Source organism: Gymnoscopelus braueri (assembly GCF_963280865.1).
Source record: "Gymnoscopelus braueri genome assembly, chromosome: 9".
In the NCBI taxonomy this organism is placed as follows: Eukaryota; Metazoa; Chordata; class Actinopteri; order Myctophiformes; family Myctophidae; genus Gymnoscopelus; species Gymnoscopelus braueri.
The window spans coordinates 10320753-10392251 of NC_137610.1; the positions used below are offsets into that span (position 1 = coordinate 10320753).

Here is a 71499-nt window from a genome sequence, read left to right on the forward strand (position 1 = left end):
ACATACTTGCATATTGCTCTCCCATGCGTGACTTTCCATCCTGTAATGTCAAGGAGGTATGAAGCTATAAATTAGCTATGGAGGTTGCCTGTGTGTGCAAATGTTGCTTTTAGCAACAGGTGCTGAAGTAATCCAATCCAATCCACTTTATTTATATAGAATATTTTAAAACTTGTTCAGGGTTAACAAAGTGCTGTACAGAAAAAAACAAATACACTGGGAAAGTTAAAAAAACCACAGAGACAAAGCAAAACACAGAAGCAAAACATACAACAAAAGTAAAGTTTGCTTACTTTCTCACACCGTCTTCTTTTGGGATTGCAAAATTCCTGACAATTTCCCTGTTATGCAAAAATAAAAGGACTCTCTATCATCAAGTGATGGTGGTTATTTCTCAAAAATCAAATCAGAGCTGTTTGTTGAGGTTTTTGTTCTGTCTGCAACGCCATATCCCATACATAGCATAATGCCCCAGAGGTTAAAGGACTGAAGGATGTGAAGAATCATCTGTCGGACACATGGACATCTGTGAAATCTGGGCACCTCAATGTGAAATTGGCTTCTTCTTTTTTTTTTGTGTGTGAAAAAGTAAAGAATAAAAGTATGCTTTGGAAAATGACCTACAATAATGTAAAGTATACATGATTTGAGCATGCATGGTGCATCAGATTCATTATCAGACCTAAACGTATCCTTGATCAGGTTGAACAGGTTTTGTAGCAATTGTTGAAATATTAGGCCTTGAATGTCAAATGTTCAAGCATCATAATACTTTACCTATCATTTCATTCAGAGCATTTTTTTTTCTTTTTTCATTCTTTATTTTCATTTTGGGGAGAAAAAAAACTGCCCATTTAATATGGAGGTGCCCACTCTTCCAGTTACCAATACTAATACAGGCTGCAGCTGTTCTCTCATGTGGATTTCTCAAAACCAACCAACCAACCAACCAACCAACCAACCAACCAACCAACCAATCAATCAATCAATCAAAATGTATTTGTACTTTACTGCGGGAGCAGACCTACTGTTAAATTAAACCTAATAAGCCTACAGAGGTGACACAGGGATGGCACCATCATTACACCAAGGAAGAGTGGGCACCTTGGTGTTAGATTGGCTATTCTTTCCAAAATGTTGGAAAATAAAATATTTGGAACATGTCTTTAAGAAAAGTAAATTGTATATTAATAGAACATACGTAAACATTCGACAATTAAGGTCTAATATTTCTGCAATTACTCTAAATTGCTCCAAAATCTGTAGTGGGGCATAAACAAGAAGTTGAAAGATAAAATTAAGTCTGATAATGATGTACCGTGCATGTTCACATCATGAATACTTGAAAAAAAAATTAAAAGACAATTTTTCAAATATTTAATGTTTTATCATTTTGGACAAAGTTGCCAATTTTACATCGAGGTGCCCAGATGTCCCTAGTGCCCACCAGAGGTGCCCACCTATTATCCATTGGGTGGTACTGAAATCCAAGGCTGACATCTAGCGGCTAGTACCTGTAAGTACAACAACACTGAGTTGTACTTCCGGGTCGTTCACGAGCCTTGTGGACTTTGTGATGATGTGGTGCAGACAGAGCTTTGAACATAGATGGCTTTGAACGGCTCTGGATGTGGTGAAGCAGTTCTAGGTGTTATTATGATTGACTGTTTACTCTAATAAATGCAACATGTATCACCAACCTGTACTGAAGAACAGACGGACTCTTCTAGAAAGAGCAGAGAAATTCGTATCAGACATTTATTTTACAGACTGCAATCTCAGAGGACGGTAATTCATTTTCATCCATTATTCATCCACGATCCATTCAGTGTCAAACAAATATGCAAATTTGCTAATTCTATATGCAAATAGTGTATTGTTTAGTGCAGTGGTCTTCGCCGTTTTTTGAGGCCATGAAGGACCCTCTTGGTGGAAAGTAACTAAGTACTGTACTTAAGTACAATTTTGAGGTATTTGTACTTTACTTGAGTATTTCCAATTTCCAATACTTTTACTTCTACTCCACTATATCTCAGGGGTAAATATTGTACTTTTACTCCACTACATTTACTTGAAAACTTTAGTTATTAGTTACTTTTCAGATATAAATTATGATATATTGAAACATACATTAACCACAGGCTATGAAAATTCCGAAACGCGATGCGACGCGTTGTGAGCTTGTAGATCTGCTATTTTCAAATATTTAGTACTTTTACTTTTGGTACTTTAAGTACATTTTGATGCCCATACTTTTGTACTTTTATTCAAATACATTTTGAATTCTGGACTTTTACTTGTAACAGAGTATTTTTATATTGCAGTATTGGTACTTTTACTTAAGTAAAGAATTTGAGTACTTTTCCCGGTTGTATAACATTATGTTGCAGATTAAAACTTTTCTTAGATAGCTTCATAGACTTGTTTGACAGCACTGTCATCAGTGTTGGATTCATGTTTGTGTATTTTCAGACATTTAACCACTTAAACCCCCTATAAGAAAACTTTGTCTGCTCTTTTCCCCCCTCTACACCAAACCCCTTTGCCGAAAATAGCTGGCTTGTAGATCTGCTATTTTCGGCTAATGTTCCCCTCATAAAAGAGATGCTAGGGTTCAAGTGGTAAGTGGTAACCCCCTAGGGCTGTAGTAGGCTTTTACACTTCTCAGTGTAAACACATTTGACTGCAAACCGATGTTTTAAATGTAGGATGGTGTTTTAAATGTAGGATGGTTGGTGCATCATCTGTCTGTCTGTCTGTCTGTCTGTCTGTTTGTCTGTCTGCCTGTCTGTGTCAATCAATCAATCAATCAATCAATCAATATTTTTGTTTTACTCTGCAGACTCTATGGAGACTCTCATCCACTGGAATGTCTCACCTCATTCCTGTCCCCCAAACGTATTTCATTCCTGGAGGCTGCCAAGCAGAACTTTGCACCATATAAAGTTGGTGACTCTTTCGGGCCTACGTAAGTATACTAAGTATGGTATCATGTTTTATAGCCTTGCATTGTAAATACCTTTTTTTTATATCGTCAATAATGCTAAACTGTGATTGATATATGTCTACAGATGGTGGACTTGCTGGTTTGAAGTGACCGTGTCAATCCCAGAGTCTTGGAGAGGGAAGGAGGTTCATCTTCTGTGGGAGAGCGATGGGGAGGCAATGGTTTGGAGAGAGGAACAACCTGTGCAGGTAATAACCACAGGGATCTTCACTTCAACCCTTACAGATAGGGCATAGCAGTGCCCTATTTCGATTTGTGGTGCCACAAATCGAAAGCCCATTAATTTGTCCCATAGAGATTTCCGAAAATATGTATATTAATTATTTTAAGCCTGGAAGCTGGAACCATGCCATCCAGGCTCCTGGTGAATCATGACCATAAAACATTCGATTCTGTGAGAGAAAAAAACACATTTGAAAACCACAAAACAGGGTATTTATTAAGTATATCATATAATTAAATAAGTATTAAAACAATATTTTTTTACAGAATCAAATTTGTTTATTTATTAATAAATATTTTCTGAAATCTTGGAAAAAAATGAATGGGCTTTCGATTTGTGGCACCACAAAATGGCTGCCACTGCTATGCCCATGCTGTGCATTACAACATTTCTTTCCCCTTAGTACCTGCTTTAGGCTCATAGCTTTATTCCACCGTTCTCCCGTTCTGAATCTCACAGAGTTGTGTAACATATTTCATTGTAGGGGCTAACTAAAGAAGGAGAAAAGACCAGTTACATCCTGACCGAGTGTCTGACCGACGAGGAGCCACACAGGTCAGTCAGTTGATTTGATTTGATGATTTTCTAACCACTTTCACCCTGGTGTCCCCATTTTGGCGATTGGTCATTATAGGCTAAATGTTTGTATTTGAAAATAAAATATCTACAAATGTGATGCGTTGTGAGCTTGTAAATCTGCTATATTCAACTATCCGTAAGTATAAAATAGGGCTTAAGTGGTTAATTTAGTGGTTAATGTACACGTATAAAGTAAAATAATTGAGGATATGGTCCTCCCAGAACCAAAATGAGAAGGAAAAACAGCGCCCTCTGCTGTTTGTACTATCTCACTTGGCTCTGGGACAATGACGACGTAGCACCCGTGCGCAAGGAAACCGGGGTTTTGGTCTGCCTTCAGCGTTTCACTTCCGGTGGTGCGACTATGTTTTCATTCCCACTAACAATATGTCTACACAGAACACTAACACCACTTCTCCCAGAGAACATGGATCGTTTTGGTTATAAGCCCACTTGTTTCTATGATAAAAGAGCAAGTTAAAATGTGAATATCTTTTCGTGGTTTTGTCTGCTCCGCGGACGCTATTGTTAAATTAGTTTCGGTTGGTTTCGAGTGGGAATGATCGGCGGACACGTAAATCCCGCCCACTACATTTGATTGGGTAAAGCGCGGCCTGCTTCCTGATCTGAAGGCACGCCCACTTGTAGCCCAGTGTGTACACGTTATGACGAACCTTCACGACAGATTCCAACACAGAGCAGAATCTGTTCTTGAGAGATTACAGATGTTGCAATACAGATGGCATCAAATATAACATACTGTTAATACATGGCTGCAACTGTTAAGTCTAATTTAGCTTTCGCTCACCGAAAATAACAGATTTTTAACAAAGAAATGAAACACTCAACTCACTCAACTGCTAATGCACATTTTTCAATGCTGTTGCTTGGTCTTTAGGATCACCCTCTACGTGGAACTGGCCTGCAATAGTCTTTTTGGAGCGGGTCAAGGGTCCATGATTGCAGCCCCAGACCCTAACAAGAAGTTTTCTGTCCAGAAAGCAGAGCTAGTGGTATTTAACCACGACGTGAGGGAGCTGCTGACTGACTTTGAGATGCTGGTTGATATTGTGAAGGTAAATTCAGAGATAATGTGGCATATTGATACATTTAGCCAATCTATTTACTCCATTGACCAGGGTCCCACAGGGGTCTACTTGGTCCTTTCCTTTCTACCCCTCTACACCAAATCTCTTCACTGAAAATAGCAGCTCTACAAGTTCACAACGTGACGTGTTGTGAACTTGTAGATCTGCTATTTTCGCTGAATGTTCGCCCGCCAGAATAGGGACACTAGGGTTCATGTGGTTAAAGCCTAATTTGTATTGCATCACATGACCTTGTGATGCAATACATGAAGTACATGAAGCATATAAATGGTGCCTGAATGAACGGCCGCCTGTCTGAGTAGCTCTACTGTACATAGTGGACTGAACATACAGGAGCATAATGCTCCGGGATTGATGAGGTATTATTTTATGTTTTATTTAACTGTGAACGACTGGACGTTAACCCATAAAGACCGGGAACACATAAGTGTCATTTTAAGATTTCTTTGGCTATTTTTTTAGAAATCGTGAAAATGTGTGCAAATCTTTGAATATATATATTTTTAAAGCCAACATTTATAACTCAAATCTTTGCTTCTGGGGATTCTACAAATGTCTTCTAAATCCTGACATTTGTTTGCTATAATATAGTGGATCTCAAACGTTTTCATGTCAAGGACCCCCAAAATGATGTGATTTGGCCGCGGACCCCTATCTCAAAATATGTTGTTCCAGGGTCCCCCCCCCCAGAAGCAAAGATTTGAGTTTAGAATGTTCGCTTGAAAAATATATATATTCAAAGATTTTCACGAATTTTCACGAACTTTAAAAAAATAGCAGATCTACAAGCTCAAGCTATGAGCTTGTATATCTGCTATTTTTGAATAGCCCAAAGTATAAAACTAATGGTAAAAGTGGTTACACAGATGCGTTCCCGGTTTGAATGGGTCAAAGGCTAAACTAAAGCTCACACGCCGTTCTGTCCGTCTCCATCTCAGCACCTGGGTGAAGGAGAGCAACGTGGCTACCAGGCACTTTACACCGTCAACGAGATGGTCAACCTGTGTGACCCAGCGGATCCCACGTCTTTTCCCAAAGCGCACAGTCTGGCTCACAAGTTCTTCAGCCAACGCAATGGACAGAGCCAGCACAACGTCCACGCAATGGGCCACTGCCACATAGACTCAGGTCTCAATTTATCATTATTCATTGGGAATGCCAGAGGATCCACATATACATTATAGCCATGTCATGTTGTCACTCTTTGAAGAATGAGTAAATGATCATCACTTTATATCCGCAGCCTGGCTTTGGCCTTACGAGGAGACCATTCGCAAATGCGGTCGAAGCTGGGTGACAGTGATCCGCCTTATGGAGAAGAATCCAGAGTTTGTGTTTACTTGCTCTCAGGTAATTTGACCACAGTCTTGCCCCAATTCCACGATATGTTATTGCAATAACGATAGGTTAACGAATAACAATAGTTTATTGCAATAATGATAGGTTAACGAATAACAATAGTTTATTGCAATAATGATACGTTAACGAATAACGATAGTTTATTGCAATAATGATAGTTTATTGCAATAATGATAGTTTATTGCAATAACGATAGGATAACAAATACTTTATTGCAATAACGATCGATTATTGCAACAATTTCCACTTCCAACATGGCATCCCTATGCTGGGCATGTTGTTATAGGCAAGAATTGTCCAAGATTGTCAAAAGTCTTTAAAAATAGCAAAGATAACTGTTCACAACGCAGCACGATGTGACGCGTTGTGAGCTTGTTTGGGCTATTTTCACGGACACGGTCATATGACAAAGTGTACAGTAGGGCATACAGTAGGGGGGGGGGGGGCAAGTATAGACACCTGGGGCACTCCGGTCAAGGAAGACTAGTATAGGGTTTCAGTGGTTAAGCAGTTAAAACAAGGGCTACAAATAAGGGTTATTGCCAATCTTCACCCAGGCTCAGCAGTTCCAGTGGGTGAAAACCTGGTACCCAGGACTCTACTCACAGATTCAGCATTACGTCAAGAAGGGCCAGTTCATCCCAGTTGGAGGCACATGGGTGGAAATGGCAAGTACAATCTATGAAATCACTGTCTGTTACTTGTGCTTTATGGCAGTGGTTCTGAAACTTTTTCATGTCAAGGACCTCCAAATTGACACTTATTAGCCCGCGGACCCCCATTTGAAAAGATATGCCACGGACCTCCCATAAGATATGATTTTTTACAGCTCAAGCAGTCAATTCTCAACCATTTTAATTGAACCCCCAGTTTGGCATGCATAAGGCCCCTATTTTAGGGGTCCGTATGGAACCAAAATGGACCCTAGCGGGTCCATTTGGTTCCATTTGTACACTCTCAGAGTTACAGACCCATAAGGGTCCATTTGGTTCCTAACTATACATCATTTTGCTGGGGACCCCCTGGAACTCCCTCAAGGACCCCTGGGGGTCCCTGGACCTCACTTTGAGAACCAATACTGTTCTTTATGGTTCTGGACCTTTCAACCAAATTTCAAAAATAGCAGATCTACAAACTCGCAATGTGTCATGAGCTTGTAGATTGGCTATTTTTGCTATTTGTCTTACTTACATAGTGCTTAATAGGTTAATAACCTGTGCTATTGTAGTCAATGTAGTGTATATAAAGATGAATTGTTTCCTTTCAGGATGGGAACCTTCCCTCAGGTGAATCCATGGTCAGGCAGTTCCTGGAAGGCCAGCGGTTCTTTCATCAAGAGTTTGGGATCTACTGTAAAGAGGTTGGGTTTAGTAAAACACTAAGCCAAGCTTATAGGCTGTTTTGTATTTATTACTCTAAAAAGAGTTAAGTCAACATAATTATGACTACGCTCTAGCCGTGAAACCATGCAATCAAACAATGCAACCTCCATAAATGTGAAACCGCTGTCATGGGTGGTGAAGCAAACTTAGAGCCGAAGTAAATATAGAAAAATATTGTCCATGATTACCTGGTTCCACCCTATTGGACAACATCCATAGAAAATGTATGTTTGTATGTACATGTAAAAAAACAAAAAAGTAAAGTAGGGTTGGGCAATATATCGTTATATCGTCTAGGATTTTGTAAATTGTAATATTGTGAAATATTTTTTATTACTTAAGCCTTCATTTTATACTCACAACGCCTCACATTGCTCACAACGCCTCACATTGCTTTTTTTTTTACATAAAAGAAATATACATATATATAATATGTATTATCGTCACTATATCGATATTGAGGTATTTGGTCAAAAATATTGTTATATTTGCTTATCTTTGTCCGTATTGCCCAGCCCTAAAGTAAAGTAAAAGTAATTCTCCTTGTCTTCTTTAGTTCTGGCTACCAGATACCTTTGGCTACTCTGCCCAGCTGCCTCAGATCATGCAGGGCAGTGGGATTTCTCGCTTCCTGACACAGAAGCTCAGCTGGAACCTAGTTAACGTATTCCCTGTAAGTTACACACCAGAACCAGCACCAATCTCAGTTATAATACCTATAATTTACAATTTATATTTTTCTTTGGAAAATGTTCACTTTTCGCAGCATAATACATTTTTCTGGGAGGGTCTGGATGGATCCCAGGTTCTAACTCATTTCCCACCAGGAAATTCGTATGAGATGAAGGGCAAGGTTGAGGAAGTGAGTGAGCCTTCAAACACACGTCATTTGAGTGTTACATTTGAAAGGGAAATAGTCAAATCGCTCACATTCGTTTTCATTTCATTTCTTTCCCCAGTTGGTAAACACGGTGAAGAACAACAAGGACAAAGGCCGAGCCAATCACAGCGCAGCTCTGTTTGGTTTCGGGGATGGTGGAGGCGGACCCACACAGCTGATGCTAGACAGACTGCAGCGAGTCCAGGATACAGATGGACTTCCCAAGTCAGTGCCTCCTATGACTCTACAGAAACTCTGACCCATCCTAATTTAGAAAAAGGAGAAAAAAAACAATGAACTTCCAAACTTTATTATTAGTTTATTATTCTAACCTCTGTGATGCATATCTCATAATCGGACAGATCCATCTTGATCACATGACTATAGAGATAATGTGTACCGATTTGTGTGATGTTTGGACAACATCTGTAGGAGTAATATAAAAAAATGTGTTTTGCAAAAGTCAGCCGGGAAAAATAGTTTTTTCCTTGGCCTCTAGGGAGTGTGCGTGCAAAGTTTCACACTGATCGGTCTGATTATAGTCAGTTCTTCCTATGACTACAGAAACTCTGAGCCATCCCAGTCTAGACAAAGTAAAAAAAAAACAATGAACTTCCAAACTGTTTATTCTAACCGCTGTGATGCGTGTCTCAGTGTGATGCGTGTCTCAGTCTCACTAGTGTTTAGTTACGTCATTGTGACAATGACATCTGTATTGTTTTACAATGAGTCATATCAGGCTGGTTCCATGTATGGAGTGATACTGTAACTAGAGCAGTCACTTGGTTTCTGGTTTGTGTTCCCTAGTAGGGCTGAAAATATCGATTATTTTCTTAGAAACTATTCTATGAATTACTTTTTTGATTAATCAAATATCAAGAAGCGTGTTATTTTCCCCAATAATAACTTTTATTTTTCATATCAATGAATCAATGCCCGCCATATTGCGATGCGTTTTATTTGAGGGGGGAAAACAATTAACTGTTACACCACTTTCCCCAGAGTGCAGATGTCCAGTCCTGACAGGCTATTCTCTCAGCTCCATGATGACTCGGCGTTGCTGTGTACATGGACTGGAGAACTCTTCTTAGAGCTGCACAATGGAACCTACACCACACAGGCACAGGTGGGTCTTTCATTTCAACCGTCAAAGCTAATATCCACTCACTGTCTTCAGCCCTAAAACTTAAATTATACAAATTGCAACCTAGACTCTTCTAACCTCATGGCTCCTAAGCTGTGGAATGATCCATCCCCCCAACTACAGTCAGGATTGCACTCCTTGTATCAGAATACTGTGCCCACAGTATTCAGATGCTAGTTATGTTATCCAGATGTATGTTGTTTACTTTTTCACATAATACAGTACAGTATGTTGTTTACAGTAGATATATGTTGTTTAGCCATACACAGATGCCATGTATGTTATTTAGACAGATGTTAGATTTGATGTCTACCTTAGGGGTGCAGCAGTTAATCAAACTAATTGATTTAATCGATTATAAATTAGCTGTTAAAACTACATGTACTTTTTTTTCAGATAAAGCTTGGGAACCGCCAGTGTGAGGCTTTACTCCATGATATTGAGGTAGCCAGTAGCTTGGCCATGCGGAAGAACAAGGCCTTCCAGTACCCTGCAAAGCAGCTACAGGAGCTCTGGAGGTACAGAAAGGGCATTTGACTTGGATAAGAAAAAGGGGGTTTAGATCAGATGTGTCTTGGAACTACCAGCTGGACATGGTTTCTATTATGTTCTGTCTTGCAGGCTGCTTCTTCTAAACCAATTCCATGATGTGATTCCTGGCAGCTGTATAGAGATGGTTGTGGATGATGCACTCTCTTATTATCAAGGTACACTGAATAATTTGTGTTCCAATTTATATATTCACAGTAAAATTGTGCCATAGCCGTTTTAGGGTTTAGAAAAATGCATGAAAAAAGGGAATCCTGCACACTGTCTTCACTTACAGCCAAAGAATACAACGTTTCGGTTGCACTGACCTTCATCAGGTATTGTATTCTCAATAAATACTCTGGCTGTATGTGAAGACAGTGTGCAGGATTTCCTTTTTTTCATGCACTGGCTGCCTGTCCTTGAAGTAGGTGTGCAGAAGGACCTCTTTTTAACAGGGTTTAAATAATTACACTCTGTCCGCCAGACATCCGTAGGGTCGGTGGCCAGCTCCTGCAAGATGCCTGTAAATCTCTGGGGCCGAGGGAACAGCAGGGCGACTCCACTGCCGTGTTTAATGCGCTGCCATGGGAGCGCAATGAAGTCATACAGCTTCAAGATGCCACTGGCCAACCTTGTCTCGGTACATAACGCATTTTGTTACATGTTAGGTATTTACGGTGGTGCTTTCAAATCCACATCTCGTTGTCTGACACTGTATATGGTATTGCAGCTCTGGTGAAAGTTCCTAGTGTTGGTTTGACCATCGTCGAAGACACACGACCTGTGATCCCGGTCTCTGTCACTGTGCAGGTATGCTATACTGTAGTGTAATGCATTGGTTCTCAAAGTGGAGTCCAGGAACTCCCAGGGGTCCTTGGGGGGGTTCCAGGGGGTCCCCGGCAAAAGTAGTTAACATAGCATCACAATCATTTTAACCATTTTATCCATATGTTGGCTATTCAAAAACAGCACATCTACAAGCTCACAGCGAGTCACTTTGTGGCGCGCAAAATGTTCCAATACTTTCGATATTTTTCAAAATATCGAAAGTATTGGAACATTTTGAATTACTTGTTTACTTAAATCGTCTCTTCTAGGGGTTCCTGGCCCAAAACACTTCCAGATATATATCCATTTGAGAACCACTGCTGTAGTGTATATAGAGGGCATTTCATTCAAATTGCTGTGGCATTATTGAAGTTGTGTGACCCAGGCCTCATCTAACATTGCAGGCTGACGGTACTGTCCTCATGGAGAATGGGATTTTACAAGCCATTGTTAACAAGGATGGAAGCTTGGCATGTCTATATCTGATCAAGGAAAACCGGTAGGACCCACATTCACATTGGGAAGGGTTGTGTAGTCTGCAGTGCATGATTACAGTAAACAAACACTGAGTTGTTAACTTTTTTCTTGCCACTGTTGCTTTCAGAGAGGCCATCTCTGACGGTTGCCAAGGAAACCAGTTTGTCATGTTTGATGATGTCCCCTTATACTGGGATGCTTGGGATGTAATGGACTACCATCTTCAGACGAGGTCTCTGCCACAACCATTACTTTCACCTTTTGTGAAATATTTCTCTATCACACACCTCATTAGATAGGAACATCTTAAAAATTAAAAAATACAATTATTAACTGTATTTTCATCTGTATTATATTCATCCCAATTAAACTTGTTTGCAAAGCTGGATAGGATTAACAAACTCACTTGTAGCATAATTCAATGTATCAATGAAATGCACAGTATTTTCATTTAGCTCAGTTCGATTGTAAGCAGCTGTGTTGACCCCCCTAGGAAGCCAGTGTTGGAGGTGGTGCAGCCTGTCAAGGTGGTGTCTGCTGGTGGACTGAAGGGCAGTGTCAGCTTTACTCTCAGGATCAGTGACAAGAGCACCATCACTCAGGAGATTGTGTTGGACGCCATGAGTCCTTACATCAAGTTCAACACACAGGTGTGTGCCATACTTCCATGTTCCTCTTATGTACTTGTAAGGTACTGTAGATCGACACGATCATTGATCTAATTGGACAAACGTTACTTTAGCATTTTTAACTAAACTGTTCTATCACCAAACAAATCAAAATACAATTTGTAATTCCAGGTGGAATGGGCAGAGTCACATAAGTTCCTCAAGGTGGAATTCCCAGTGCGAGTACGCAGCCCCAACGCTACATATGAGATCCAGTTTGGCCACCTGCAGAGACCCACACACAGGAACACATCCTGGGACTGGGCCAGGTTTGAGGTATACTGTAGCACTGTGTAGTCAACTGTACAATGTGCTTAACTTTATCTAAATATACAGTACAATTAATTTACTTTAATTTATTCAGTATTTAGACGTTTTGGTCCTGTAAATATGACATACTTTGTGAAATGATGTGATATGAAAGTAATGGCAGTGAGAATGTCAAGCTGTACAAAACATAAAAAGGTGTGACTGTCTAAATATTTATGGAGCTCATGATACATGCAGGCTAGCATCACATCTTGTTTAAATTCTCAGGTGTGGGGTCACAAGTGGGCAGACCTGTCAGAGCATGGCTTTGGAGTTGCTCTGCTGAACGACTGCAAATATGGCTACTCGGTTCATAAGAACACGATGACATTATCACTGTGAGTATTATTACATACAACCACCACAAAATATGAATCCTCACATCAAGCTTAGCTTAAGCTCATTAACTGTACAGTACTTAGTCATACAACGGTGTTGCTCGCCGAAAATCTGTCCTGTTCAACAATTATATAATATATAAATATAATATAAATGTTAACAGTGCATGTCTCTGTCACAGACTTAGAGCTTCAAAGGCCCCAGATGCCAATGCGGACATGGGGGTACACCATTTCACTTATGCCGTCATGCCCCATACAGGTGGGTTTCAATGCATGTGCAGGGAATTTACCCCTGGGATTAAAAGCTTTGTGTGCAACTGTGCATGGTGAAAACAGCATGGTAGGTTGAGATAATATTTGATGTGTGCTGTAACAGGTACTTTCCAGGACGCATCTGTTATCCAGTGTGCATATAACCTCAACTACCCTCTGAGGCTGATCAAGTGCTTCCCACACACCGTACCATGGAGTGCCTTCTCTGTCAGCACTGCAGCGGTCATCCTTGAAACGATTAAACCGGTATGCTTCCAGCGAGCGCTCAGCTTTCCACTCAAACCTGTGTTTATTCCCTGAAGCTATGAGGATTTATTTTCTCTACACAGGCTGAGGACAGAAAGGATTCACTGGTTGTCCGCCTGTACGAGGCACATGGAAGCAGCGTGACAGCAACTCTTTGCACTTCCCTCCCTGTCCAAGAAGCCTGGCAGTGAGTATTTCTACCATTTACCTGTAGTTTGCGTCAATGTTTTTTATTACATCATAAGTTGATATTGAATCTGCCTTTCCATCCCATCCTAGTTGTGATCTTCTGGAGCGTGTGGATGCTACTCAGCCAGCAAAAATGACCAATGATGGAATTATTTTGAGCTTCAAGCCCTTTCAAATCGTGTCTCTGCTTCTCTGCCTGTAATTAAAGTTCTCTGGTGGGCTAGATTTGCATTCCTACAAAATGCTTTATTCAGGCATGCAAACAGCCCCGAGGTGAAAAAGGTGACAACATGTTGTTTTCTTTCGGGTCAGGTGTCACACAATTGTCCTATTTGGGTTCAAAAAGGTGACTGTAGCTGAAAAGTGACACTTTTGCATGTCTGTTTATTAGAATCAAATTGAAAGAATAGTATGAAATTAGCAAATGTTTAATTTACATTAAAGTATTTGAAGGTATGGGTAACTGTTCCTAAGCTACGTGTATATAAATGACATGTGGCTTGTATTAATTTCATGAAAATCATTGTTTATGGCAGGCTGAGGTATTTTGTATCCAACTGTGTGAAACAGAAGCTCTTGGAAGTATTTTTGATATTCTATAGTATAAAACCTTTTTAAATTTAAATATTGGGAATAGGTTTACAAGATTTTAATACAGACACTACTTTACCTGTTCCATAGCTGTGTTCAACTAAACAATTAACATCTACCTGTTCCATAGCTTTGTTCAACTAAACACTTAGGATCAACATAACATTTTATTTGTTTATTCTTTTTTTTAATGGTATGGTTTCATATAGACTACAGTATTTTTTTTTCTAAAACAATATCCGTATAAAACAATACAAAACTGGTCCCAAACAGTAGTTTTTCTCCGTCATTAATGTGGTTATTTTGTGCTTTGTCTGGTGACTCTCCCACTCCGCCTCTGTGGAACTGCAAAAGAAAGGACTCCAGTTACGCCACTACGGTACAGATCTACCACCAAGTCCATTTATTAATGTTCTGCCTCACATATTCCTAGACTTGAATTAAATAAATAATCATGGATCACCAACCACAATACTCACTTGACGTCTCTGCACTGCTGCTTTTCCTCCTACTTGCGGTCAGGCTTTTTTTGCCCCCAGTTGTGTTGACTAACTGGCCTTTAGACTTCCGTCTCTCTGAAGCTGGCTCCTGGAGTGTATCCATTTCTTTCTTTAGCCTCTTTGTTACTGGTTCCTGTTTAACTTGCTTTTCCTTTTTTGTCCGGTCACAACGGCTTTTGACCACCTAAAAGAAACAATCGAAACGGTTTAGTAGTGTGTTTGAGTCATTACCACTGTAAAGGATGACATTGTTTTGGGGGTTTTTAAATACCTTTTTCTTGCATTCGTAATCATGGTCATCGTCTTTCTTTGCTCTCTTTTTTGCCTTGGGTGATTTTGAATCTGTGGGACGACACCAGACATTTGTTCAGTCATGTAAGAACAAGATGGCCTAGTCATATTTGTATTTATTTATACAAACTATTCCTTACCCTTAGGTGCCATGGGCCCAGGATCACCCTGAAATTGAGACAGTGGTTGGTTAGTGTATATTGAGCAACATAAAATCTAAATTTGTTATGTATATTTCCTTACACAACTCATCCATGGCAAAAATCCACCCGCAATACTAATACAATAAGAATAACTCTTTGTATGCTGTTATAATGAAGGACCTACTGTATAAAACAAACGCTAACTACAGTACAGTTAGCAAGAATTTGCAAGTGACATACAGTGTCAGGTAATTACATTTTATGTCAGCTGTCAATCATGACATATCCAATGGTGCCATTGGTCATAAACTATTATGACTACATATGTCATGAACTGGCAATGTCAGTGTTACGAGGTGGGTTCAAGTAAAGTATTGCCCGCTACTCACATTGAACCACATAGTTCTTCCATTGTGGTCTCTGATAGATTTCATCCCATCCACGTAGTAACATTTCAGCCATGCCTTGAAGTCAGAGTAGTCTGCCTTCTCAGGATCATAGCCCTTTCCACCTTAGAAAGGTTACATCACAAAGGAATGTGTCAACAATCATGTATGCACTTCAAAGACAGCAATATTTATTCAAAACTGTCATACTGGTAAACATGCTATCCAAAACACAGTCATCACTGAGGCTTACTCGGCTGAAATGGTATACAGTTTCAACCCACTCTGTTTTTTTACTTACTTGGCATGGTAAACATGTCTCATAGACAAGACAGCAAACACGATATTGCCTACCTTGGTTCACTACCTCCAGAGGAACTGTGTGACACAGAGTTAGGAGGTCAGCAGCCTCGACTTTCACATTCTTCATAGTGCTGTCAAAGGTCTATTGATCAGGATACAAAGTGGTGCTGTTAGAAAAAGCACAATGAATGGTGTTGCCTTTCAAGATCAGAGAATCCCAAATTTGAGCTTCTCTGATCAAAGGGGGTTTTGTGAGTATCATTTTATGCCCTTTCACCTTGGTGTCTGTGAGTTGATCTTTAATATCCGTGTCATTTTCAAAGACTTCCTCTGACCCAAGGCCTTCCAGCACCTTCCTCGCCTGCACAAATGGTGGTATATTTAACCTGCCAGGAAGGAAGAAGAGTAATTAAGGCTCTATTCTTTCGAAAGTAAAGGCCCTATTGTTTCCAATTAAATTGTGTTCTAATCATGCCTCCCATCTAGCCTGGTAAACCCTCCCGGTCGCGGAATTCAATTTCATATGGAATGAAAATGAAATTGTATTCCACGACCGGGAGAGTTTACCAGGCTACCTCCCATCCACTGTATGAAGGAAAACACAAAGGAATGTCATTCATTTCAGAGCTGAGTTTGAATCACCATCTATCTAAACAATTGAACAATTGTTCAGAAAATGAAAGAAGTTACGAGTTTCCTACAATCACCTGAAAAGAATCTCAGCCCTCAAGTAGTTGCCGATTCCATTGAAATACTTTTGATTCAGCAGAACTTCGCAGATGGGCCTGTCAAAGGCGCGGTCAGACAGGCGTGTCAAGACGTTCTCTCTGTGGAAATAAACTGACCACTGTCATGATCACAAATGACCACAAATCACAAAAGTCAAACCTTTGGGTGGAGCCAATGATTTAACTTAAACCAGATAAGTATACTTCGTCATACAACACAAATTAAAACATTTTTGTACTTTTGGGAAATGTCTGAAATATTCTGTCTGAAAATAATATAACGTTTTCACCCAAAATAGGGACACCAGGTTGAAAGAGGTAACCAGTCAAACAGTGCTGATTCCAGCTAGCACTGTTTGTCACGCACCCAAAAGATCTAAATATTAAAATGACCGTCACCTGTTATAGACCTTGTCAGAGGAGTTGCATTGCTAGTGAATAGCTTAGGTCCAAGTGTATTTCCTGTCAGCTGCTGTTATTCACAAACACTGCAACAGGAAAGAAACTTGGACTCATTTAGGTCTTTAGTGGTCATTTGGAATTCAAATCTAAAGACACTCTGAGGTTCTCTGGCAAGGGTTCCCAAACTTTTCAGGCCGCGACCCCCAAAAATAATCATATTTGAACTGGGGACCCACACCCTTACAAGCACTTGGAATTGCAGGCATTCAATTTTGTTTGACTCAGTTCCACAGATAAATATTGTGAAAATAGCCGTACTACATACAAGCTCACAACGCCTCGCTTGTAGATCGGCAAGTTTTACAATGTTTCCCTCTTTCTTACGCAATATTTGACTATTTGGTATTAACAAATCCTTAAATTATCACTTTAGAAATGTGCAAATACCCTCTAGACTGTACGTTGGTTTGTTTACGGTTAAGTGAGAAAACAATGTTGCACATTAAGCTAATCATCTGGGGACCCCCCAAAATAATTTGGGGACCCTTAGTTTGGGAACCACTGTTCTATGGGACATACTCTCATTCCACTCCTACTTCCATTATACCAACCTGAAGCTTTTGTACTCGAACATGACGCAGGGTCCTCTGACAGGCTGCCAGGTCCCATTTGGCTGCCAGGTGCCAAACCTACGTGCGTCCACAAAGCTCAGCACTCTGCAGGGCTGCTCTGTGGAGTAGAACCGCAGATGGGCGTGCTTGGGGAGCTCATCCTCAGTGGTCAAGCGGAAAAAGCCTGACATCCCGAAGCGGAAGACGACGTCCATGGGCTGGTCAGCCTGCCCTGCCTTGACTTTGCTGCATGTTTTGTCGTCACTCTTCATGGGGGTCAGTGTGAGCATCACTTCCTTCCCTCTGGAGGTGGCTCTGATGCGGTACTCATCACAGGTGAAGGGCACATCAGGACTCTTGCTGACCTCAGACTTCCTGACCGGTCCTGTGAAAATCACTCCTTCACACATTCTGTTTACAAACAGGCTTGCCAGGTGGAGTTCTGGTCCTTCTGGCATTTTGTTTCAATATTATGCTGCAGCTCCTAAGAACACAATTGTTTATAAAATAAGAAAGGGGGAAAAATAATGAGAAAAGTGGTGACATTAGGACATAGATAGGCACTAAGGACAGCTGGGCACCTCAATGTAACATTGGCTATCTTGTCCAAAATTTTAAAAAATCTAATATTTATAAAATGTAAAGTATACATGATTAGAACATGCTTAAACATTCGACAATTGAGGTCTATTTCTACAATTGCTACAAAACCTCATTTTGGGGCATAAACAAGAAGTTGAAGGATAAAATTAAGTCTGATAATGATGTACCGTGCATTTTAACATCATGCATACTTTACATTACTTACTTGTTATTTGTTTTTTTTACATTTAGGACAAAATAGCCAATTTTACATCGAGGTGCCCAGATGTCCCTAGTGCCCACGTGCTGTATCCGGACATAAAAGAAGTACATGCACAGTAAAAAATAAAACAAATAAAAACTACACTTCTAATGCGTTATGTTCAATTGCACGGGCAATGGATTAATGTTTTATTTTCTTAAATCATGTGCTCTTGTAGTAGCCCCCCTTTGGAACCTCACTCTCCACGATAGCTCCGAGATGAGGTTCCGCTGCATTGGGTCCAGGCAGAGGTAGAGTCCGACAAAAGTCAGTGAATATTACCCTTTTCGCAACATCGTATCCAAAAGGTAAAGGTAGTCCGAGACACCTACAGATGTTTGCAAGATAGTCGGAATGTTACATTTAACCGACGGGGTTGAAACAACCGTTTAAATCGCTTATTTAGTCAGCCCGTGCCATGTTTTCCCATTCAAACCGGAAGACCCCCCCGACGGCAGGTGCCAGTACTGCCGCCGATTCAATGTGAAAACATGGCACAGGTTGACTAAATAAACCATTTAAACGGTTGTTTCAACACCATCAGTTAAATTTTACTTTCCAACTATTTTGAAAACATCTGTAGGTGTCTCGGACTACCTTTACTTATTGGATACGATGTTGCGAAAAGGGTAATATTCACTGACTTTTGTCGGACTCTACCTGGATCTCATCTCGGAGCTATAGTGGAGAGTGAGGTTCCAAACGGGGCTAGTAGTGCTCTGTTATGACGATAGGATAGGCTATTTCTGCAGGACGACCAATAACAACCTTACAAAGGATGGATCTGGTAACTTACCACGGTGAACAAAAACAAATGGGTGGATCAGGGACTGGTTTGCATGCAGCGGTGTAAGTTGACGATCAGGCACAGATCAGACAGAAAACACGGCAAGCTCTTACAAAACAGTTCGCTTGAGATTGTTGTTACTTAACATGTTAGGCAGTGTTGCCAGATTTTGCGAGACTAACAAGCAACTAGGTCTATGAAAACAAGCCCAGAAGAAGCGACTAAATAGGCCACATGTGCACTTTTAAACCTATATATTGGCTATTTGAAAATAACCGATCTACAAACTCGAGCCCGATCACACGCGTTGTGAGCTTATAGATCTGCTATTTATTTATTTAAATATTTTTTAAATATTCTAACAACACAAATCTTGTATGGGGGTCCCTGGCACAAAACATTTTCAGATGGGGTTTAGGGACAAATGCATATTAATTTTGGAGTCCATGACATGGAAATATTTGAGAACCACTGGTTTAAATAATTATGAAAACATTGGAGCACGCCCAAATAAGCAACTACACTTTGGAAACAAGCCCAAAAAAAACGCAACCACTGATATTTTCAAGCAACTTTACAGGAAAAAAAAGCCCAGTAAAAAGTCGCTTATAATAAGCAAACATGGCAACCCCGATGTTAAGCAACATCGGCGTGCGACTAAATACTATGCTATGCCATTCATTCATTGAAAAATGTCCATTCAAGTCCGGTCTAGAGCCCGCCTACTGTGTTCGGTCCTTTGCACACAAGCATACAGTACATGCCTGCACCGTCCATATCCGCTCTACACCCAGGCCGGATGAGCAAAATGCAACGCGAATCGTTCCCAGTTCCCTGTCAATAGGCCAATATAAGCAAAAAGCGTTTCAAAAAGTGCATCCGCTGGAAACAGCAGCAATAACCCATGAGTGCGTTATGGTATTTGTTTGTAGGCATTGTGTTGATTGATATTGATAACGATTAACGACTGGGAACAAAGAATAATAATTCATTTGTTGATGTATTGTATTTGTGATATTTTTATGCTATGTTGATGAATTAAGGACAAGGACCACAATGGAAACAAGTCCCCAGGACTCCTTTTAGACAAAATGTGTGACTGTACCTGTACCTGTACCTCGTGCTGTTTGCATTTCTGTCTATAAAGTATTCAATCAATCAAGTATGTCAGCATTTCAAGTATTTATTTATAATAAAGTAAATGAGTATTATTACGTCAATCATTATTAATTAATATAATTAATATAATTATTACAAAAGTCAACTTCAACTGTGTACTATAACATACAATATTTACAAAAATGGTCCACAACACCTTTGCTTCAATGCTTTGCATGGAATATGTCAGGAAACAATACAAAGTCCCCAAAAGTACCTAATTTCTGGAAGAACAGGATACTTATGATATTGTTATTGACTATTAGTAATATATTATTTTGTTCTAAATATCCACAGGTTGACAAACTAGACATACACATATGCTAATGTTCTGGACACTATTTTATATTGTAAAAATATTCCACAGATACTCCTGATCTGGTCTAATTTAAACAATTAATTGGGTAGCTATGTCACAGAATAAGATAAAGCAGCAGAAGCCCTTTTCTTTTTTTAATATGGTAAGGGGCCCCTGGGAACCAGGGTTAGGAACGGCTGTCAAATAAATATGGCACTTTAAGAAGTCTATCAGTATCTCTGGTTGTGGGATACCATTCATCATCATTCACAATAACATATCCACTAGTTGATGAGCATACTTCATTGTAGGGCATTCATCATAGCTTGGGCTTGCTTCAGCTCTGTAAAAACACAAACAAAAGGAAAAACAGTCATTAGGCATAAACCTGTAACTGGCTGCAATGTCCTTTACTGCATACCCAGAGAATCAGAGATCTACGCCTACTGATGCATTTGAAATAACAATAATAGTCGATAATGTTGACCTCAAACGGAAAGAGACAATTATTGTTCATAATCTTGCACTGTGCTCGGAATACCGCCACATGAGCCCAGAGGGGGGAAGAGAGAGAGATGCAGTTTTTTTTTAATCAAAACACAGAACTGACCTGTAAGCAAGACTCTGAACTTGTCAGCAGAAATAGAGACAACAGTGGTTTCAGTGGAGCCTGACTCTGCACCTTGCGCCTGCAATTTAAGCTGCACTGTTGGTTTATTCACCTCCCTCAGCTCACTGGAGCTCAGCGTGTAGTCGACCCGCCAGGACACTGCCTTTAGACGGCCAACTGAAACAACACAGCAATCACTTTCATTATAACAGCAGCAGTCCCTGTAAAAACAGCACAACAGCTTTTTGCCTCGTCATTAGTAATGTGACAGGTTAAGTGGGGGGATACTTACGTCTCAAGCTTGTCTCTCTCAGTTTGTCTTGCAGCGCACTATGCTTGTCCTCATATGACTTGCACAGCCCTGTTGTGTGTTCTAATAGGAGAAGTGCATGTACATAGTAATGAGTAATAATGCCCAATGGATATGCATCTCTCTCTTTAAAGACAGACAGACAGACATACACACAGATCAATGAAAAAAATGAAAGTTAATATCTTCGTAATATAATTCAAAAAGTGAAACTTTCATATATTCTAGATTCATTGCGCATAAAGTGAAATATTTGAAACCTTTTTTTGTTTTAATCTTGATGATTATGGCATACAGCTCATGAAAAAAATTAATCCATATCTCAAAATATTATATTACATAAGGCCACTCAAAACAAATACACACACACACACACACACACACACACACACACACACACACACACACACACACACACACATATACACATTATATGTGTGTGTATATATGAAAATTAAATATGGTAATATGACCCAGATGGCAACAGTAAGGAGTTTGACATCCTGGCTGGGGAACTGCAAGAGGACACCCTAGCCCCCTTCCTCTTCCATCATAGTCCTGGACTATGCGATCTGGCTTCACTCTAACTCCAAAGAGGTCGAGACGATACCCCATAGTAGTCCTGACAGACCTAAACTACGTGGACGACATCAGCCTGCTCTCCTGAGGTTATTCACCTATAACAGGGGTTTTCAATTGATTATGAACCAGGGACCACCACCCTGACTGAGAATCAACCTGGGGACCACTGTTGTGTTGGGAGGGGTGATATGGGGGGAAAGCTTGAAATTAAATAATGACTGTTAAGGGCTTACTTTAATGTGTTAATTCGAGGTGAATTAAATCAAGCCCTTAACCGTTATTATTTAACTGAGATATGCTAGTGGTCCAGAGCTAAAAAACTCATGTTAACTGATTCATTGCAACTTATGTGTGAGCGAGCAGACACACGCGATTGATTATGGCCACATTTAATTCCTAATAATGACTCAACCAGGCATTTCTATGGAAGTTCTTGACATTCGACTTCCCAGTAACTGACAACATTGACTGTTTCTCAACAAGTGGTCGATAAAATAAAATAAAATACAAATCTTCACTTTCCTACATAACTAAATGCATGGTCAGGCAATACCTTCACGGACCACCAGTGGTCCACGGACCACCAGTTGAAAACCTATGACCTATAACATCCTATCGGAACATCCACCTATAACAACAACAGGAAGCACTTCTCTGAAAGAAGTCAAGGACTTCAAGTACCTGGGATCATAGGTCAACTCAACCGAGCAAGATCTTAGTGAGGAAGGCACTTGCATGGCCAGTGTATGGAACTCCAACCTCCCCCGACAAATCAAACTCAGCTTCTTCTTCCTATTTGACAGTGAATGCTGGACCCTGAAACCAACCCTGCAGAAGTCTCTAGACGGGTGCTATACCAGAATGTTGCATGATGCAGTACTTAACATCAGCAAGAGTGCACACTTAGTTACCAACACTATTCTGTATGAGGGAATACCAAGGGTGAGCGAGAAAATAGCAGCCAGGAGAATGAGACTAGCAGGACACTGCCAAAGACATCAAGAGCTGCCAGCCAGCAAATTGGTGCTGTGGGAACCAACACACGGGCACCGGACACGAGGCCGTCCCAAATTAACATACGTGGATGTACTCAAGAAAGATGCAGGAGCGCAAAGCACCAACGAGCTGGCCAGCCGCCAGATGTATGGAGACCCGGGATGACCACAATGGAAACAAGCCTTCGGGCTTTCTTGTGTATTTATCCTTTTGAATTCATTTTCAATAAAGTGCTCAATCATCAATCAATCAATCAATCAATAACTGGAAGCGACGATGGATGGCTCGTCTGAGGACGACCTTTATGTGTGTGTGTGTGTGTGTGTGTGTGTGTGTGTGTGTGTGTGTGTGTGTGTGTGTGTGTGTGTGGGGGGGGGGGGGGGGGGGGGGGGGGGAAGCATGACACACACAGACACCCACCAGAGAGCAATCTGTTATAATGCTTTGAGGCAGTTAGTGATAGATGGATGGGACAGACTGGGGAAGTACTCCATTTTGTTTTACCCTCAAATGAATAAAGAATGGCTTTACATGCCAGATGTGCACATAGTTGCTCTGTCTGCAATGTTTAGCAGAAATGTATTCAATTTGTTTTCACACTACAGGCCAAGGTTTGCTTGCTTTATGAAAAGTAGAGGGCTGCACATAATTACAGCAAGGGGGAGGGGCACACTAAATAAGAATTTCACCCACTTCTTTAGAGCTGTAAACCTGTGATTTGACAATAAAGTTTATTATGATTCTGCTTTGCTTAAGCCTTAAGCAAAGGCGTACACACAGCAAGCAATCTTTTGTTATTACTACAAGTATGACAATACTTTTTATTGTCATCCTTCATTCATTATGAAACTGTGGCGGGACCAATTAGACTGTGGTGGGACCACAGTCTAGGTATTTAATGGTAAACATGAAATCCCTTTCATGGGGGTGTAGAATGTCACATTCACGAATGTAAAGAGAGACATTGAGAACATAATGATGTTTACACGCTCACATATATTTTATAAAAACACAACACACCCTTTCCTGGGAATTGCCTGTGTTTTGGAACTGAACTGTCTGGAGCTATGTCCTGTAAACATGCTTCTCATGCAATTCTTCTCAGTCAACAATGGTGTTCACTGTTCATCACAACCACTTTGTGTTAAGTTGGCAACACTTTAACCAAGAGACCCTGTCTCTGGTGAAGCCTGACCCTTGCCCTCTCAAACTTAAGTTAGGGACTTGCCGATAAAGGAGTAGCAAAGGGGCTTTCCACCAAGACTCTTTGTGAACTTATGCCAAACTGACCTCAATTGTGTAGGATTATTTCTCCCTGGGTCAAACAGCCCTCCTGTCTGTCTGCCTACCAAACCCTGCCTTGTCGCACAACTCTTCAACTGGCCTCACCCGTCAAGTGAGCACCATCTGAAACCAACCTGTGGCATAGACATAATACAAGACCTCTAAAATCTGTCATTTATGACAGACAAGTAGAAAGTGTTTGACCCACCTTTAGGCAGACCAAGCTGCTGCAGCTCACTGGATAGGGATTCACTGTCAACATCATGCTTTGCTGCACTGGACAGAATGAAGCTGAGCACGGCAACACTGGCTTTGATGTCTCCACTCTCTTTAAATACATGTACAACATAAATGTAAGACATAGACATAAAATAAACATACTACTGTAGTGCATTTCTATTGTGAAAGGGTGGACATGTGTTCAGTCTAGCTGCAGCCACACACGATGCAAATTTAGAAGAATTTAGAAGAAAATATAGATATATGAGCCCAGAGACAAAAAAACGTTTTGTGCAATAAAGTCGAATTATTCTCTTAGTTTCAACAGTGCAACAGCAAGCAGAAATTCACTTACCAAACTTGGCATCTGCAGTAAGCTTTGCAACTTTATCATACTGAAAGAGAAGTATGACAATTAAATATTACAATATAACGGTGGAGAGTTGTCGAAAATAGCAGATCTACAAGCTCACAAGATCTAGAAGTTGGCTATTTTTGGTGCGCGACATCTTTATACGACTATGTAGCCTTGGATCAAGACTATCATAGATGTATTTTATCGATTTTGATAAAACACAAGATACAAAAGTAAAAGTCAGACTCGATCAACTACATCTATGATAGTTTTGATACAAGGCTAACGACTATGCATTGATTGATTGACTGAATACTTTATTAACAGTTTGCAAAACAGTACAGAGGTACAATTATACAATAATGCTAAAAAGGATAACACAAAAAAATCCAAAGGGCTTGTTTATTTCCATTGTGGTCCTGCATCAGGCAAATAAATCATTGCACTAGCAGCTGCAGATGACAGACACTCACATCAATGCCCTCTCCGAGCAGATCCTTCAGTACTTGAGCGCAGAGGAGTTTCATCTTCACACTTGACTGCAAGGCAACGCAGAGATGGGAAAGTGTTTTTGATCATGGCAAGTATATGCAGTGGTGTAAAGTAGTAGTAAAGTACATTTACTCAAGTACTGTACTTAGTAGACTTTTGAAGAATTTTTACTTTACAATTTTCTGTACTTTTACGTCTAATCCACAACATTTTAGAGGACAATATTGTACTTTCACTCCATTACAATTATTTGAAAACTTTAGTTACTAGTTACTTTGTAGATTTTGATAATTATTACAAAACACAATAATCACTTCAGCCCTATATATATTTCGGCCATTTGAAAATAACCGATCTACAAGCTCACAATGCATCGCATCGTGAGCTTGTATCTCTGCTATTTTCAAAAGATGTGTATACATTGTGTACATTTGAAAAGTTGTGAAAAGCAACACTGCATAATGAGTACTTTCTACTTTTGGTACTTTAAATACATTTTGATACCAATACTTTTGTACTTCTACTAAAACAAATTCTGAATATCTGACTTTTACTTGTAACAGAGTACTTATACATTGCAGTATTGATACATTTAAGTACAAAATGTTGAGTACTTCTTCCACCACTGGTAGCAGCAGCTAGCTAACGTTAGCATGTACTACTAGTACTTACTATCTTCGCCAATGTGCTTATTTCGGCGAGCACCCAGTCTGGGCAATCCAGATCTCCACAGAAACGGAACCGCTGAGAACAGACAGAAACATAGCGTTTAGTGTTAAGTTATTATAGGCATCATTAGCATATCTATGGCTAAGGTCGCTAACTTGGTTTTTATTCATTCTTGGTACTAGTTTGAATCAAACAACGAGGTCAATTAACTCATTACATGCCTATACAACCACATTATATGCAAGCTATAATACATAAGGCAACTGGGAATAGTTAATATAACAACTTTGTAGTGAAGAAAGCAAACGGTAAAAAATGAATAACTTTACCATAGTTGTGTTGTTGTTGCTCTGTCAAGGATCTCGCGATAGCCTTGTCACGAGACGTGTTCTGTTCCGGTTGCCAGACCAGCCCAAAAGAAGCAACACTTAAACCCATTGGCTATTTGAAAATAGTCAATCTATAAGCTTTCAAAAATATTCCAAATATTCCACATTGTATTTCAAGATTTTTTGAAAATTAGCAGATCTACAAGCTCACAACGCGTCGCACATACTACTTCTTAAACATTTGTTTTCTAATTTATGGAATTTCTTAGCCATGGTTCACATGACGCTTGTATACAAGCAGTCATGTTTCAGGGCTAGGAATTTCTTTGATTATTATTTTTTTTTTACATGAAATTACTGAAAACATCTTTGAATTTGTTTTTAATTCATGAAATGTTTTGCTTTTTTGGGAATGTTTTTTGAAAATGTTTTGAAATAATAATAATTATAAACAAAATGTAGGAAACCAAAAATAAAGGGACCCATAAAAATGGGTCCACGATCCACAAATGGGTCCCGACCCAGTGTTTGGGCTTGTTTTCGCGTCACCAGTCTTTCCACCTAGTTTTCCTCATAGACCGTAAAGGGTTTCCTAGACGTGGTTGCTTATTTCTCACGCAGAATCTGGCAACACCAGCCGGCTTTCCCACCACTTACTACTCTGCACAGCCGCTCAGTCTGTAATCACTAACAGTTGAGTTAACTTCACCATATGGAGAGATGCGTAGACAGTCTATGATCCACGTACGAATCTTTGTCGCCGTCATGGCAACACACACGACAATGGCACAATGATCACTATAGCAAGAAAAAAACAATGAAACAATTCATGATCCTTTATCTCATTTGTTGGGATTTCCATGTAAAGCTTTGTGATGGATTCAGAGATGATACACCCAGTCTGGGAGAGAAGGATATACCCAGGTTGCTGCTTAACCAAGGTAAGAGTCTCAGGGGCATTAATTATAAGCTCTGCCTGCTGCTGTGGGTTGTTTAAAAATAATCAGTCAAGTAGTCTACAGTGGTGTAAAAATTAAAAAGTACTCAGATTATTATATATTAATGTAGAAATACACCCAGATAATGCAGTAAGGCGTTCATCACTCTAATGTTGCAGCAGCTGTCAGCTGGCAAATGTGTTATAAAATATTCAGATTATTATTTATTTATGAAATACACCCAGATAAGGCAGTAATAAGGTGTTCATCACTCTAATGCTGTTAATTATAAGCTCTGCCTGTTGCTGTGGGTTGTTCAAAAATAATCAGCCAAGTAGTCTACAGTGGTGTAAAAACTAAAAAGTACTCAGATTATTATTTATTTATGCAGAAATACACCCAGATCATGCAGTAAGGTGTTCATCACTCTAAATGTTGCAGCAGCTGGCAAATGTGTTTTTGAATTACTCTGGGGGGACCCCTGGCTGTTACCTGTAGACTCTGGCTCTAACACAAAATAATATTTCAGGTGGGTCACCAATCACAAGAGACTAACCATCAGTTTCCAATTCCCAAATGTTCTGCTCATTTATTTATTTCATCACCTCCAATCTCACTTGTTTATCCTGTATCAAATGTCTCTCCTTTCCTCCTGATTGGATGGAATTGATATCCTGACCTGAAAGTGTTTTCTAAAGAGCTGGAGAGGGCTGGCAGTACTTTTAAATCTGCAAAGTAACTAGCAGTGGTGTAAAGTAACTAAGTACATTTACTGTCTCAAGTACTGTACTTAAGTACAGTTTTGAGGTATTTTTTACTTTACTGGAGTATTTCCAGTTTTCTATAAATGTACTCCTCCTACTCCACTACATCTCAGAGGACTTTGACTCCACTAGAATTATTTGAAAACTTAAGTTACTAGTTAGTTTGCAGATATACATTATTACATTATAAAATATACATTAACCACTTAAGCCCTGTTTTATACCTAGGCTATTTGAAAATAGCAGATCTACAAGCTCACAACGTGTCACATCGCGACGCGTCGTGAGCTTGTAGATCTGCTATTTTCAAACATTTTAGTACTTTTACTTTTGGTACTTTAAGTACATTTTGATACCATACTTTTGTACTTTTAGTCAAGTACATTTTTAATTCTGGACTTTTACTTGTAACAGAGTATTGCAGTATTGATACTTTTACTTAAAGGGGAAGACCACCCATTTTCAATATTTAACTATGTCATTAATATAGCATAAAGGAGTTGTGTGGAAATAAGAAAATTTTTAAATGTTAAAATTTTTAAATGTTAAACCCAAATTGATTTTGGGTTTAACATTGCAAATTACACCGTGATGACTCATCATGGTGTAATTTGCAATGTTAAACCCAAAATCAATTTGGGTTTAACATTTAAAAATTTTAACATTTAAAAATTTTCTTATTTCCACACAACTCCTTTATGCTATATTAATGACATAGTTAAATATTGAAAATGGGTGGTCTTCCCCTTTAAGTAAAACATTTGAGTACTTTTTCCACCACTGTAATTAAAGCTTTCAAATAATTGTAGAGGAGTTTGGGGGAGGAATGCGCCACATGCACATTACGTGGGAAGAAATGTTGGGTTCTCAAAATGCATATTTATGCTCAAACACAAAGTCTTATATAGTACAGTGCACAGTAATAATCTGTATAGTTTACATATGAATTTAGGAATACTTTTATTAGACAAAAATATAGACACAATTATACAAATCAGTCAGTCACACATCAGCAACTAGTGATGGCACAGATGGCATCCTGCCTGAGAGCATTTGAGCCTCATATCAATGCATTTGAGCATTGATATAATTTCTTTACAGAAAAAATCATACTGTGGTCGGATTTAAGGGGTGGCGGCCCGCCACTGCTTAAAGACGGGGTGCCGTGATTTTCAGTGACCCCCCCCCCAAAAAAAAAACTTTATTTTTTATTATGGTTATACTAGGAGGAAGATTTTTTTCAAAAAAGTGTACAGAAAGTGTTAAAATTATGTTTTTATGTGGACACGCCTCCAGTTCATTAAGTATACCTGGTTCTCACCTTAGCACCTCCTCCACCACCTTAGAACCACCCACCTGTCCTAGTCTCTCCTCCTCCTCATGCCCACACCTGTTGTGTTGTGTTATGATAATGAGGAGGAGGGTATAATTTTACTGTGTCATTAAAGTGCTGTTTTTCTATTGGCACGTTTGACCCTCAAGGTTTCAGCCTCCAGGAAGAAACTCAAAATAGTCAGAGAAGACATAAAACACCATAAAAACACCACCAGGGGGCTTAATGAAGTTCTATCAACCTCATAGACACATGAAAAACAGAAAAAGTGCAAAACCATGGCACCACCTCTTTAATGCATACAGGGGAAACACTGATAGTATAATATTTTCCTCTAAAGAGGAAAGAAGTAGTAATGGAGTAGAGGTAGACCTATAATGTAAAAGTACCCCAAAATTGTACTTGAGTACAGTAGTAAATGTAGTTAGTTACTTTCAATAAAGTAGAAAAGTTTGCACTCTAAACTCAAGGCGTACTAAAGCTAAGCCAGGTGTGAAAAGCCAGCATTAAAGTCCATAAACAACAGAAAAGCCTTGCACACTGACAGACCAATGTTGAGGCTCTTTGGATGCTTTGTCACTTTTTGCACTTGGTAATTAAAATATTCAATTTTTGCTTTCAAAGAACCATTTTGGACAGATTCTGTGAATAAGCATTACAATACTATGACTTTGTTGATATTGATATCGCCTACTGAGCCATTATATATGCCCGTTAGTCTGATTAAAAAGTAAATTTGAAAGGAAATCCACTCATTCTGAGACGATGCAGTTCTACAATTCGTGCTGACCATAATTACTGGCACTGATCAATTTGGCTTCCCAAAATGCTCACAAACGCAGATTCTTATCTATCTCACAGAAACTAATAGCCTAATTATTTCTCTTTCCAGACAGAATCAATGGCCAGCTGCCATATCCAAGCACTCAGAACCATAGTGTCTTCTTCCAGCCAGAAGATTCTGATGAACTGTATGTGGGAGGGACTGACTTTGTGTTAAAAATCGATGTGGATAACAATAGTGTTATTGAGGTAGGTCACTTCAGATAATGTCTGTTATTTCATATACCTGTTTTTTTTTTGTTCATAGCTTTAATTAATTAATTTATCTTCTAAACTTCGTTGTTTTGTCTTGCACTTGTCACTTCAATTAGAATATACAGTGTTTTATCTTCAGTAGGGGTTCATGCCTGAAGGACTGAAATCCTATTGTTTTTGTATTTCTTCTTCTCCTCCTCATTCATTTACAGCCAAATCTGTGCCAGGCCATGAACTTTTGAACAGCTTAAACAAACATAATTTGATGATTTTTGTACTAACTGTCATTAAGTTATGGCCAAATTTACATCAGGCCTATGCACGTGTTTTGAACTAATGGTGCAACAGTGTTATGAAACATATACTTTGAGTTTTTTAATGACTGGACAAACTAAATAGTTTGATTTGGGTTATGCTACACATTTTTTGCATTTGTAGTGCCCCTAGTGGTTGATGAAGCGTTCAGGATATGTTTCAGGTTGTGCTTACATATCCTGCACGTTTCGTGATGAACTGAACTGTGGCAGAAGGACCAAAAATGAGCACAAAAACAATGGGGTTTCAGCACCCCTAATTGCACTTAACAAAATGTGTTCGAACAAAACAAATCTCCATTCCCAACATACTGTAGGAAGGAAAGCAATCTGTTTCCTTCCTCAAAAACAAAAAAACAAACAGACTAAACAAAACAAGATCCCTAGGAAGGTCTTCACTATGACAAGTGACAACAAGACCAAGTGACATTCAGTCATACACCAGACAGCATTTTTTCAGGTCATCACACAAACCAAAATGCATACTTTACTTCTCTTAAAATAATCAACTTTTAGGTGCTTTAAAAAAGCTTTACTAATTGCATTTTTAGGGAACATGGTAGCATATTTTATTGGGTGGTAGCACATAATCCTATGTTTGGTGTCTGTCAAATCTGACTGTAGTTCGAACTTCATAGACTTTAATAAGTACGTAGCAGTGTTTGGTAACAGATTGCTGTTTGTCATGCTATTGTGTGTCACACACAATAGGCTGGAATAAAAGCTCCAGCAGCTGTGGAAAACGCATTGACCGCCACAAAGCCTTTCAACGGCAGCTGATGCCTAACACAAATACAGGCCACGAAGACCACAGATACTGTGTAGTTTCCAATTTCCATCATATTGTTTTTATTCCACAAGTGGAAATGAGGTAGGCATTTTCATTAGGGTTAAACTACAATTGGAATTGAAGATGAATGAGTCCCTGCAGGTTGCATCTATTCTGGAAATTGTGGGCAAAGTCTATGGCAGATGTTATGTAATACAAACAAACACAACCTGCTTAAGGGTGTTGGAGCCGGAGGCATATGCAACAGACAACATACATTGTACTGAGGAGGTAGTTCTATTTCAGAAATCTATAGCAATGTTGATTCAGATTCCTCAGATTCTTTCTCCTCCCATGGATGCTTAGTCATATGAAAACAAAGCATTGTCAGACTAACACACTCCCATTGACCTTGACAGAATTTATTCCTGACCAATGTGATTGTTTTCTGCTCAAACAACTCTTTACATCCATTTCCAATGTAATTATGTGGAGCTTAAAACATCTGATACAAAAAGAGAATTCCTCTCTTATCCTGAATAAGCCTAAAACAAATACAAATCGTACAACTATTTCAGACATTCCTTGTGTTTTCCAAGCACACATTCAAGGGTTTTGGTCAGAAAAACACATGTGTTATTTGGGCACTGGGACATGTGTGGAATGTGGATGGATGGATGGATGGATGTTCAGCTGCTTCTTGACAGCTTCTGTCCTCATTTAAACCGACGTGGAATTCAATTGAATTTACAGTATAACATTTATTTCCCTGCAGGAATTCTCACTGAAAGCAACTGGCACACAGGAGGGTTCAGAGGTTAGTAAATAGAGAATGATGTGTAAAATTACATATCTTTTTTGGATCGCAAATTCTACAGCAGTACTCTGTTGTTAACAGACTCTTTATTCTAGGGCCCACATCAAAATGTCGTCACAGTCATTCAGAGGTTCCAGGACAGTATTTTCGTCTGTGGGACTAATGGCCACATGCCACAGTGTTGGAAGCTGGTGAGTGTGCATGCATTACTTAGTTTCATGCATAGAGATACTAGAAATCTGTCTAGCATGTGTTCACATTTTCTTTAATCTACGTTGGTTTGTGGTGGCCTAGTCATAAAAAACAGGACTTATAGGGGCTTATGTGGTCTTTTGGGGTGTCGCTGTAGGCTGTTGAGGCATTCATTACATTAGCCTAGGATTTAAAGTGTCTGGGTGTTGCCTTCTTGGAGTGAACAGTGAAGCTTAATTATATTCTGCTGTCATACAGTATACTGTTACTGTATGCTCATTGCTCCCTCGATTCTCTGGGATTTCCTATGAATGTTAATATTCTTTTTTGCAGCATTCCCAGGTGAGCAATCAGTCCCAGGAGATAATAGCAAGCTATGAAGGAACTGGAATATCTCCCTATGTTTACACGCATAACTCACTGTCTCTCATAGTAGGTATGTGAAATACAGTTTGTTGCATAATATTGATGTGTGTTGTTTAGAAAAGCATATTCAAGTCTGACTGTTACATAACCACTGTGAGCCATGAAGTAAAGCGAGACAAGCTAGTGCAATAACACAGAGCGATACTAAATTATGGAAACTGTGAGCTTTTATTCATGTAATGTATGGTATCTGTGCTATTCTTAGAGGGAGACTTATATGCTGCAGCACCCTTGGATAGCGATGGGAGCTCCCTGCAATTCAGAAGGAAAGCAGGAGGTAGAACCAATGTCTGGATGTATGAAAAGTGGGTGTCAGGTGAGTGAGTGTTCACAATCACATTATCAGAATTGTTGTAAATCTAAAGCGCGACAGCTTGTTTTGATTCTACTTCCCCATACTAAGGTATTTTAAGGCTGCCTTGAAAAGACACCTATTCTCTCAGGCTAATGGCATATAGTTGTTGTTGTTGTTTTTTGGTTGTTCATTGTTTTTGATGTAAAGCGTCCTTGGGTTTATGAAAGTTGCTATATAAATTCAAGCTATTATTATTATTATTGTGGCGCATATCAAGTTTTCCAATGTAATGGCTTCCTTTTAAATGGAACACTTGATAGGGCATGGTGTTAATGTGAACCCTAGTGTCTCTATTCTGGGGTGAACCTTCTGTAAAAACAGCACATCTACAAGCTCACAACGCATCGTAGCGCGAGACAGGAGATTGTAGATCGGATATTTTTGGCATAGAGATTTGATGTTGAGGGGAAAAGTGGAGCGGACCTAGTATAGAGCCCTGGGGGACTAGGTATATTGGATTGAAGTGATTAAATGATCTTTCTCTCTTCTCACAGAACCCACCTTCATCTCTGCCTCCTGGGTGAAGCGTGAGAACGACCCAGACAATGAGAAGATCTATGTCTTTTTCCGTGAGAAGAATTCTGACAGCAGTCCAGACGCTGACCCATGGATTTCCAGAGTGGCCAGAGTCTGCAAGGTACCCTGACACCACAGTGCATTCAGTAATGAGGTCAGTGACCTGGTTGTTATTGCTGGCAAAGGAATGCTCACCTACAGTAAGCAGACAGAGTGAAGTGTTCCCTGCTGAGAGATTAACCGTCTTACGTCAGCACAAGTAGCCTGTCCGATAACGGTCTTAATCTTGTTAAGTAAGGTGGTGTAAGGACATTACTTGTGATATGGACTTTAGTAGGCATAATAAGACAACAGTGTAAGTAATTAAGTACGGTGAAAAGTAAAATGTCTATCTAACTGTGCAGGACAAAGGCTACCTTCTTACATTTTAGCACACACTGATGGTTGTTATGGATTAGCTCGGTGAAATGCAACACTGTGTCTTTGCATGATTGTCACTGCATTACTTTCATTTCCGCTCTACAGTTCAGTTTGTATTCAATGACAGCGAAACCCCTTTTCCAAGCAGTTTTCTGTTTTGACTCAGTTTGATCATCTGTAGTGTTGTTTTTCTGTTGGACTTACTGCAGAACATCTCTCGTTTGTTTTGACCTTGTGCATGTTTTATATGCCCACTCAAATGAATTATTTATTACACTGACTGCCCTGAGAAAGAAGAGATGGTAAATGCGGCAGGTGTAATGACACCCTCAGGTCATGAGAACCCGATGCCAGTCTCTGTCCAGAGGGGGCGTGTCACATGGCAGTGAAGCAGGTTCACCCAAGTGCAGAGGCCGAGGCAGATTATTTGTTGGAGTTCAAAACGGGAACCTGGCATGAAACTAGGAACAAAGATTCAGGAACACTGGAAACAGATTGGCTGATACAGTGGAACATTTGACAACAATAGTACCCAGACAACCATCTGCACACAAAACACTCCCAAACATAAATCTATTCTGTGAAACGATACATAAATCACTTGTGTGGTGTGTGTGATATATAGTAGCAATTCATACGGTACAACTGGACAAAAATACAAAACACCCTGCAGACAGTGGGGCCCATGCCTTGATCCAGGCCAAAGTCAATGTGACTTCAACCATTTGCAGTCGTATTTTTATTCCAACCACCTGTACTAACACTATACACATCGCCTTGTCAGGAGGAGGCATCATGTGGAATGGTGAATGCTGTGTTGGAACAGCTAACACAGCATTGTAGCTATTTACCTAGCTGAGATGAATTCCTTTTCCATGGAGACTTTTAACAGCGTGGCTGTTTTTTATATTGTCTGCCATGGATACCCAAGGCTTCTGGACATACCAAGACTACTAGCCTTCTCAGTGGTTAGTTTCTTCTAGATTTCCTGTCTGAACCGATCCTACTTGTCAGAGTTGTTGCATGTGTATCTACACGGAAATTAGAAACCAGACTCTTAGAAGTCACTCTTAATCGACCAACTTAATTTCTTGCAGGTGGATGAAGGTGGTTCAAAGAGATTCTTCCAGAACATGTGGACCTCTTTCCTGAAGGCCCGGCTCGTGTGCGGCTTTGCAGATGAGCCGCTCTATTTCAACCGTCTCCAGGATATCTTTGTGCTGCATGCTGAAGACTGGCTGAAGACCAGGGTCTACGCTCTTTTCACAAGCAGCTGGTTAGTCGCTCTCCCTGCCTGTATAATTGGCAACCAAGCATCAACATTTAAAATGACCATTAACACAGACAAAATTAGTCCATGAATACACACATGAAAAGGTACAGCATAGGCAGAGGTGAAGTGCTTTGCATAAATTCATTTGACCTTGGATGTCAGGAAACCATAAACCTTCATGAGCACCTGACCACTCTCCTTAAACAAGCATAAACATTGCGGCCCTTTCCTGAGGAAATACTTATACAATTTTAGGACATTCTTGTCCGGTATTTTTTTTTCCACGGCATGGCTCCTCCGAGGCAAGACGTCTAGAAGAGGGTCTGGTCTGTCTGTGTGTTCGGAGCTAATCTCGCAAACAGCTGGACTGATCACCGCCAAATTTCTTGTGCTCACTGCCAGTAGGCGTCAGAAGTATCTCCACTAATCTCTGTTCCCTTATGTTTTTTACTCTTTGAAATAGTTATCTTAAATTTCATAATGGATGTCAATAGGGCTCTGATTGGGCTGAAACCTTGCCCCATTTTTATTTATTCATATGTATTTTCTTCATTCAATCAATAGTTGAAATAGATGAAAGGGTGACAAAATACAGTAACAGTAGCTAATAAACAGAGATTTGTTATTCTCAGCGGAACTGTCTAACTTCATCTCAATCTTTTTTCTAGGAACTCCACAGCACTTTGCATCTACTCCATTGCAGACATTGAAGAAATATTTGACAACTCAACCTTCAAGGGTTATGATAAGGAGATTCCAAACCCTCGGCCAGGAACTGTAAGTAACCTCTTTTTATTCCCCTATAAACATTTCCATTGTATCACAGTGTTACACTACTGGTGAACCAAAAAGTTCATTTTGGGGTAACTATAGCTCAATGTTCATGTTTTTCCTAGTTTTTTTAATGTATGACTAACTACAATGGGTGTACTGGAAAATGGTTCCATAGATGGGTGGAACTGTAGAAACGGTGTGTTGTGCTAGCAACAGTGTACACATTTAGACATTAAGCTTAGATTTTCCTCTATTTAGACAGTTTTTATGTTTTGCTCTCCAATTTAGTGCCCCAATTTCAGCTTGTTGTTTCCATCTTTCCATGATCAAACAGTAGTAGGCGCCATAATGTCTGTACAAGGAGGCGGTTAAGAGATGGTTTGGTGGTCTTTGGTGGAGATCATGTATAAATGTTTACAGTATCTTCACCCATGTCAACCCACATTTTGTTTAGTCTATTCCTGTTAGAATGATTGCAACCTGCTCTCAGAGTTTGGGAACTGTTTGTGCTTAGTGTCTTTAAGATCATCACATGGTATTGCATTTTGTAGACAACCACTGCTTTTTTCTTTCATTTTCTTTGTCAGTGTTTAACCTTTATTTTAACCTTAATTTGAAATGTAATTGTAAGATTTTTCCCACTTTAGAGTTACCTTGTAAAACATTAAACCTGAATTATGCTTTATCGTACAACGGTATTGTGTAGCGAAAATAGCCCGTTTACAAGGTCTGACGCGTTGTGAGCTTGTAGAGCTCCTATTTTCGCCTACACTGGTATGCCCTAAATAGGGACATTACATTACATTACATTACAGTCATTTAGCAGACGCTTTTATCCAAAGCGACTTACAATAAGTGTATTCAACATAGGTAGGGAACGAAAACTACTAATCACCAGAAGTCTTTAGTGCATTTTCTGCAAAAACAAGCAACCAAGAGTATACCTAGCGCTAAGGTAAAAGTGCAATATATCAGCTACCTATTTCCTTAAACAGATGAGACAAAATAGCTAAATCAAATGAGCATGAGCTAAAACAATTAAGTGTATCGACTAAACAAGATCCAATAAACAATACAACAATAGAAAACAAGCGTTCGTACAACTAGTTAACAACAAGTAGGTCAGGCAGAGAGGACGACAGGGTTAATGTGGTTAGTGGATATGTAATCTCTCATGACAGATTCTGATGTTAGCAGAATATGTCAGTACCACTGCCTTAAACATGTAGTGTTGTTGTTAGTAGGAATAAATACAGAAGCACCCGGGAGGAAGTGGACTAGGAAAGGGGAGGAGCCAAACCGAGTTCCTGTTACACACAAAAAAAGGAGGGGGTGCCCCCAGAGGCTAAAACAAAGGGGGTAGGGGGAGGATTTTTTTTTTAACCAAACGGGTTCCCAGATTGTTCTGTTTGTCTGCTTGCAGTGTATGAAAAACAGCAGGAGCCTGTCACTGGCCACTGTAAACGTTGTGAAGGATCACCCAGAGATGAGTGACTGGATCCACCCATTACACCATCATGCTCCATTCTACAAAAACAACTACAACTATACCAAGATAGTGGTGGATAAGGTCCAGGCCGCAGACCAGCAGACGTACAATGTCCTGCTCCTTGCCACCGGTATGTCATGGATGCATAGTCTGCTTCAGTGTCCCAGAAGCCTAATTTATACTTCATTGCTAGAGAGTGTCACTCATTTAAAGTAGTAACTTTTCTTTTTGTTATTTTTGGAGAGCGACACTGTCATGCAATGAGTGTTAACCTGTTTTGAGTTGTTCAGGCCATTTGGCACTTTTCCATATTATTATTATTATTATAATAGGCAATTTTATCCCAGGGTCAGAGGATGTTTAGAACAATGGGCTGAGAATATATAAATATGTCTGTTATCACACAGAAAACAATCTAATCGCATGAACTGTTCACTGTTCAAACTGTTCACACTCTCATGACCACACAGACTCAGGGAAGATCCACAAAGTGCTAGAGAATGGATCTGAACCTTTTATCATCACTGAAACTCAACTCTCCAACCACTCAGCAATTCAATCAATGAAACTTGACTCCAAAAAGGTACACATATCATTACAGTAAAGGGTGATCAATAGTAGTTTATACATTACAGTGTATTGGTGACATTTTCATCATCTAATAAGCAGAAAGTATCAGCTTGCCTGTGGGTTATTGCACTGACATCGTGTCACTTTGCAGCGCGTTGATCAGCGTGTTCGGGTTTCAGTGCCCAGCGGCCGGGTTATTGCGTGGGTGAAATAGGCTCTCAAGCTCCTTCTCTCTCTCCCTCCCCCTCTCTACTCTACCTATCTCTCTCTATTGCTGATTGAGCTCTGGTCTGACGTCACACATAACCTCCATCCCTCTCTCCCTCCCCTTCTCAATCTCCCTTTCTCCCTCCCACTCCCTCTCTCTCTCTGATCGAGCTCTGTTGTGACGTGACGTCACACAGAAGAGTAACTGTTGCCTACATTAACAACAGCATTTTGCTCTGACGTATTTTCCTTTTTGCTCTTGCATACAGAAAAAGTTAATAGTGGGCTTCCGAGAGCAAATCTCTATATTGGACCTCCAGCAATGTAAAGACTATAACAGTTCCTGTGAAGCATGTGTCCTGGCCCGTGACCCTTATTGTGCCTGGACTGAGTTTGGATGTAAACCTACAGTCCCGTAAGTAGAACAATCTCAGAGTGGACTCTGTGCTTATATGGATAAATGCATTTAATATAGATACTATATACTATATAGATACTGTACAGTGGTGAGCTCGATATCTGAATGGTGCGATAGGGAGTATACCATATAGACGCAATGCTCTGATCAGCGAGTCCCTGGTTTGATTCCCGGCCGGCCAGACTATTTGCTGAATTTTATTCCCCTGCTCTCTCTGCATTTCCTGTCTCCTTCCACTGTCACTGTCAATACAGGCTACTTTTCATTGTTCAAATAATTGTTCTAAAATAGTCAAGCACCAGTCAGAATAATAATAATATAATCTAAGAATATATTCTTAAATATATTGTCTAATATTTCTCTTTTTCTACAGACTTTTTCAGTTTTAGGCGATTTTATGAAAAACACAGCTTTAGGTTAGAAGTTAGGAGGAGTGGGAACCTGTTATCTCCCTTCCTCCAGACATAGGAGGGAGAGAGCAGAGCGCTGTTCTCTTTGAATGGCTTATTGTGCTAAAAACGTTTTTATTTTTCTCACAGCAGCTGCAAACTGGTAGTCTTGACACAATGATTAACAAATGTTGATTTACTGTCTAGGGGTGGAGGCTAACAAGCTTTAAGACAACTTGTATAGAATTATTACTCTGACACATATTGGTTATTTCTTGGGTATTTTCAAGCCTTTATAGTTTATACAATAGTGGCAGTGGAATGAGACGGGAAATGTCAGGGAGGGAGGCATGCAGCAAAGAGTCTCTGTCTGGTCAGATTCTAACCTGGACCGACTACAGCGAGGACTGTGCCTTGATATGGTATGCTCTCTATCAGGTGAGCGGCGAGTAACCAGGGCCCCAGCTTTTCTTCATTGATAAACCTCATTAATATTCAGTCAGGACTAGAGAGCTTGATTTCTTTCCCTAACACACCATATTCTAAAGCTCCTGTGGCTTGCTTACAGTAATTCGATTTCACTTTTGGCCCTTTCTGTTACCTTTAAATTTGCAAGATAGTACCTGTCCAAAAATTCGTAGGTACCCCTAACAAACTACGATCCAAAATGTAAAGAATAAAACGGATTGAGTCTTTTCTTTTTTACATAAAATGTTTTAAAAAAAGAATGTTATTAATATGTTACAGCATGTTAAAAACTGTTGGGAAGTCTAAAGTCTTACAGTAGCTAATTTGGAAAAATCTACATCCAAAGATGGTCAATTCTCTCGCAGCTAAGCAGCAGTTAAATTGTATTTTGCATCGGTCAATGTAATCAAGTCATCAAGTGAAGTTGTCGTTTGGGAATAGCCTTGAAGCTGCAGGCCCCACAGGACAAAGTGATAAGATTACTTACTATTTCCTGCCAGTTTCCTACTAGATTAGTGGGAAACCTTGACCTTTTGTGAAGCAGAAGAAGGCACCTCCAAACCTCCCTCCATGTTGTTTCCTTCTCTCCACCACTATACTGAAACATTATGAACAGTGCTTTAAATGTGGTTCTTGTCGAACTGCTGGGTAGTTATCTCCTGAATTTTAGCAACATATTAACAATGCTGTTGTTGTTTACAGAGGGGCTATTCAAAATATCCCTGGAGTTCAAATGAATATCTCTTGTCCTAACCCTGCAGCAGTAGGAGGTAAACTATAATGATTACATGCATTATCATATCATATTCAGATTATAAGTGTGGAACATGCTGTCTAAATCTCCATTTGCTTATCCTCTTTCCGTCTAGATTCAAAGAAAACAAACAGGACCAGACGGGAGAGTGCTTCAGCCATGCCAGCTGTTTTGAGGGCAGTTCATTCTGTTCCCTTGGGTGTCCCGTTCTATCTGTCTTGTCCAATAGACTCGTACCACGCCGAATACACGTGGAATCACCAGGACCAGAGCAGCCCTTGTCAGCAAATGCAGTCTAACTGCCTGCACCTCATCCCTGCTATGACACAGGAGAACTACGGGAACTACCAGTGTGTGTCCACAGAGAGACAGTACACCAAAGTGGTGAAGGAATATCAGCTCGCTATGCAAATTAACCCACGTATCAGCGACAAGAAGATGCCCGAAGATACCTTTGTGCCCAAAGGTAATGGTGTGACAGGACTTATGCCTATGGGATGGGTCATGTGTGTAGCAACTGCAGTTACTTTGTCACAGCTTTTCAAATAGAATCCTTTTTGGAATGAACATCTGTTTCACAACACCCCTGACTCTGTGTAAAGTCTGACTGCTACACATCATTAAATACATCCTAATGAAGTTCTGACATGTGCCCACTGCGGATAAAAGTGCACTTCCGAGGCCAGGGCATAGGTTGGACGGCAGGATATCCACATGCAGATCAGAGAATCCCTCAACTCTTTAATCTCTTGGCTTCCTTTTATAATCTAAATGTTAACAGATGCTCTTAGGAAGTAGCATGAACTGAAGTAAATAGAGTGCAATGAAAACGATTTGAGGATACCAGGTAAACATCAAACCTTGCATCTGTCTAAATAATTATGCAATCTAAATAACATACTTCACATTTGTGGACCAGCTGACAGTATGTGTCCATCTAAACAACATAAATAGCATACTGTATGTGAACAAGTAACCAACAAGTAATCGAAAATAGGCAACAAGAAGTGATACAAGGAATGAGGAGAGCTAGAGGTAGAGTCTGAAGGGGTGAGTTTTCAGACTGCAGTGGATTTATGAGTGGTTGTGCAGTACCGACTCAGGCCGTCAGAGGCGGGGAGGTCATTCCACAGCTTGGAATCAAGCAGGGAGAAGAGTCTAGGAGGACACTTGCAGTGTTGGCCAGGGCGACATAGGGAAGGGAGAGACAGACGTCCTGTGTTGGCTGATCTACAGTATACTTAAAGTGTGTGGAAAGAGGTGTAGGGGTGAATCACAATTCCACAGCTTGGGAGCAATGAGGGAGAAGAGTCTAGGACGCTTCCGGTGTTGGCCACTATGGCCAGAGAGTACTGTAGGGAAGGGAGAGACAGACGTCCTGTGTTAGCTGATTGACAGAGTACTGTTAGTGTGTGGGGTGGATCATGTCCTTGCCATGCCCTTGTTTCCCTTGGGTCATCACCAGTGTTTTGAATTGGATGCGGGCAGCAAGTGCAAGTGAAGTGAATGCAGAAGGGTGAAGAACTGAATACTTAAGGAGGTTAACATTAGGTGAGTTAGACAATTTGTTAGTGGGAAGAGTGGACAAAGAGTTTCTGATATCAATGGTGACAGGAAGCTTCAGCAGAGAGGGATGGAGGGACCAGTGGAGGGTGGTTAAAGAGAGAGGAGAAGGTGGAGAAGAGCTTCCTTGGTTTAGAGGCAGAGAACTGAATCTTAGTCACCGAGTAGAATGAATGAGATGAGTGCCATCTGCCGTGAAGGAGCTGATAATAGTATCCAGCTCTTCAAGGAAATCCTGAGTGGACCTGGGGGACGATAGACCACAATGATGGAAAGAGGGACAGTTTATGTAATTGAGGTGTACAGATTTGCTTGATTGAGCAAATATGGAGTGTGTGCAGCAGGTGTCTAATGTCAGTCAGAGTTTGGGCTGTGATGAAACAATTGACCGAAACTAGTCAAATTGATTCTTAACTATCCATACTCAGCCCTGCAAGTTAATGCTCAAATCAAGCACACAAGAAAACAGTTAACTACTTCATCTAGTCCAGAGACTGTAAATTCAACACTTTCACTCCACAAAACTTGCACACTTGCACCTTTTTGAAGATGAGCACATATAGGTAGATTTATATAAAATAAAGGTGTACTCATTGAACTATTTTTAGACCAAAGACCTGAGATATCCTGTGTAACTGACTTTGTGATTGGTGTAATTACACATTATTATAGCTATTCTGAAGCCAATGGTTGACTGTTTGCCATTTACTTTGTCCTTGCCTATACTCTAGAGGATAGGCAACAATAGAGCAAATCCCCTGCAGCGATCACTGGTAATGGACCAGAGGGATCAGGAAAGGGTGGAGTGAAACTCCATTGCATGCATGTGAACTTACATAATTTCCCTATCCTGTTAGAACTGGCTTAGTGTAATAACAGGCGTGTCCATTAAATGTTTTGGGAAAACATGTTTCTAACCTGTAGCATGGGTCATTTATGGTTACTTTATCAATGGGGCTTAACCCAAAATGACGTTTGCTGGATCATCAAATGACAGAAACCGGGGTATTCTTAATTGATAAAAACATGATTTTAGGTTTAGATGATTTGCCATCCTTATAGTCCTTGCTCACTAATGGCGCTGAAAGTGATAGAATCAAAAAGGAGAATTAAAAAATATTATTGGTGGTGGGATTTGGGTGGGAGGGTATATTGTATATTGGCTGAAGGATTAACATAATTTAAACAGCAACATTTTGAAAATAAAGTACCATGGTTAATAATTAAGTGCCTTTAAAAGACAAAAAAGTTGAACATTTGGCCTAATGGTGGCGCTGGCGAGGAAAGGCCATATGGGGTCACTAATATTAGTAGGGTTCATTTTGCAATCTCCCTATTAGATAATTAGATTATGAGACAATTTGTGTGCAAAGTTGACATTTTGGACTGGGGTAGTGCTAGAGGAAAGGCGATGAGGTCACCAAATTCAGTAGAGTTCATGCTCTGGGGAGCATGAAGGTACACAACAAGCCAACCAGTAGTTTTTTTTAATAACTTGTTTGAGCATTTTCTACACAGTCTTAACCCCATGAACCCTGGTGAATATTCTGCAAAAATCTGCTATTTCCAATGAAGCGATTTGGTGAAGGGGGGGGGCTAGTATAGACCCCTGGGGGACTCCAGTCAATGAATTATATTTATGGGGGTAAAGAACATATGTAGACAAAGACATGTGTAAGTAATTTAAGTGTATTTTAAGTCAAATACTGTACATTTGAGTGTAAAAAGGCAGCATCTACACATATAAAGCTGTGACAATGCAAAGCAGTCACTTGATTAGTCAATACACAACAACACCTGTGTCAAACATAATCACTGACTAGACAGTGTCTATGGTGTGGATCCAATAAAGCTCTCTCTGGCATAACCTCTTGTCCAATCAACATCACCCCCTCTCTGAAGAGTAATCTTTTATATGCGCTGGAAGGAAATGGGATTATTACAGTGGTTATTAAAATCTTTGCGTCTTATGAAACTTCTGTGTTCACTAATTCTTTGTTTGTCTAACATAAAAGTCCCATAAGACGCTCTCATCCCATTTCCTCCCTTAGGTTCCAGGGCATAAAGTAGAGTACGGTACTCTTCAGAGATGGGGTGATGTTGACAGGCGGTTATGCCAGAGAGTCCATTAAATGTTTTGGGAAAACATGTTTCTAACCTGTAGCATGGGTCATTTATGGTTACTTTATCAATGGGGCTTAACCCAAAATGACGTTTGCTCTCTATCTTTCTATCAAATGACAGAAACCGGGATATTCTTAACTGATAAAAACATGACTGTACGGTTTAGATGATTTGCCATCCTTATAGTCTTTGCTCACTAATGGGGCTGAAAGTGATAGATTCAAAAAGGAGAATAAAAAAATATTATTGGTGGGCGAATTTGGCTGGGAGGGTATATTGTATATTGGCTGAAGTATTAACATAATTTAAACAGCAAAACATTTTGAAAATAAAGTACCATGGTTAATAATTAAGTGCCTTTTAAAACAACAAAAAAGTTTAAATTTTGGCCTAATGGTTGCGCTAGAGGAAAGGCCATGGGGTCACTAAAATAAGTAGGGTTCATTTTGCAATCTCCCTATTAGATAATTAGATTATGAGACAACTTGTGTGCGAAGTTGACATTTTGGACTGGGATAGCGCTAGAGGAAAGGCCATGAGGTCACCAAATTCAGTCGAGTTCATGCTCTGGGGAGCATGAAGGTACACAACAAGCCAACCAGTAGTTTTTTTTTAATAACTTGTTTGAGCATTTTCTACACAGTCTTAACCCCATGAACCCTGGTGAATATTCGGCAAAAATCTGCTATTTCCAATGAAGAGATTTGGTGAAGACGGGGGGCTAGTATAGACCCGTGGGGGACTCCAGTCAATGAAGTATATTTATGGGGGTAAAGAACATATGTAGACAAAGACATGTGTAAGTAATTTAAGTGTATTTTAAGTCAAATACATTTGAGTGTAAAAAGGCAGCATCTACACATATAAAGCTGTGCCAATGGAATGCAGCAGTTCACATGTCACTTGATTAGTCAATACATAACAACACCTGTTTCAAACCTAATCACTGACTAGACAGTGTCTATGGTGTGGATCCAATAAAGCTCTCTCTGGCATAACCTCTTGTCCAATCAACATCACCCCCTCTGAAGAGTGATCTTTTCTATGCCCTGGAAGGAAATGGGATTATTACAGTGGTTATTAAAATTTTTGCGTCTTATGAAACTTCTGTGTTCACTAATTCTTTGTTTGTCTAACATAAAAGTTCCATAAGACGCTCTCATCCCATTTCCTCCCTTAGGTTCCAGGGCATAAAGTAGAGTACTCTTCAGAGATGGGGTGATGTTGACAGGTGGTTATGCCAGAGAGAGCTTTATTGGTATTGTAAAATACATTTAAAATATATTTGTCTAATATATTTAATATAAATGTACAGTATAATATATCAAATTCAGCTATTTTCGCCGAAGAGATTAGGTGTAGGGGCCGGAAATGTGGGGGCCAAGTACAGATCCCTGGGGGACCCCCAGCCAATGAAGTATATATGATTTAAGGGGTTAAAGGAGAGATCCGGACATTTTAAGTGTTATCTTTGATGTGTCGCTTATCACTCACCATCATTGAAAGGGACGTTGAGTTATTTCAGAGAGTCCCGTGTCGTCATGCACTGAAAGTCCCCGACAAGCTAACGCTAATGCCGAACGAGCTAACGCTGGTTGCTTGTTTCTCTCCCAGAACCTGGCAACTCGGTGTTGCCAGGGAGAGAAACAAGCAACCAGCGTTAGCTCGTTCGGCATTAGCGTTAGCTTGTCGGGGACTTTCAGTGCATGTTTGAGTATCATGAGACTCTACAATGAGCAGTAGTAGAGAAAAGAATAACTTTGCATCGGTTATAATAGACGAATTTCACTCATACACGGGCTCCCATTATGCCAACGGAGGGGGTCGAAAAAATGACGACACGGGACTCTCTGAAATAACTCAACGTCCCTTTCAAGGATGGTGAGTGATTAGCGACACATCAAAGATAACACTTAAAATGTCCGGATCTCTCCTTTAAGCAATAATGCTGCTCTGCTCTTCTTTCACATTTTAAATGAAACAACACTTCATGAAAGCTACTGTAAAAACACAAATATTGTACTGCATTATGGACAATACTTTTACGTTCTCATTGTAGTGTCGTTATGATGCATATTTGGTATTGCGAATAGTGCATTTTTTTTGTTATTTACAGTCAATGGAAATCTTGCCATAGCATGAAGTTACAGGGGCGCAATAGTGAATAGGTAGAATGATACTAGTCTGATGGACGTAAAGTATGTCTCGTATTATATTTTGTCTTTTTATATTTTGTATTTGAAGACGAGTTTGTTTTTATTCACATTTTTGCAATGAAGTATTACATCTATGGAAACAAATATGAAGGAAAAAAATGTATTTGAAACAAAAACAAAAACTTACAAACCATCAAACTGAATTATCTTTGGTACTCTTAATTTACCAACTTGTACAAACTCCCAAATTTACACTTTTCATGTACATTTGTGAAGACAATTTTCGCCTTGGGGAGAATAAACATTATTATTATTATTTATTATTATTTGTCTGTTACTGATATATTCTATTTTTCAGACTTGACTTTTTATCTGTCACAGTGGAAATTAAATAATGATTATTATTATTATTCTTTTTGTGTATTTATTTGTCCGTCCGGGGCTAATCTTGCAAACCACTGGACCAATCGGTTCTTAAATGTCTTGTGCACGCTGCCAGTAGGCCAAGATAGTGTCTCCATGCATTTTATGCACATATGTTTTGAAATATTTAACTTGCAGTGTATAATGGAAGTGAATGACGGCCAGATGGATTTGTTTCCTGCTCCTGGCAGAACAAACAAACTACCCTAGAGCGCACTCTGACACCTTTTATTGTTTGTGATGATCCAATCTGGGAACCCATCGTCAAAGAAAAGGGAAAAACAGCACCCTCTGCAGTTTTTTACCTCTGAATCTGTTCTTGAGAGATAAGTGATGATCAGGCCTCTGCCCTCTCCAAAGAACGTTCCCACCTGGCTTATGTGAGCCGAGGTACATGCTCACTGTGCAGGCCTTGTCCTGGGCTATTGATGTATAGGAGGGATTTAAGTTCTGCTCCAGCTACCAGCTGTTCACAGCAGAACTGAGAAGGGTTTTCAGTGCACCAGTTACAGTGTCCTGGCCTTTCTCCCTGTCGGTGTGTCTCGCTGTCTACCTTCCACCTGCCCTTATTTTTGACAGGATGTCTGTTAGTTGATTTCTCTCTGTCCGATTGTGTGTGTGTCTCCATGACTGCCTGTTACTGTACTTGCTCTGCCTCTCCCGGCCTGTTCCGCACAGTTCGGTGTTCCAGCCATGTTTAGTCCCGTGCTCTCCCGCCCAATCCAGCCCAGTGCCCCAGTCCTGTCCTGTTCTGTCTAGTGCTTTCATTATGTCCAGTGTTCTAGTCTTGTGCCCAATTACTATCCAGTTCTCTGAAGTGTTCCTGTCCAGTCCTTCATTCCTGTCTTGTTCTGTCCAGTGTTCCAGTCCAGTTCCAAACAGAACAGTATTCCAGTCCTGTCATGAACCCCCGTCCATCCCAATCTTGGACTGGTCAGTGGACAATCTTGTCCAGCCCTGTCCTATTATGGTGCTTTTACACTGCATCATGGCACTCTTAACCCTTGCCACTCAGATACTGTACTGAACAACAATGAACATCTGCGACCATGGCAAAAGTCAGTGTAGTGGTAAATACTTATATAAAAGAGAAATATAGACAGGTTGAAATCCTATGATACAGTCAGGACTCAGGAGGCCTCCAGATGACCTCCAGATGTTTCTACTAGCAACACTCAGAGCGTCTGCAAAGGCAGTGGAAAGTTCTAGAAGCAGGGTTTTTACCGTAAGTTCCCAGAAATTAGAAGATCAACATGTTATTGTGTTGTTGCGCAAGAAAAATTGCAACATCGGGTCCTATAAATGTGAGCAGAGGGTTATATTGAGGGGTTCTGCGAGAGAGTCGGAGGATGAGAGGGAGGTGGTAGTTGAACTGAGGGCTGCGGAGCTGACTGCCTGCTAACTGCTATGCTGTGACATGCCGGCACGCAAATAAAGAGATGATGATTGAAGATCTGCCTGGACTAAGTGTCTTTCCATCTATCCATGCACCTGGTGATACAATATCCTAGTCTACAGATATCCCCTTCATCAGTAAGTAAAGAATAGCTATGTTCCCAAAACTGCACTTTTTGGCTGACATGATGTTTTGCTCATCTATTTTGTTTGTTTTTGAGTGGTGCTAGCCACTCCAAGGACTGACTTTGTGTGTATGTCTGTCCGTCGGTCCATATGTTTGCAGACGGCCTCAACATGTTTGTGTCTGGCCTCAACAGCTGCAGCTGATTGCAACACAAAGATGCAAACAGTTACACTAATTATACACAAATAGGAGTGCAACACACACACACACACACGCACACACACACTCACACACTTTAATGTCATCAAAGTCTGTAAAAAGTAACTCATTTAAGTCAAAGCACTTGAAAGTTACTAAATTGAGTAAAAATACTTGCGCACGCACATTCGCGCGCGCGCACACACACACACACACACATACTAAAACGACCGATCTACAATTTGAGTAAACATACTTTAAGTACTTAAAAGTAACTTAAAGGTAGGGTAAGTGATATTTTTTGGTTAAAACAAAAAGTATTTTGTTAAAAGGTTAAAATACTATATTCTGATAGTAATCATTGCTAGAGTGTTTTTTCAGTAACAGATGTCTCCGTGAGTCTCCAGCTCTTTAATAAACAGAAAATACATTTTTCGGTAGGTGTCAAAATCTCAGCCAATCAGGAGAAAGTACCCATTTTTAAGCTTAATTTGTATAGTGTTCCAGTTCCAATTTTTTCTGCTCATTTCTTAGTGTCATCACTTCCAATTTCACTTGTTTAATCTGTATCCTGATTGAGTTCTCTGTCCTGGTTGGATAAAATTGGAAATGAAACTGAAACTGAAACGAAAATGCATTTTCTGTTTAATAAAGAGGTGGAGAGACAAGGAGACTCCTAATACTGAACAAACACTATAGCAATGAGTACTATCAGAATATAGAGCTATTTAACAATTATTTTAACCAACGCAAATCACTTACCCTACCTTTAAGTGAGTTACAATATTTAAAAGATGTTTCTGCCAATATAAAGTTATTTTTAATAATAGCTTAATGAAATGAACTCATGAAAGGCACCACTCTCTTCACACTGGGTGTGATTTTTTAATGCTGAGAAATATTTGTCATTATAAGCTTACAATAGATGGCCTTGATTTTTATTTTAAATTCATGAGCTTCCTGTTAAGTCATTTCTTATCTGACTGAATCAAGTTGACCACTAAAACATTGCAGGTTGAGAATAGCACTGTAAAGATCTTTAACTTAATCTGGTGTAATCCTAGATTGAGTTACCTAACACTGTCATAATATGGCTTTGCACAAGCAGCAAAGTTTCAACATCTAGATTAAAAAACTATTGGTGAGTTTAGTGCAACTACCGATTTAGACAAATATAGTGGTGATTCAGTTCATCACAAATATTGGGTTCCTGTGAGATTTTCAGGAAAGAGCTTTGATTGATTGAATACTTTATTAACAGTTTGCAAAAAGTACAGAGGTACAGTTGTACTAAAAGTGACACAAAAAACCATGAGGGCTTGTTTCCATTGTGGTCCATTTTCCTCACCAACTATGCTGTATGTGACTCATAGGCTGCTTCTCAATGTGATCCATAGCTGTAATTATTAACAACTTGGAATGAAACTGAATAGATTTTCACCAGAACATCTAGCTCAATGTAATAAATTATATGAGAAAATAACAGGTCTATATGACACACCGGGGTAGTTAAGTTCATTGGTCATGTTTCTAGTTTACTGCAAGCTTCTTTTCTCTCAGATATATAAATAGTACTGATGCACTCGGATACACTCTCACGTGTATTACCAAATTATTACTTTTTTTGGTTTCTCCTGGTTTCTCTCCTGGTTTCTCCTGATAGCAGAAAAATGCAGTTTTATAACACATTTGGCTCCCAGTCGGTTTTGGTTACAATAAAGCCACATACTGTAGTGATAAAGTTTGCTATGTGTTAATTATGTGCATATGCTCCTCTGGTCCCTCAGCACGGCAAGGCATGATATAGTGAACACATCACCAAAGTATGCCTTGACCTCCAGCCGCATCATACCAGCTCATCTATTGAGTCAAATGGAGGCTGAGTCAACCTTAAGCTAGTGTAAAGCGATATGGGTTATGTGTATAATTGGCCTCCGCCTGCGAAGATGGTTAACAGTTGCCTAGTTGTTCAGTCAGTGACAGGAATCGATGATTCATGTGTGGTCATGCTTACTCCTCATGAGTCATTTGCAGCAGTGACCCACCCAGGTCAGGCAAGTCTGAGTGAAATTAGACCCAAGCTCTATGTCCATTCAACATCAGATCTAAAGAATGTCATTGATCTCACCCTGTGGTTAACATATTATACCCCCACCATTATGGTCTTCTTTTTTCCCTTCAAAAGGCATTGCTTTGGGAATTTCAGTAACCACTTCCTCACTATCAGCAGCACTGAGAAGTAAAGACTTGATGGCACCACCACTGCATAGTTTACAATCTTGGCTCTGAACCCATTAGAACATATGATTCTTGTCTGCACATGTGCAACAGTCCAAAGAGAACCTAAGGTTTTGTTTTTGCAGTAGTTCTAGTACACAGGCACATGTTTCCTGTTCGTTTCCCGTGTGCTTTTAACTTCTACTTTGAAAGGAAAGAACGCTGGAAGCAACCCAAAACATTCATTACTGAAACAAAACCCCGAACCGGTTTTGTTCTTGACTGCTTTAATATTGAATAGGATAGGGTAGGATGACGTCTATTGATCCCCAACGGTGAAACTGCTTTGCCATCATAGACAAAGACGACATTTAATATACACAACAAAGACCACCAGGCAGACTCATTGAAAGATAGGTACATAGTTCCATTGCAACAATAAGTCAAGTTCTATAAATGTACAAACATACAAATAAAATGCCATGTGCAACCACATGGCACCGGCGGGAATTGATCCAGGACCTTCTAGCTGTGAGGCGACAGCACTACCGACTGCGCCACCGTGTCCCCTTCAAATGAACTTTGACCTGTAAACTAGGCACCTAAAGTTGCTGCCATGTCCTTGTCAATACGGATGGATGTGACCATGTAAGACAGCATCGATGTCAAGGATACTGTGTGAAGACTTAATATATAACCTGTGACAAGGGGTGTTCCCATTACATTTTTGTTGTGTGACTGAGTAGTAGTGGTGGAAAAAGTACAACAATGTTTTACTTAAGTAAAAGTATCAATACTGCAATGTAGAAATACAAAACAATTACTTGAGTAAAAGTACAAAAGTATTGGTTTAAAAATGTTCACAAGTTTTCAAATGGATACAAATCTTTTGAAAATAGCAGATCTACAAGCACACAATGCGTCGGGTGGAGGAGCCTAGAGGAGTTCTGAGCTTCTGTATCTTTAATAGTGAGGAGCAGCAGTGGAAAAAGTACTAAAAACCTTTTACTTAAGTAAAAGTATCAATCCTGCAATGTAGAAGTACTCTGTTACAAGTAAAAGTCCGGAATTAAAAATTTACTTGAGTGAAAGTACAAAAGTATTGGTATCAAAATGTACTTAAAGTACCAAAAGTAAAAGTACTCATTGTGCAAAATGTCCCATTTCACAAGTTTTCAAATGTATACAATTGGAAATAGCAGATCTACCTCGCATTGCAACACATTGTGAGCTTGTAGATTGGCTATTTTCAAATGGCCGAAATTTATATAGGGCTGAAGTGGTTACTGCATGTTATGTTTTTAAAATTAGAAATACTCCAGTAAAGTAAAAAATACCTTAAAATTGTACTTAAGTACAGTACTTGAGTAAATGTACTTAGTTACTTTACACCACTGCTGAGTACCATACAGATTGCATTGATCTTGGTCATTATAATATGGCTATGCCCGTGTAATCAGTCACAGTGTAATTACATGCTATGTACTCTAGGTGTCACTCTCATCCAATATAGAGAGAGAGAGAGAGAGAGAGAGAGAGAGAGAGAGAGAGAGAGAGAGAGAGAGAGAGAGAGAGAGAGAGAGCATTTCAATAGAGAGCATTTCAATGTTGTATTGGTTTATTAGTGTTACTAATGTTGCAATGTTGGCTCTGCACATATATTTATTCTAGTAGGCCTAGTTGTTCATGAAATTGTGTATGTCGGCCTACCAGATGATGGCAGTATTTCAACAGGAGATTGTGGATAATATTAGCTTAAAGCTCCCTTGGTTCCAACTTCAACACAACAGCCTAGGTTAATTTGTCTTTTTATAAATACATATTATTAATGACAGAGTAAAAAACATAATGAAAAAATAAACAAAGAAAGACCTACATGGATTGATTAGGCCTATAGTTTATGAAAGTTTGTCTAGGATAGTTAAATGAAATGACTGACAAGTCATTTCTTTTCTTAAATAATGTGTCCTCTGCTCCTTGCAGTTTATCCTGGTAATGATTAATCCAAGATTCTAAGCCCTTCTCAATCGTAGTCTGAAGCACAATAACCAAATCTCATCCAATTTCGTTGCACTATAGAATTATGTCAAATTTCATCTCACGGGTTCCACTTCATTTAGCTTATGGCTATTTGCAGGTCTTTGTGCATCAAAGGTGAATAATGCACCACAACAGTTTGATCTATAGCTGATAACAGACTAATTCTCCCAGAAACTTAAAATCTTTGCCATATCATATGGCGTTGGAAAACTCTTGTTCGGATGGATCCACTATAGGCTAGACCAGTGGTTGTCAACCAGTGGTCCGGGGACCACCAGTGGTCCTTGGGAGGGTACCAGGGGGTCCCCAGCCAAATTAGTTAACATAGCATCACAATCGTTTCAACCACGTAGCTTTGGCTATTCAAAAATAGCAGATCTACAAGCTCATAGTACGGCAGTGCCCACTATGAGCTTGTAGATCTGCTATTTTTGAAAAATCTTGTGTGCATATCTTATATTTTTAAAGCGAACATTTTTAACTCAAATCTTTGCTTCTGGGGGTCCCTGGCACAACATTTTCAGATGGGGGTCCGCAGCCAAATGTTTAGGGGTCCTTGGCATGAAAAAGGTTGAAAACCACTGGGCTAGACAACAAAGACAATATTATGTTTGCTTTAAAGCTCCCAAAAACGAATGAGATCAAAGATTGGACGTAGCGACAATGTAATAAATAAAACACCATGGTTGTGAATTATGAATTTTCATTGAGGGGTGAAGGAGCCTAGAGGAGGCCTGAGCTTCTGTATCTTTAATAATGCGGAGCAGTGGTGGAAAAAGTACTCACATATTTTTTTTTACTAAAGTAAAAGTATAAATACTGCAATGTAGAAGTACTCTGTTACAAGTAAAAGTCCGGAATTAAAAATGTACTTGAGTGAAAGTACAAAAGTATTGGTATCAAAATGTACTTGAGCTAATGAGCTTGTAGATTGGCTATTTTCAAATGGCCGAAATGTATAGGGCTGAAGTGGTTAATGTATGTTTTGTAATAATAGTCAAAATCTACGAAGTAACTAGTAACTAAGTTGTCAAATAATTGTAGTGGAGTGAAAAGTACAGTATTTGCCTCTGAGATGTAGTGGAGTAGAAGTAAAAGTATTGAAAATAGGAAATACTCCAGTAAAGTCCAAACACCTCAAAATTGTACTTAAGTACAGTACTTGAGTAAATGTACTTAGTTACTTTACACCACTGGTGAGGAGTGAGAGATGGGGAGAGGCTGCGCGTGCACGACCCCTCCACTCTCAGCTCAGGCAGACGCGTGAACGCGCAGTGGATGGAGAGACAGGAAAAGAGGCGTCGGATTCATGCACAGTTTTACCCCGGAGAAAAATGTCTCCTCCACCGCCCATCACCATCAAAAGTCATGTAAAAGGATTGAAATTATTCGAGGACATAATCTTTTTCGACCACTAAGCAACTTAAACTTTATTTCAGACGACTTGTGCCCCAAGAGAGTGATTTTCTTAAACGATAGCCTAAACCGTCGGGATTGGAAATTGACATATTTGGACAGGTAAGACAATTCAATAAAGTAGGTAATTATTATGGAGTTATGTTTATGACAACCTATAAGTCTGTAATCACCCAGATCAGCTTCGATGAATTGAATACACAGGACCCCAATGGAAACGAGCCATATAGTGCTTTCTTGGGTTTAATCCTATTTTAGCATCCCTTTGTATAGAACTGTACTTTTCTGTGCTTTATTTTGCAAACTGCTAAATAAAGTATTCAATCAACCAATCAAAAGCTTTGGAGGGGGGTAAAAACTAAATTTAGTCTCAATTTAGAAAGGTCTATAGCCTAATAGGCTCAGAAGAAAAATAAATAATCAAATTGTTTACTACGTGTTAAGCTGAGCTCTATTGAAATTTGATTACGTGAAATATCACTTAAATTTAACGATACATAGTTTTTGTACCAGCAAACCCGGCGGTTTCAGCACCTCGGACAGCGTCCGAGGGTCCGCGCTGCAGGCAACAAGCGCACCAAGACCACTTTAGAACGGCTAACTCTAAATCAGTGGTTTTCAACCCTTTTCATAATCAAGGTCCATTATTTATTTGGCATCTGAACCACGTATTCATCACCATTAGATGAGCTTTTGCCTCTCAGACCCAAGACAAGAATATTTTGTTATCGTTGGATAAGATTTTGTCCACAATTCCATGCTGTAGGCTATCGATGTGGTACCATAGGAGAGATAACAGGCACACGTAGGATCAAAATAACAATTCTTCTACATCCTCTAATTGTGTAGCGTAAAATGAAACCAAGCGTAAAATGAGGGGTTTCATTTTACACTCTCAAGAGTTAAACAAGGACCACTGGTGGTCCCCGGACCACTGGTTTAGAACCACTGGTCTAAATGATAGCCTATTTCTGTATTTCCGCACTTGCAAACTCATTAAAGCCTGTCATAATAGTCATGATATATATATATATATATATATATATATATGTCATAAGCAGCAAAGCCACAAAACATTGTCAATTCGGCATTCATTTCAAATATAGCCTATCATGGGACACTTAAATTCAAATCGCTTGATAGGCAATAACAACAACAGTTGTCTTCATGTTGCAGTAGACAGTTTTTTATTGTAGGCTCATTTGTAACATCATGTTGCATCAAACTGTAGAATATTCATAAGACAGGCACCACTACTATACTGCTGCTACTACTTGCTGTTAAACATGTCCTCACTGTTAGATATTTCCATTGCCAGAGTTCACATTTCATAGTACATTGAACATTATAGACTATATGAACCTCTAACTTTGTGTTGCGATTGTGTTTCAGGTGCTGAAAATGGCGTCAAGGATTCTGCAGCTCCTTGCCTTATGGACTACTGTGGTTGGCATCGTCCATTGCTGCCCCAAGCTATGTAGCTGCCTGGATAAATATTCCCACCAGTTTGCCGACTGTGCTTACAAAGACCTGCTAGAGGTACCTGCGGGCCTCCCTTCCAACGTGACAACCCTCAGTCTCTCTGCCAATAAGATCAAATTACTAAAAGCCAATTGCTTCAGCAATGTCACCCAGGTGACTTCTCTCTGGCTGGCCCACAATGAGATAGTCACCATAGAGACGGACACCTTGGCTCCACTGGTCCAGCTGCGCAATCTGGATCTGAGCTACAACAAGATAGTCGATTTTCCATGGGAGGACCTGTACAATCTCACAGCCCTGCAGCTCCTAAAAATGAATAACAATGAAATGACTAACCTGCCCAAAGATGCCTTTTCCTCTCTCAAAGACCTCAGGTCCCTGCGCATCAACAACAATAAGTTCATCATCATTGTGCAGGGCACATTTAATCCCCTCTCTTCCATGTCCCACCTTCAGATATTTAACAATCCATTCACCTGCTCCTGCAACCTTCAATGGCTGAGAGATTGGATTACTACAACCAAGATTTCTGTTCCTGAGCAGGAATCCATTCTGTGTGAGGCCCCAGAACAGCTGAAAGGGGCCATGGTTACCAAGACTAGACTGGAATGCAAGGCTCCTGTTGCCACTATAACTTACCAGCCCAACATTGAGAACACTGAGATCTATGAGGGATCCATGGTCACATTAAACTGCGAGACTAACGGAGAGCCGAAACCTGAAGTCACCTGGGCGGTCAATACAGGAAATGAAAAGTTTCAGTTCACCTTGCCTTTTATTACTGAGAGTAGTGATTTACCCATCAATGATAAAACCACCAATGGTCGATTCCTCGTCTTTCAAAATGGCACCCTAATTATTCCTCGTGTGAGTAAAAAGGAAGATGGAAATTATAGCTGCTCTGCAGTCAATGAAGTAGGGAGGGCAAACAGTAGTGTTAAAGTAGCATTGGCTGGTACCCAGAAACATGCCACCAACTCAATGCTTGATACTGCAGCGATTAACCCATCAGTTGACAAATCTGACATTACCCCATCAGTTCACAAGCAACAGAAGATGCCCGAAGATACCTTTGTGCCCAAAGGTAATGGTGTGACAGGACTTATGCCTCCAATGGGATGGGTCATGTGTGTAGCAACTGCAGTTACTTTGTCACAGCTTTTCAAATAGAATCCTTTTTGGAATGAACATCTGTTTCACAACACCCCTGACTCTCTGTAAAGTCTGACTGCTACACATCATTAAATACATCCTAATGAAGTTCTGACATGTGCCCACTGCGGATAAAAGTGCACTTCCGAGGCCAGGGCATAGGTTGGACGGCAGGATATCCACATGCAGATCAGAGAATCCCTCAACTCTTCAATATCTTGGCTTCCTTTTACAATCTAAATATTAACAGATGCTCAGGAAGTAGCATGAACTGAAGTAAATAGAGTGCAATGAAAACGATTTGAGGATACCAGGTAAACATCAAACCTGGCATCTGTCTAAATAATTATGCAATCTAAATAACATACTTCACATTTGTGGACCAGCTAACAGTATGTGTCCATCTAAACAACATAAATAGCATACTGTATGTGAACAAGTAACCAACAAGTAATCGAAAATAGGCAACAAGAAGTGATACAAGGAATGAGGAGAGCTAGAGGTTGAGGTAGAGTCTGAAGGGGTGAGTTTTCAGACTGCAGTGGATTTATGAGTGGGTGTGCAGTACCGACTCAGGCCGTCAGAGGCGGGGAGGTCATTCCACAGCTTGGAATCAAGCAGGGTGAAGAGTCTAGGAGGACACGCAGTGTTGGCCAGGGCGACATAGGGAAGGGAGAGACAGACGTCCTGTGTTGGCTGATCTACAGTATACTTAAAGTGTGTGGAAAGAGGTGTAGGGGTGGATCACAATTCCACTGCTTGGGAGCAATGAGGGAGAAGAGTCTAGGACGCTTGCGGTGTTGGCCACTATGGCCAGAGAGTACTGTAGGGAAGGGAGAGACAGACGTCCTGTGTTAGCTGATTGACAGAGTACTGTTAGTGTGTGGGGTGGATCATGTCCTGAAAGTAAGGGCGTGCCATGCCCTTGTTTCCCTTGGGTCATCACCAGTGTTTTGAATTGGATGCGGGCCGGGCAGCAAGTGCAAGTGAAGTGAATGCAGAAGGGTGAAGACCTGAATACTTAAGGAGGTTAACATTAGGTGAGTTAGACAATTTGTTAGTGGGAAGAGTGGAGAAAGAGTTTCTGATATCAATGGTGACAGGAAGCTTCAGCAGAGAGGGATGGAGGGACCAGTGGAGGGTGGTTAAGGAGAGAGGAGAAGGTGGAGAAGAGCTTCCTTGGTTTAGAGGCAGAGAACTGAATCTTAGTCACCGAGTAGAATGAATGAGATGAGTGCCATCTGCCGTGAAGCAGCTGATGATAGTATCCAGCTCTTCAAGGAGTGGACCAGGGGGACGATAGACCACAATGATGGAAAGAGGGACAGTTTATGTAATTGAGGTGTACAGATTTGCTTGATTGATCAAATATGGAGTGTGTGCAGCAGGTGTCTAATGTCAGTCAGAGTTTGGGCTGTGATGAAACAATTGACCGAAAATAGACAAATTGATTTTTAACTATCCATACTCAGCCCTGCAAGTTAATGCTCAAATCAAGCACACAAGAAAACAATTAACTACTTCATCTAGTCCAGAGACATACTGTAAATTCAACACTTCACTCCTCGAAACTTGCACACTTGCACCTTTTTGAAGATGAGCACATATAGGTAGATTTATATAAAATAAAGGTGTACTCATTAAACTATTTTTAGACCAAAGACCTGAGATATCCTGTGTAACTGGCTTTGTGATTGGTGTAATTACACATTATTGTAGCTATTCTGAAGCCCAGTGGTTGACTGTTTGCCATTTAATTTGTCCTTGCCTATACTCTAGAGGATGGGCAACAATAGAGCAAGTCCCCTGCAGCGATCACTGGTAATGGACCAGAGGGATCAGGAAAGGGTGGAGTGAAACTCCATTGCATGCATGTGAACTTACATAATTTCCCTATCCTGTTAGAACTGGCTTAGTGTAATAACAGGCGTGTCCATTAAATGTTTTGGGAAAACATGTTTCTAACCTGTAGCATGGGTCATTTATGGTTACTTTATCAATGGGGCTTAACCCAAAATGACGTTTGCTGGATCATCAAATGACAGAAACCGGGGTATTCTTAACTGATAAAAACATGACTGTACGGTTTAGATGATTTGCCATCCTTATAGTCTTTGCTCACTAATGGGGCTGAAAGTGATAGATTCAAAAAGGAGAATAAAAAAATATTATTGGTGGGCGAATTTGGGTGGGAGGGTATATTGTATATTGGCTGAAGGATTAACATCATTTAAACAGCAAAACATTTTGAAAATAAAGTACCATGGTTAATAATTAAGTGCCTTTTAAAACAACAAAAAAGTTTAAATTTTGGCCTAATGGTTGCGCTAGAGGAAAGGCCATGGGGTCACTAAAATAAGTAGGGTTCATTTTGCATTTTGCAATCTCCCTATTAGACAATTAGATTATGAGACAACTTGTGTGCGAAGTTGACATTTTGGACTGGGATAACGCTAGAGGAAAGGCCATGAGGTCACCAAATTCAGTCGAGTTCATGCTCTGGGGAGCATGAAGGTACACAGCAAGCCAACCAGTGTTTTTTTTTTAAAATAACTTGTTTGGCCATTTTCTGCACAGTCTTAACCCCATGAACCCTGGTGAATATTCGTCAAAAATCGTATATTTTCCGTGAAGAGATTTGGTGAAGAGGGGGGGCTAGTATAGACCCCTGGGGGACTCCAGTCAATGAAGTATATATGATTTAAGGGGTTAAGCAATAATGCTGCTCTGCTCTTCTTTCACATTTTAAATGAAACAACACTTCATGAAAGCTACTGTAAAAACACAAATATTGTACTGCATTATGGACAATACTTTTATGTTGTCATTGTAGTGTCGTTATGATGCATATTTGGTATTGAGAATAGTGATTTTTTTTTGTTATTTACAGTCAATGGAAATCTTGCCATAGCATGAAGTTACAGGGGCGCAATAGTGAATAGGTAGAATGTCTGATGGACGTAAAGTATGTCTCGTAATACATTATATTTTGTCTTTTTATATTTTGTATTTGAAGACGAGTTTGTTTTTATTCACATTTTTGCAATGAAGTATTACACTATGGAAACAAATATGAAGGGAAAAAAAATATTTGAAACAAAAACAAATCCTTACAAACCATCAAAAACTGAATTATCTTTGGTACTCTTAATTTACCAACTTGTACAAACTCCCAAATTTACACTTTTCATGTACATTTGTGAAGACAATTTTCCCCTTGGGGAGAACAAACATTATTATTATTATTTATTATTATTTGTCTGTTACTGATATATTCTATTTTTCAGACTTGACTTTTTATCTGTCACAGTGGAAATTAAATAATGATTATTATTATTATTCTTTTTGTGTATTTATTTGTCCGTCCGGGGCTAATCTTGCAAACCACTGGACCAATCGGTTCTTAAATGTCTTGTGCACGCTGCCAGTAGGCCAAGATAGTGTCTCCATGCATTTTATGCACATATGTTTTGAAATATTTAACTTGCAGTGTATAATGGAAGTGAATGACGGCCAGATGGATTTGTTTCCTGCTCCTGGCAGAACAAACAAACTACCCTAGAGCGCACTCTGACACCTTTTATTGTTTGTGACGATCCAATCTGGGAACCCATCGTCAAAGAAAAGGGAAAAACAGCACCCTCTGCAGTTTTTTACCTCTGAATCTGTTCTTGAGAGATTAGTGATGATCAGGCCTCTGCCCTCTCCAAAGAACGTTCCCACCTGGCTTATGTGAGCCGAGGTACATGCTCACTGTGCAGGCCTTGTCCTGGGCTATTGATGTATAGTATTGGAGGAGGGACTTAAGTTCTGCTCCAGCTACCAGCTGTTCACAGCAGAACTGAGAAGGATTTTCAGTGCACCAGTTACAGTGTCCTGGCCTTTCTCCCTGTCGGTGTGTCTCGCTGTCTACCTTCCACCTGCCCTTATTTTTGACAGGATGTCTGTTAGTTGATTTCTCTCTGTCCGATTGTGTGTGTGTCTCCATGACTGCCTGTTACTGTACTTGCTCTGCCTCTCCCGGCCTGTTCCGCACAGTTCGGTGTTCCAGCCATGTTGAGTCCCGTGCTCTCCTGCCCTGCCCAATCCAGCCCAGTGTCCCTGTCCCTGTCCTGTTCTGTCTAGTGCTTTCATTATGTCCAGTGTTCTAGTCTTGTGCCCAATTACTATCCGATTCTCTGAAGTGTTCCTGTCCAGTCCTTCATTCCTGTCTTGTTCTGTCCAGTGTTCCAGTCCTGTTCCAAACAGAACAGTATTCCAGTCCTGTCATGAACCCCCGTCCATCCCAATCTTGGACTGGACAGTGGACAATCTTGTCCAGCCCTGTCCTATTATGGTGCTTTTACACTGCATCATGGCACTCTTAACCCTTGCCACTCAGATACTGTACTGAACAACAATGAACATCTGCGACCATGGCAAAAGTCAGTGTAGTGGTAAATACTTATATAAAAGAGAAATATAGACAGGTTGAAATCCTATGATACAGTCAGGACTCAGGAGGCCTCCAGATGACCTCCAGATGTTTCTACTAGCAACACTCAGAGCGTCTGCAAAGGCAGTGGAAAGTTCTAGAAGCAGGGTTTTTACCGTAAGTTCCCAGAAATTAGAAGATCAACATGTTATTGTGTTGTTGCACAAGAAAAATTGCAACATCGGGTCCTATAAATGTGAGCAGAGGGTTATATTGAGGGGTTCTGCGAGAGAGTCGGAGGATGAGAGGGAGGTGGTAGTTGAACTATGAGGGCTGCGAAGCTGACTGCCTGCTAACTGCTATGCTGTGACATGCCGGCACACAAATAAAGAGAATTATGATTGAAGATCTGCCTGGACTAAGTGTCTTTCCATCTATCCATGCACCTGGTGATACAATATCCTAGTCTACAGATATCCCCTTCATCAGTAAGTAAAGAATAGCTATGTTCCCAAAACTGCACTTTTTGGCTGACATGATGTTTTGCTCATCTATTTTGTTTGTTTTTGAGTGGTGCTAGCCACTCCAAGGACTGACTTTGTGTGTATGTCTGTCTGTCCGTCCGTCCATATGTTTGCAGACGGCCTCAACATGTTTGTGTCTGGCCTCAACAGCTGCAGCTGATTGCAACACAAAGATGCAACCAGTTACACTAATTATACACAAATAGGAGTGCAACACACACACACACACACACACACACACACACACACACTCACACACTTTAATGTCATCAAAGTCTGTAAAAAGTAACTCATTTAAGTCAAAGCACTTGAAAGTTACTAAATTGAGTAAAAATACTTGCGCACGCACATTCGCACGTGCGCACACACACACACACACACATACTAAAACGACCGATCTACAATTTGAGTAAACATACTTTAAGTACTTAAAAGTAACTTAAAGGTAGGGTAAGTGATATTTTTTGGTTAAAACAAAAAGTATTTTGTTAAAAGGTTAAAATACTATATTCTGATAGTTCAGTCAGATAACTCACGAATATTTTGAATCAATATTTATTTGAATGTGAATACAAGTGTGATATAATAATTTATCTTGGCGTTCAGGCTCTGCAACCTAATTTTCTCCCTGCTCAACATAATCATACAGCCATCATTACCATTAAGAGCAGGGAGATAGATAACATAACATAACATCCCCCATGGGGAACAGAACCAATAGCAGAGCCCACTGGTGGTGCTGGGGTGGTGGTGGGAGAAACAGTTGCATACCAACAGACCAGGGGACAAATGACAGCAGAATGAACAGAGACTTGAGGTGAGCTTAAATAACCCGCTGATTGGTCAGCTGATGTCACGTCAGCTATGACGTATGGTCTGAGAAATAGTATTGTAGTAAGCGCCGTAAGCGCCTGCATAACCGCAGTGTGTAACCTCTCGAGTGTATACTGCCTGAACTAACTCGCAGGCTACGTATCATTTCAGTCAGATAACTCACGAATATTTTGAATCAATATTTATTTGAATGTGAATACAAGTGTGATATAATAATTTATCTTGGCGTTCAGGCTCTGCAACCTAATTTTCTCCCTGCTCAACATAATCATACAGCCATCATTACCATTAAGAGCAGGGAGATAGATAACATAACATAACATCCCCCAACACGCGGAACCAAGAACGCCCTACGGTGAACGCTCACCGATTCATCCAAGCAGATATCCCACTAGACTCCTTCAGGAGACAGTGACGAATATGCCGCTAGCAATTCTGGATCATGCTAGGATATTCTAACATTATGTGATCTTGAATGTGAAGCCATGGCTACGCTTGCCGTAAGCCTTATTCTATATGATAGGAAAACTATGTGTGGGGTGAATTCTCAAACCCATACCAATTGACCAAGCTGATATCCCATCCACCACAGACCAGCGTCTGGGATCAGCGAGGACATACTAACTTTATGTGAACTAAAACTATGTGTGGGGTGAATTCTCAAACCCATACCAATTGACCAAGCTGATATCCCATCCACCACAGACCAGCGTCTGGGATCGGCTAGGACATACTAACTTTATGTGAACTAAAAGGCCTTAGCTGCCATGCACAGGCAGCACTTAACCATTCCTCTAATAGCCACATAGAGGAATATACTACATAAACTTAACATGCCTAGTGTTAAGAGTTGATGCCCCCAACCGCATCCTACTGATGCCCCCAACCGCATCAACTCTTATGCAAGCCAACTGCATCACCGTGATGCTATACCAACCGCATCAACCTGATGCACGCATCAACCATGATGCAATGAAAACGCTGATAGACATTGCTACCATTCACCGATCTAATAATCCATTATTTATTTGAATGTGAATACAAGTGTGATATAATAATTTATCTTGGCGTTCAGGCTCTGCAACCTAATTTTCTCCCTGCTCAACATAATCATACAGCCATCATTAACCATTAAGAGCAGGGAGATAGATAACATAACATAACATCCCCCAACATGCGGAACCAAGAACGCCCTACGGTGAACGCTCACCGATTCATCCAAGCAGATATCCCACTAGACTCCTTCAGGAGACAGTGACGAATATGCCGCTAGCAATTCTGGATCATGCTAGGATATTCTAACATTATGTGATCTTGAATGTGAAGCCATGGCTACGCTTGCCGTAAGCCTTATTCTATATGATAGGAAAACTATGTGTGGGGTGAATTCTCAAACCCATACCAATTGACCAAGCTGATATCCCATCCACCACAGACCAGCGTCTGGGATCAGCGAGGACATACTAACTTTATGTGAACTAAAAGGCCTTAGCTGCCATGCACAGGCAGCACTTAACCATTCCTCTAATAGCCACATAGAAGAATATACTACATAAACTTAACATGCCTAGTGTTAAGAGTTGATGCCCCCAACCGCATCCTACTGATGCCCCCAACCGCATCAACTCTTATGCAAGCCGACTGCATCACCGTGATGCACGCATCAACCATGATGCAATAAACCCATGAGAACGCTGATAGACCTTGCTGACCTTGCTACCATTCACCATTCTAATAATACCATTATAAAGCGCCATCTACAGAACTATTTTACATGAATTCTGAGATAAACTACCATGAACTCCACCAGCAACCACCAGATATGCATAATAACAGTATTTTACAACACACTTGCACTCATTAGATTCTGAGCTAAATGATCTCCCCGGTTTAAGCGCACATATCGTTCATAAGCAGCTGAGGACCACCGGCCCAGTGATTTTAAGGTGGTGACAGCACTTTCATGGCTGCAGTAGTGACCGCTCCGATGCGAAGGGAGTGAGGAGAGTAGAGTTCTGGAGACAGCCCGCAGTACTGGCACAGTGTTTTTAGCTTTTCAGCAACCAGATCTCGTCATAGGTTTGCCACCGGGGATGAGAAACAGGGGATCATGAGGATGATGCCGGGCTCGGCATTGCAGGTAGACAGACATAGAAGAAAAGGGGCAAAACGGAATTAGACTTAGCTATGATAACAGGTACTCCTTTTTTAAATGTATCAGATTATTATTATTATTATTATTATTTTTATTTTTTTTAAGAGTAAATAAATGATCTTCAAAAGTTAAATCAGAAATTGAGAGATCATGCTGAGATCAAAAGAGAGAGACCGAGTGGTGAATTCCCCACAACTTAAGAAACCATAAAAAGCGGTGATTCTTTTTTTTTTTTTTTTTTTTTCCCACCAACTGGTGCACCAAATTAATCGTAAGAGGCAATCTTTTATCTTCCCTTGAGGTTGCTCTTTTTTGAGCCCGTTGAGCAGCAGGCGAACGGAAGGATGACTGAGAAGACTGCATGATGAAGGGTCCAGGCATCGCAAATGAAATTGAACGCCAGCTAACATAGCCCACATGAGCCCATTTATCCTGTTGCATAAATTTACTCCTGAAAGCTTGACACACATAGCATGACATCAATTGTCAACCGGCTTTTCATAGTAGCATTACATCCGGGGATCTGGAACATATGTTGATCCCGAGATAAGACATGAGTGCCCTCATGAATTGATCCCCTCCCCGCCCTGAGAGCATGAATTCCCTCTGCTGGACTGGCTGCATTCGCAATTAGCAGTTATAACCATTTCAAAATCACAATGACCATTTAGATAGCTGCTATTGCTAAAGATAAAAGAAGAGCCTTTGCTTTCCTTCAGAGCGTTTCAAGATTACTTAAGAAACCCCAGCAACCTACCAACCTGTTATCCAAGGTGTATTCAGCAAATGTAAATCACCTTTAACTAATCCTTACTTTTAAAGCAAGTTTAGCTTAATTAGCTTTGCAATACAAGAGCATAGGCAACGTAGAATGCAACAAGTACATCTAAACAGCATTGCGAGCCAACACAATATAAACCTACTATAATTTACATGATTGCAGATAAATGAAAACAGAAGCAGTGTGAATTCAGCAATGAATAACCCTTTACAATGACATGGTTAGCTAAAAATGAAGTAACATGCAAATACTTCAGTGCACTAATGAATCCGCTCCCTGCATCTAAGCCATAATAGTAATACGGATAGGAATTGAAGCAGCAGAGAATCAGATTAACCTTTGTTTGCCCTCTAAATGGCACCCCCTGGAGGACAACCCACACCAATTGAAGCAATCGCCCCATTTCTCAAGACTTCGAATCCACCATGAAGTAATTATCTATTTAAACATCTGCAAACTAATCCACCCACATAATAGTTACCTGAACTTGAGCGATAAATTAAGTGAATAGAACAGAAATAACAGCTTCACTGAGTGGATTATATTAACTTGAATATCCATGATAGTTGTGTACCTATTTAACATGACAGTTACACTGCCACACTGCCATAATGCCTGCACATGACCAGTTAAGAAAGAAACACCCTTGCCCTTTCACCTTATTCTCACACGGTAGCATTGAACTGATCTGACCATGATATGACTGTGTCAGTTGCATAGACTTCAATACCCAAGATGCATTGCTGTATTGAATGAGACTTCCTGATTACTCCCAAGGAGTAGTCACTTGACACCACCACGCCGTGTTGCCAGATTGTAAGAGAAACAAGCGCCAAGTCTATAAAAACAAGTCGCACCATGATTACATATGAATCTGGGGTTCCTTCACATGAACCCTGTTTAGTAATCATATTTGCTAGTGACTTAACAGAACACAATCCCAAAGTCGCTTATAATAAGCAGACATGGCAACACTGATTTGATACACATGCTGCTTTTTCCTTTCCTGGCTTGAGTACATGTCTGAATTTGACTTCTTGTCTTAAATCATGCCCCGTTGCACACAGATTGTCTACTACAGCCTTGATAAGTATAAACATATAATAAAAACATTTGTGCTAGCAGAGCATTACAACTGTTGGAAGCTCTGCTTGAAGCTTCAGAGCCAACTAGATGGTACTGCACCATGTATTGTGGGTATTCCCATAGTTAAGAGTGCCTCAGCAGAACAGCATTAGAACTTAGAAGCATTACTTATTTTGGAAAAAGATCAACTTTCAGCCCAAATTAGCTCCATATACTTCTATACCTAAAGCAATAAAAATGCTAAAATAGCCAAGTTTCATTACCTGATGAAAGCTCTTTAAACCACTGGAATGTTTTCTGCTGGGAATAAAAGGGAGTAGCCTACATGGGAAGCAAGGCTGCTGTGTTAACTTTGCAGTGCTGTACAACAAATCAAAGCTTTTACATGGCAGCAAGCATGCTATGTTAGCTTTATAACAAACAATTGAAGCTTTCCACATGGGAAGCAAGCATGCCATGTAGTGCTGTATAACAAACAAAGCTTCTAAACACGTGGCAGCAAGCATACTATGTTAGCTTTAAGCTACAAAAATTCAACTTCCATGAGGTAAAAAGTAGCCTACAACCAAATCAAGCTTCTACTGTCTGGCAGCAAGCATGCTGTATTAGCTTTGTGCTACAACAATTCCAAACTCCTACATGACAGCAAGCATGCTATTAGCTTAAGCTATGAGCACATTAGTGTTTAGCAGAAATAATAGAAGAAGCATTGCTGCTGTAGCAGTGGTAAAAGTCAGCATCATTAGCAGACTCATCTCATCTAACACCAAAAGAGCAGCACACAAGCAGTAAATAAGCAGCAGAAGAAGCTCGCAGCAGCTAGCAAAATGCATTGGTTCAGCAACCAGCAGAAACAGTTGCATACCAACAGACCAGGGGACAAATGACAGCAGAATGAACAGAGACTTGAGGTGAGCTTAAATAACCCGCTGATTGGTCAGCTGATGTCACGTCAGCTATGACGTATGGTCTGAGAAATAGTATTGTAGTAAGCGCCGTAAGCGCCTGCATAACCGCAGTGTGTAACCTCTCGAGTGTATACTGCCTGAACTAACTCGCAGGCTACGTATCATTAATCATTGCTAGAGTGTTTTTTCAGTAACAGATGTGTCCGTGAGTCTCCAGCTCTTTAATAAACAGAAAATACATTTTTCGGTAGGTCAAAAATCTCAGCCAATCAGGAGAAAGTACCCATTTTTAAGCTTAATTTGTATAGTGTTCCAGTTCCAATTTTTTCTGCTCATTTCTTAGTGTCATCACTTCCAATTTCACTTGTTTAATCTGTATCCTGATTGAGTTCTCTGTCCTGGTTGGATAAAATTGGAAATGAAACTGAAACGAAAATGCATTTTCTGTTTAATAAAGAGGTGGAGAGACAAGGAGACTACTAATACTGAACAAACACTCTATAGCAATGAGTACTATCAGAATATAGAGCTATTTAACAATTATTTTAACCAACGCAAATCACTTACCCTACCTTTAAGTGAGTTACAATATTTAAAAGATGTTTCTGCCAATATAAAGTTATTTGTAATAATAGCTTAATGAAATGAACTCATGAAAGGCACCACTCTCTTCACACTGGGTGTGATTTTTTAATGCTGAGAAATATTTGTCATTATAAGCTTACAATAGATGGCCTTGATTTTTATTTTAAATTCATGAGCTTCCTGTTAAGTCATTTCTTATCTGACTGAATCAAGTTGACCACTAAAACATTGCAGGTTGAGAATAGCACTGTAAAGATCTTTAACTTAATCTGGTGTAATCCTAGATTGAGTTACCTAACACTGTCATAATATGGCTTTGCACAAGCAGCAAAGTTTCAACATCTAGATTAAAAAACTATTGGTGAGTGACTTTAGTGCAACTACCGATTTAGACAAATATAGTGGTGATTCAGTTCATCACAAATATTGGGTTCCTGTGAGATTTTCAGGAAAGAGCTTTGATTGATTGAATACTTTATTAACAGTTTGCAAAAAGTACAGAGGTACAGTTGTACTAAAAGTGACACAAAAAACCATGAGGGCTTGTTTCCATTGTGGTCCATTTTCCTCACCAACTATACTGTATGTGACTCATAGGCTGCTTCTCAATGTGATCCATAACTGTAATTATTAACAACTTGGAATGAAACTGAATAGATTTTCCACCAGAACATCTAGCTCAATGTAATAAATTATATGAGAAAATAACAGGTCTATATGACACACCGGGGTAGTTAAGTTCATTGGTCATGTTTCTAGTTTACTGCAAGCTTCTTTTCTCTCAGATATATAAATAGTACTGATGCACTCGGATACACTCTCACGTGTATTACCAAATTATTACTTTTTTTGGTTTCTCCTGGTTTCTCTCCTGGTTTCTCCTGATAGCAGCAAAATGCAGTTTTATAACACATTTGGCTCCCAGTTGGTTTTGGTTACAATAAAGCCACATACTGTAGTGATAAAGTTTGCTATGTGTTAATTATGTGCATATGCTCCTCTGGTCCCTCAGCACGGCAAGGCATGATATAGTGAACACATCACCAAAGTATGCCTTGACCTCCAGCCGCATCATACCAGCTCATCTATTGAGTGAAATGGAGGCTGAGTCAACCTTAAGCTAGTGTAAAGCGATATGGGTTATGTGTATAATTGGCCTCCGCCTGCTAAGATGGTTAACAGTTGCCTAGTTGTTCAGTCAGTGACAGGAATCGATGATTCATGTGTGGTCATGCTTACTCCTCATGAGTCATTTGCAGCAGTGACCCACCCAGGTCAGGCAAGTCCGAGTGAAATTAGACCCAAGCTCTATGTCCATTCAACATCAGATCTAAAGAATGTCATTGATCTCACCCTGTGGTTAACATATTATACCCCCACCATTATGGTCTTCTTTTTTCCCTTCAAAAGGCATTGCTTTGGGAATTTCAGTAACCACTTCCTCACTATCAGCAGCACTGAGAAGTAAAGACTTGATGGCACCACCACTGCATAGTTTACAATCTTGGCTCTGAACCCATTAGACCATACGATTCTTGTCTGCACATGTGCAACACTAAGGTTTTGTTTTTGCAGTAGTTCTAGTACACAGGCACATGTTTCCTGTTCGTTTCCCGTGTGCTTTTAACTTCTACTTTGAAAGGAAAGAACGCTGGAAGCAACCCAAAACATTCATTACTGAAACAAAACCCCGAACCGGTTTTGTTCTTGACTGCTTTAATATTGAATAGGATAGGATAGGATGACGTCTATTGATCCCCAACGGTGAAACTGCTTTGCCATCATAGACAAAGACGACATTTAATATACACAACAAAGACCACCAGGCAGACTCATTGAAAGATAGGAACATAGTTCCATTGCAACAATAAGTCAAGTTCTATAAATGTACAAACATACAAATAAAATGCCATGTGCAACCACATGGCACCGGCGGGAATTGATCCAGGACCTTCTAGCTGTGAGGCGACAGCACTACCGACTGCGCCACCGTGTCTCCTTCAAATGAACTTTGACCTGTAAACTAGGCACCTAAAGTTGCTGCAGTAAAAGTAAAAGTATCAATACTGCAATGTAGAAATACAAAACAATTACTTGAGTAAAAGTACAAAAGTATTGGTTTAAAAATGTTCACAAGTTTTCAAATGGATAAAATCTTTTGAAAATAGCAGATCTACAAGCACACAATGCGTCGGGTGGAGGAGCCTAGAGGAGTTCTGAGCTTCTGTATCTTTAATAGTGAGGAGCAGCAGTGGAAAAAGTACTAAAAACCTTTTACTTAAGTAAAAGTATCAATCCTGCAATGTAGAAGTACTCTGTTACAAGTAAAAGTCCGGAATTAAAATTTTACTTGAGTGAAAGTACAAAAGTATTGGTATCAAAATGTACTTAAAGTACCAAAAGTAAAAGTACTCATTGTGCAAAATGTCCCATTTCACAAGTTTTCAAATGTATAAAATTGGAAATAGCAGATCTACGTCGCATTGCAACACATTGTGAGCTTGTAAATTGGCTATTTTCAAATGGCCGAAATGTATATAGGGCTGAAGTGGTTACTGCATGTTATGTTTTTAAATTAGAAATACTCCAGTAAAGTAAAAAAATACCTTAAAATTGTACTTAAGTACAGTACTTGAGTAAATGTACTTAGTTACTTTACACCACTGCTGAGTACCATACAGATTGCATTGATCTTGGTCATTATAATATGGCTATGCCCGTGTAATCAGTCACAGTGTAATTACATGCTATGTACTCTAGGTGTCACTCTCATCCAATGAGAGAGAGAGAGAGAGAGAGAGAGAGAGAGAGAGAGAGAGAGAGAGAGAGGAGAGAGAGAGAGAGAGAGAGAGAGAGAGAGAGAGAGAGAGAAGAGAGAGAGAGAGAGAGAGAGAGAGAGAGAGAGAGAGAGAGAGAGAGAGAGAGAGAGAGAGAGAGAGAGAGAGAGAGAGAGAGAAGAGAGAGAGAGAGAGAGAGAGAGAGAGAGAGAGAGAGAGAGCATTTCAATAGAGAGCATTTCAATGTTGTATTGGTTTATTAGTGTTACTAATGTTGCAATGTTGGCTCTGCACATATATTTATTCTAGTAGGCCTAGTTGTTCATGAAATTGTGTATGTCGGCCTACCAGATGATGGCAGTATTTCAACAGGAGATTGTGGATAATATTAGCTTAAAGCTCCCTTGGTTCCAACTTCAACACAACAGCCTAGGTTAATTTGTCTTTTTATAAATACATATTATTAATGACAGAGTAAAAAACAT

General features: G+C 40.0%; 6 protein-coding genes across 7 annotated transcripts in view; 4 read left to right on the top strand and 2 right to left on the bottom strand.

Annotated features, from left to right (window-relative positions):
* The first annotated feature begins 1572 nt into the window (after positions 1 to 1572).
* On the top strand, positions 1573 to 14406 carry man2c1 (mannosidase, alpha, class 2C, member 1). Its single transcript, XM_080436779.1, has 26 exons — positions 1573 to 1788; positions 2843 to 2968; positions 3072 to 3195; positions 3715 to 3785; positions 4708 to 4885; positions 5857 to 6046; positions 6162 to 6268; positions 6835 to 6945; positions 7545 to 7637; positions 8216 to 8332; positions 8426 to 8521; positions 8619 to 8764; positions 9542 to 9665; positions 10080 to 10201; positions 10305 to 10390; positions 10699 to 10854; positions 10945 to 11024; positions 11447 to 11541; positions 11647 to 11751; positions 12013 to 12169; positions 12320 to 12463; positions 12725 to 12834; positions 13017 to 13096; positions 13214 to 13356; positions 13440 to 13543; positions 13636 to 14406. The coding sequence occupies exons 1-26, from the start codon at positions 1688 to 1690 to the stop codon at positions 13745 to 13747; spliced, it is 3078 nt and encodes a 1025-aa protein (XP_080292905.1). The 5' UTR covers positions 1573 to 1687; the 3' UTR covers positions 13748 to 14406.
* On the bottom strand, positions 14291 to 19378 carry neil1 (nei-like DNA glycosylase 1). The gene is made up of 10 exons (XM_080436780.1): positions 19141 to 19378; positions 17501 to 17984; positions 16467 to 16586; positions 16037 to 16145; positions 15811 to 15901; positions 15460 to 15581; positions 15068 to 15095; positions 14908 to 14978; positions 14616 to 14820; positions 14291 to 14481 (listed from the first exon to the last, which is right to left on the bottom strand). The coding sequence occupies exons 2-10, from the start codon at positions 17956 to 17958 to the stop codon at positions 14435 to 14437; spliced, it is 1251 nt and encodes a 416-aa protein (XP_080292906.1). The 5' UTR covers positions 17959 to 17984; positions 19141 to 19378; the 3' UTR covers positions 14291 to 14434.
* Positions 19379 to 20311: 933 nt separating this feature from the next.
* commd4 (COMM domain containing 4) lies at positions 20312 to 26478 on the bottom strand. The gene is made up of 8 exons (XM_080438392.1): positions 26434 to 26478; positions 26108 to 26179; positions 25417 to 25482; positions 24944 to 24983; positions 24578 to 24697; positions 21490 to 21570; positions 21198 to 21374; positions 20312 to 20930 (listed from the first exon to the last, which is right to left on the bottom strand). Exons 1-8 carry the CDS (start codon positions 26434 to 26436, stop codon positions 20890 to 20892), a joined length of 600 nt encoding a protein of 199 aa, XP_080294518.1. The 5' UTR covers positions 26437 to 26478; the 3' UTR covers positions 20312 to 20889.
* A 625-nt stretch (positions 26479 to 27103) lies between these two features.
* On the top strand, positions 27104 to 60296 carry sema7a (semaphorin 7A (JohnMiltonHagen blood group)). 2 transcript variants are annotated; one of them, XR_013933798.1, is made up of 15 exons: positions 27104 to 27374; positions 30361 to 30500; positions 32365 to 32406; positions 32502 to 32597; positions 32932 to 33034; positions 33230 to 33340; positions 33874 to 34016; positions 35413 to 35591; positions 36257 to 36365; positions 37786 to 37981; positions 38322 to 38434; positions 38898 to 39043; positions 40606 to 40673; positions 40773 to 44831; positions 59363 to 60296. XR_013933798.1 is itself a non-coding variant. In XM_080438600.1 (14 exons), exons 1-14 carry the CDS (start codon positions 27251 to 27253, stop codon positions 41204 to 41206), a joined length of 2004 nt encoding a protein of 667 aa, XP_080294726.1. In that variant the 5' UTR covers positions 27104 to 27250; the 3' UTR covers positions 41207 to 45918. The 2 variants fall into 2 exon arrangements, 1 of the variants encoding a protein (XP_080294726.1); XM_080438600.1 differs by lacking the exon at positions 59363 to 60296 and having other exon boundaries at positions 40773 to 45918.
* Positions 48264 to 56863, top strand: LOC308091550 (immunoglobulin superfamily containing leucine-rich repeat protein-like; the record flags this gene model as incomplete). The annotated part of the gene is made up of 2 exons (XM_080437212.1): positions 48264 to 48456; positions 55709 to 56863. Coding segments are annotated over exons 1-2 (1203 nt in total), but the record flags the coding sequence as incomplete, so codon positions are not given.
* Positions 60297 to 61597: 1301 nt separating the features above from the next.
* islr2 (immunoglobulin superfamily containing leucine-rich repeat 2) overlaps positions 61598 to 71499 on the top strand; it is a 16397-nt gene continuing 6495 nt past the window's right edge. The window contains exon 1 of the mRNA XM_080437686.1: positions 61598 to 61852. Coding sequence (XP_080293812.1) covers positions 61805 to 61852 — 48 coding nt within the window. The 5' untranslated portion in view covers positions 61598 to 61804. The remainder of the gene's footprint in view (positions 61853 to 71499) is intronic.

Excerpts from the sequence above, each read along its gene's own strand:
- sema7a (XM_080438600.1), top strand. The coding sequence starts at position 27,251 with ATGAAACAATTCATGATCCTTTATCTCATTTGTTGGGATTTCCATGTA. Across the intron at positions 33,341-33,873 it reads GTATGAAAAGTGGGTGTCAG|AACCCACCTTCATCTCTGCC; the intron begins GTGAGTGAGTGT and ends CTCTTCTCACAG. Across the intron at positions 34,017-35,412 it reads GAGTGGCCAGAGTCTGCAAG|GTGGATGAAGGTGGTTCAAA; the intron begins GTACCCTGACAC and ends AATTTCTTGCAG.
- neil1 (XM_080436780.1), bottom strand. The coding sequence starts at position 17,958 with ATGCCAGAAGGACCAGAACTCCACCTGGCAAGCCTGTTTGTAAACAGA. Across the intron at positions 16,587-17,500 it reads TTCGAGTACAAAAGCTTCAG|AGAGAACGTCTTGACACGCC; the intron begins GTTGGTATAATG and ends TTATTTCCACAG. Across the intron at positions 14,821-14,907 it reads ATTACGAATGCAAGAAAAAG|GTGGTCAAAAGCCGTTGTGA; the intron begins GTATTTAAAAAC and ends TGTTTCTTTTAG.
- commd4 (XM_080438392.1), bottom strand. Across the intron at positions 24,698-24,943 it reads TACTGCAGATGCCAAGTTTG|AGAGTGGAGACATCAAAGCC; the intron begins GTAAGTGAATTT and ends ATGTATTTAAAG. Across the intron at positions 21,375-21,489 it reads GAGAGAGACAAGCTTGAGAC|TTGGCCGTCTAAAGGCAGTG; the intron begins GTAAGTATCCCC and ends GTGTTGTTTCAG.
- man2c1 (XM_080436779.1), top strand. The coding sequence starts at position 1,688 with ATGTATCACCAACCTGTACTGAAGAACAGACGGACTCTTCTAGAAAGA. Across the intron at positions 3,196-3,714 it reads GAGAGGAACAACCTGTGCAG|GGGCTAACTAAAGAAGGAGA; the intron begins GTAATAACCACA and ends ATTTCATTGTAG. Across the intron at positions 11,025-11,446 it reads CGGTCTCTGTCACTGTGCAG|GCTGACGGTACTGTCCTCAT; the intron begins GTATGCTATACT and ends CTAACATTGCAG.